Source organism: Callionymus lyra, chromosome 5 (genome assembly GCF_982586985.1).
Source record: "Callionymus lyra chromosome 5, fCalLyr1.hap1.1, whole genome shotgun sequence".
In the NCBI taxonomy this organism is placed as follows: Eukaryota; Metazoa; Chordata; class Actinopteri; order Syngnathiformes; family Callionymidae; genus Callionymus; species Callionymus lyra.
The window spans coordinates 8,523,083-8,587,989 of NC_141822.1; the positions used below are offsets into that span (position 1 = coordinate 8,523,083).

General features: G+C 39.4%; 1 protein-coding gene across 1 annotated transcript; it reads right to left on the reverse strand.

Annotated features, from left to right (window-relative positions):
* Window positions 1-30,546: 30,546 nt before the first annotated feature.
* Window positions 30,547-52,137, reverse strand: tmem38b (transmembrane protein 38B). The gene is made up of 6 exons (XM_087790714.1): window positions 51,573-52,137; window positions 38,069-38,225; window positions 36,951-37,135; window positions 34,240-34,327; window positions 32,853-32,967; window positions 30,547-31,153 (listed from the first exon to the last, which is right to left on the reverse strand). The coding sequence occupies exons 1-6, from the start codon at window positions 51,694-51,696 to the stop codon at window positions 30,995-30,997; spliced, it is 828 nt and encodes a 275-aa protein (XP_087646840.1). The 5' UTR covers window positions 51,697-52,137; the 3' UTR covers window positions 30,547-30,994.
* Window positions 52,138-64,907: the final 12,770 nt, after the last annotated feature.

Below are 64,907 nucleotides of genomic sequence, written 5' to 3' on the forward strand. Positions count from 1 at the left end.
CTGATCCACAGACCTCAGAGCCCAAGCTGGGGTGTAAGTCTGGATCAGATCACTGATGGAAGGTCTGACCATGAATAGATCTCAAAGTAAGAATTAAAAATTGATCCTGAAAGAAACTGGCAGCCAGTGAAGAGTTTTAAGGATCGGAGAAATGTGAGTTCTTCTACTAGAGCAGGTCAGAATTCTCGCTGCAGAGTTTTGTATTTACTGCAGGCGAGACAGATCCTTCTTGTTAAGACATGAAGACAAACTTTTTCAATAGTCTAAACGAGAAGAACATTGAAATATGTCGATAAATGAAGCAGGTATTCAGGAAACCGGGGAGAATGCAAGACAAGCCAAGAAGCAAGGGGGAGTTAGTAAGTCAGGCCTTTGGATTGTTGTGGTCAAAATTCATCCATGTTTCTATTACTGTGTCGTCAACACGACTCGAGGTAGGAGAAGCTCCTCATCCCTCCATGCTCCCATTTTTTTGGGCGAGCTCAGGATTTTCTTTCTCCATTCGGGCCACCGGTGATTGAACGAGTCCATGTCTATGAGGCTTAATCCGGGGTTGGAAAGAGCACGACGTAGAGTCGAACACACGCACTTGGACGCGGGCGCTCAAATTTGAGATCCAGATGTTTTCGCAGAGGAGCTGCATCCGCAGGGCGGCACGCCGCTCCCGTGGCAGCCGCCCAAGCTGCTTATTGACGGGCAGATTTAACCTCCATCCACTTCATTGAGGCGCCGTTTTTGTCGGACCACAAACACACTCATCATGTGTCAGATGATGCCGGCGGGAGGCGGAGTATCTGCAAAACAGACCGGGCAGGAGAAATAATGCCTTTGGTTGCATAATCTGAGCTCATCCATGGATGTCCCCCCACAGCCCCCCACAACCAAGGTTGATTGACAGTAGGTTGAGTAAGCACAAGTGTTGCTCGTCCATGACAAATGATTCCGAGTACAAACATTAATATTTATGTTTTTAATACTCAGACTTATTGAACCTGCCACATCCTTCGATTGGCTTTAAGCTCATTGCTCCGACAGCCCGTTTATCTTGTCTTCTCCAATCACTACTTCGTGATTTCATACCTCAGATATTTAAAAAAACATTTCCAATAAGATTACATTTAGTCAGAATAGGTTCACCCGCTGACCGACCTAACCTGAAGTCACTTTGTTAAAAAATAATTGTGTCCATCATTAGAAAATATTTATTTAAAACCAAGTATTATAGAGCAGGGATCACCATCTGGTGGTCTGAACTAGTCTGAGCAAAGTAGTCCACTTAGATAAAGATTAGATCCGATTTATTTTTTTTACATTTATGGAAAAAACTATTTTCTAATGGGGCGCACGGTGGCGCAGTGGTTGGCACGATCAACTCATATCAAGAATGTTCAATTACAGGTCGGGAGGTAGTCAATTAGTGACCTTTCTGTGTGGAGTTGTATGTTCTCCACGTGTTTCGTGGGTTTACGGGCACTTCGGTTTCCTCCCACAGTCCAAAAACATACAGAGGTGTATTGGGAACTTGGGAAATTTGTCAGTAGGTATGAGTGTGTGTGGTAGGTAGGTAGGCAGGCAGGTAGGTGGGTAGGTAGGTCGATAGGTCGAAAGGTCGATAGGTAGGTCAGTAGGTCGGTAGGTAGGTTGATAGGTCATTAGGTCGATAGGTCGTTAGGTTGATAGGTAGGTCAGTAGGTCGGTAGGTAGGTCGATAGGTCTGTAGGTTGATAGGGAGTGCGGTAGGTAGGTCAGTAAGTCGGTAGGTAGGTTGGTAGGTCGGTTGTTAGGTAGGTCGGCAGGTCGGTAGGTGGATAGATAGGTTGATAGGTCGGTAGAACATCTTGAGAGGAGATCACTGGACAAACAACTGTCCATCATGGATGATGACAGTCATCCTCTCAACACTGTCATCAGTGAGCAGAGAAGCAGAATGAAGCACGAATGCTCCTCCCAGGTGCAAAACAAATAGACTCAAGGACTCATTCATTCCTCGGGCTATTAAATTGTACAATTCTGACTTTGGGGGCAGGAGTGGAGTAAAAGTATCATGATTTTCTGTTCTATGTTAATATTTGTATCCTTTGTCTTTGTTATTTTTCTTTGATCTATCTTCTTTATCTTTATCTTTAGACTTAAATTGTGTCATCTTGTTCTCTTTATTTCTCTTTGTTCTTGTTCTTATTTTTATTTTTATGAATAATTGCTGTATTGCTGTGTCTAATTAGAAAAAAATAATTTCCCGAAGGAGACCTCCTGAGGGATCAATAAAGTTATACCTAACCTAACAAAACCTAGGTAGGTAGGTAGGTAGGTAGGTAGGTAGGTAGGTAGGTAGGTGGGTAGGTAGGTCGGTAGGTCGGTAGGTAGGTCAGTAGGTCGGTAGGTAGGTAGGTAGGTAGGTAGGTAGGTAGGTAGGTCGGTAGGTCGGTAGGTAGGTTGATAGGTAGGTAGGTCGATAGGTAGGTCGATAGGTAGGTATGTGGGTAGGTCGTTAGGTTGGTAGGTAGGTAGGTAGGTAGGTACATATCAGAATTATAATCATAATAAATGAAAAATTAAAAACTACTAAGGTATACATTTTTTTTTTGGGCAGCATGTTTGTCTCTTCTGTCCTCCAACTCACTTTATGAGTCCTCGAGCTCTGACACACATATTCATGTTACTCATCACACTCCCGGCAACACAACATCTTTACGCCAAAAAGGATAGTCAGGCCTGGTCGTGTACTGCGAGCATGTAAGGCAGGGATTGTTTGATGTAGAATTGAAGATTTTATTTCACTCCAACTGTGCTTTTAGTCATAAAGAAAACCTGTGGTATCAGAGTAACCCTCTCGGAGAGTTTCATGTCCTTTGATTAGGATTTTAGTTTTCGGCAGAAGAAAGACATCATGAAGATTTCTGTTCCCCAAACAATCATGAATCGTCTCTGTTTTGATCCAGCGGTGAATCTCTTCCACTCCAACTTGTCTTGGATGACATTCTTTATTGCAGGCAGACGGTGAAAAATAGTCGCAGACGTCTCGCTCGTTCTCAAAGGTGACCATCGCGCAATTAGTATGCAACAAAGACACCTCGGCGTGGCTGCAATCTGAGCGCGGAAAATGAGGGTTGTGGAAAATATGATGTGTTTTGGGAGCCTTGGGGGAAAAAGAGGAGCTAATATGCATGTCAGTCAAGTCTAGCGACGGCAGATAAAGGCGAGCGGACGCTTCATGCCGGAGACTGACTAAGATATTGCTGTGAACTACCTGACCGGGCGCTGTTTTCAGAGTCAGTGACCTCCAAACAGAGATTTATGCAGAGCAGGGGTGAAGTCGGCGAAGAGAGAGAGACGCTGATTCTCATTTGTCCAGGACGTCATTCAAATGGGGAATGGAGTGACACTTCAATTAACTCCCTGTCCTCCACGAAGTTTACCTTGCTCTTCAGGAAGATGCTGTGTTTCGCCTCATCCTGCAGGATTAGCCAATCATATTTCCAATCTCAGACCTGTCACCCGGGTGTCACCCACGCGGCGTCTTGTCAATGACGATTTTGAAATGTCATGACTTTTTCTCTTTCTCTCATTTTCGCCGACCAAAGTGGAGCGTTTGTTTTTCACTCCTCTGCTCTCGTCTGACTTTGCCGGCGTCTGTCCTTCCATTAGCAAGAAGCTCCACCACAACCACAGGACCAGGAAACTGGGAGGTTTTTTTTCACCAGTGATTGTTGATCTGAAGTATGTTTTGTGATTCTGATCTGAAACGACGAGGGTTTCCAGGTTTTATGATTCATTAGAAGAGGGACTTCCATCCATTTATCTATCCATCATCTTTCCATCTTCTCTTCCACCCATCCCTCCATCTTTCCATTCATCCATCCATCTATCCTTCCTCCCTTCCATCAATCCATCCATCCATCCATCCATCCATCCATCCATCCATCCATCCATCCATCCATCCATCCATCCATCCATCCATCCATCCATCCATCCATCCATCCATCCATCCATCCATCCATCCATCCATCCATCCATCCATCCATCCATCCATCCATCCATCCATCCATCCATCCATCCATCTATCCATTCGTTTATACATTCATCCATCCATTCACCCATCTACCCATCCTCCCATTTGTCCATCCATTCTTTTAGGCATCCCTCCATCCATCCTTCCATTTGTCTATCCATTCATCTATGCATCCATCCACCCGTCCATCCTTCCATTCATCCATTCATCCATTCATCCATTCATCCATTCATCCATCCATCCAATTGTCTATCCATTCATCAATGCATTCATCCACCCATCCTTCCTTCTATCCATCCAATGTCTCTCCATTCATCGATCCATTCATCTATCCATTCATCTATCCATCTATCCAACCAACCATCCATCCATCTTTGCATTAATCCATCCATCCATTTGTCTATGGATCCATCCACCCATATTTACATCTATTCATCCTTCCATGTGTCTATCCATTCATCCATCCAACCACCCATCTATCCATTCATCTATCCATCCCTCCTTTCATCCAACCATCTATCCAGCCATCCACCTTTCCACCATCCGTCTGTCTGTCTCATATGCAAAAGTTACCTCATATATCAGACGTTACACTTTGAAATCTTGTTCATTGAAGTGTTATCTTTTCCATTTTTGACATGACATAAAAACTGGTTCCAAAAATAGATTTGTGTGAAGACAGTAGACTGTGGGGACCGCATCATTACACTTTTTAGAAAGAGGAAAAAGGTGATTTACTATTATGACAAATTTAATATTTGTTGACAAACGAAAACATTGAAAGGTTTTTGGCATTTCAGTGTTCAAACTTTAAGAGTTTGTTTGGGACTTCATTGAGTTTTTTGGTGGGACTTTATTCACGACATCCTTAAAACAGTCAATTGCACTGCAATTCAACAGCTAATTTAAATCTAAAAACACGTTCTCTGAATTTGATATTTTTAATCTACATTTTAATGTTGGCTCTTTTAATCTTTCTTTCCTGTTTACAAAATAAAAGCCCAAAAGCTGCAGTGTACACTTTATTGATTCAGAAAAATCTAAGATATTATGGTTAAAACTCTGAATCCTAATAACAAATTGTAGAGTTTTTTAAGCAGCTGAAGGTTTTCTGGCGTCTTCCGTCACTAAATCAGTTCTAGTCGTCGCAGATGTTGGATTTCTCTGGGAACTTGGTCCAATCCATGGACTGGAAAGAGAAACTGTCACTGCAGTTTGGACCGGAGCGCCGCAGAGAGTCTCCAGGGAACTCTGGTTGGATCCCGTCGAGGCAGCAGATGGCGACTGGAAAACTTCGAGATGTTTGAGCAGAATGTTCTGGCCAACGTCACTCCCGGAACTTCTGGAGTCAAGGCCGAGGAGTGAGGAATGCGAGCAGATGTTTTGAATTATGACGGTCCTGGTTCCTGTGACGGTTCCTGTGATAGATGTCATGATAGACGCATGCTCGAGGACAACGACGGCTTCGGCCCGAGCCAAGGACTTCCAGAGACGTGACGTCATGCTGCTCAGTGCAGTGGCTGAATACTGATGGATTAGATGAGGAGTTTTGAACGTGAAAATTGAAGGTGAAGAACAACATGTGATTACATCAGATGCACTTAGAACCCCAGGCCCAGACACTATTCACTGACAGGTGGTTTTAAACCTGGCTTTGTTTATCATTATCTCACTGTGGCGCCTTTTTCTAGACTTAGTCACGGGCCAGACATTTATCAAAGTTTCTTGACAGGAATTATCACATTAATGGTGATTTTATCAATCTTGGTCTATCATAGTTGTCTTTTTTATTCTTTAATTCCTTTCCTTTCCAGTTTTAGTCTTGTATAATTGATGACGTAGATAATTTCTGTTCCTTATCTTAAAACAATAGTATCTTTATCAACGTGGTACATTAAACCACGAGATCCCGGCGATGACTGAGGACGAGAGGATACAGTGACTCCATCAGTTTTTAAAGCTGACGTTTGGACATATTTTGGTTTCAAAACAAATTAAAGCAGTTACGACTTCATCAAGAGTCATGTGGTCTGTAAATACTACAACACCAGAGTCAAGTACTGGACAATACTTCACATATATACTTGTTACTACAGTATCACTATATATCGTATTGTTGACCCTGTATCGTGATATTTATCGTATTAACAGATTTTTACCAATACACATCGCTAGTCATTACGTCCTCTGTGGCTTAAGAAACATTGAAATCCTGCAACATCCGATAACTGAGGACGAGAGGATACAGTGACTCCAGCAGCTTTTAAAGCTGATGTTTGTACATATTTTGGTTTGAAAACAAATGAAAGCAGTTACGACTTCAAGAGTCATGTGGTCTGTAAATTCTGCAACACCAGAGTCAAGTACTCGACAATGCTACACATATAAACCCTTATACCTGCAGTATTGCAATAAATCTCACCCTTAATGTACAGTGAAGGTAGAGCAGTAATATGCATGACGTACATCATGATATTATTGTCAGGATAGAGGCAAAAAACAGGATTAAATTAACTACTTTATTATCAAAAGGCTAACAAAAAGAGCACAAGGCACTGATAAAATGCATCATCCACTTAAATTCCAGTCTCTACTAGTAGAGATTGTCAATGTTCCCGATGACTTCACGTCAGGAGCCAATTACTCTTCACTCACCAGCTGAGTCGATCTTTGACAAATGCAAAATGTGTTTGTCCGGGTCAAAGGTCACTCAAGTGTTTTTCTTGCTCCTCCACTAATAGCTCTGCCAAGTAGGATCCCTCCTTTAGAAGTGTATGTTGACCTTTTGACCTGACTTTTTTTCTGCCTGGATCTTTTGATGAGAGGCAAAAAACTGTTTAATGTGATAACAATCGCAGATGATAGAAGCTACAAAGCGATTCATTCTCAGTGAAATGATGCATAAGAAAAAAATCTCTTATCATTGCAGTAGATTTCTTATTATGTCTGTGTCGCCACGTTAAGGATACATTTAAACCAGACTATGCAAATTATGTTTGTAATGAGTTGAAGCGAATAGTAAATCTAACTAAAGCAAAAGTACAAACATGTGTCACCAGAGGTTCTTCTTCAGATCAGTTACAAACTTTATTTATACCCAGGATCAAGAACATAAATTTCCATAGAGGCCACATTAACTGTATACTGTGACCGTTGTAAGGGACTGTCATGTCAAAGACAATTGTCTTTTTTTGATGTAAAAAAATTACTATTACATTTGAATAAAAAGGTAATGACAGTGAGTAATAAAGAAATAAATCGTAAATCGAAAATTGTGTTTTATTGCATATTTATTATTCATGTGTCAACATTTTTATATTGAATTGAAAAGGCTACGAATTAAAAAGAATATTGAATTTAGAATATATTTGAACATTTTTACAATCAGAATATTAAACTCTATGTTTATTGTAAATATTCAAATTAAAAAAAACAAAAAACAATTGAACTTTTCAATATACAAACTGTTGAATTAAATTATATATATAAAAAAACGAATTCAACCTTTTAATAGACAGATTTTTTAATTCAATTATTTAATTGAAAATAAATAAATTCAACCTCTCAATGTAGAAATGATTGGATTCAACATTTTTTAACGTTTAAAAAACATTTCAATTAAAATATATATATACTGTATATCATTCAACATTATGTCACTGATATACTCCCACAGAAGAAGAAGGAATTTCTAACAACCGTACAGTTTGTCCCAAAAACAAAATAATATAAATAAAAAACAACTCTTCAGTTTCACCTTCTTCATCTGTTTGACTGTGTAGTTCCCAAAATAACACATTATTTGTCAAGAGTAGGTCTAACAAGTGCGTAGAAGGTCCTCAGATACATCTTCATCAGGTGATGACCTTCCTTCAAGCTCGCTAACCAACCTTGTCCGGTCACCTCGGGCCCTCAGGGGACGAGGGATAAACAAAAGCTTTGCCTCGATCGCTCCTCATCACCGTTACTGCAGCATCAGTCATAGATTAGTGCTCCACAAGTTAAAGTTTTAACAAGCTCCCTCTGGTGTGCGAGGAAATAACACTTCTCCCTCAAACACATAAGTTCTAATGTATGTTTTGTTTGAGGGAAAAAGGGAAATACAGAAGAAAGGACTCCAAGCAAAGCATGTTAAAGTTCTGACTCTGATGGTCATGTTTATATGGAGGTATATCAGTGTCATTATATTGAATTGTGAAATTAAGCATATATATATATATATATATATTAAAAAAACGCATTTAATTATTTGTGTTATAATTGAATTCAATTTTTTGTGAATAGATTTTTGTTTTTTCTTAATAGAATTCCATAATTTCTGTATTGAAATGCCAGATACAAGCTTCTTGGCAGAGGTCTTCGCTCTCTGAGTTCATCTTTTAACTGTCATTTCTCCTTTATTTCCAGACGGAGATCCAGAAACTGCTGGTGGAGTCTGTTGTCGTCCAGTGGAATCATGGAGCGAGTGAGCGGAGATGAGTCAGCTCCAGAGGATGAATCATTCATGGCGGCCTCCAGCGAGAGGTCCGAGTCCACGCGAGCATGTCGCAGAGGTCGAGGGGAGGTCAGCGAAGACCTGGTGCTAGTTTCTCTGCAGTGGAGATGAAGTTCTTTTAACTCAGAGAAGATCGTCTCACTACCTAAACATAGATGGATGGATGGATGGATGGATGGATGGATGGATGGATGGATGGATGGATGGATGGATGGATGGATGGATGGATGGATGATGGATGGATGGATGGATGGATGGATGGATGGATGGATGGATGGATGGATGGATGGATGGATGGATGGATGGATGGATGGATGGATGGATGGATGGATGGATGGATGGATGGATGGATGGATGGATGGATGGATGATGGATGGATGGATGGATGATGGATGGATGAATGGATGGATGGATGGATGATGGATGGATGGATGGATGGATGGATGGATGGATGGATGGATGGATGGATGGATGGATGGATGGATGGATGGATGGATGGATGGATGGATGGATGGATGGATGAATGGATGGATGGATGGATGATGGATGGATGGATGGATGGATGGATGGATGGATGGATGGATGGATGGATGGATGGATGGATGGATGGATGGATGGATGGATGGATGGATGGATGGATGGATGGATGGATGGATGGATGGATGGATGGATGGATGGATGGATGGATGGATGGATAAACATGCTGACTCATGTGTTTTTGTCATCATCATCACCACATCATCTATTTATTCATGTATTATTTATTTATTTATTATTTATAATATCATATAATATGACGTTCTTCAACTGCGAGAAAATATTCAAACTTTTATTGAGTTCTGCTGATAAAGAAGTTAAACCCGGGCAAACCTCGGAGCGACTCACGTGCGATTTCTACCCAAGCTGCTTTCAATCTGTACTGAACTCACACACTTCCTGTTTCCGTGCCAGATGCATTATGGGAGCTGCTCAGTCCACCGTTACTGAGAGGGTTGTTGAGAAGGAATGGCACTTTTTTTTTTAATTGATGTATTTTTTATGTATCAAAGTATTGTTATTTTCTATTTTATTTTAATTAAATAATGTCTATACTGAAAGGTTGTCATTTGTTTTATTCAATATTAATCATTTTTATATTTAAATTATTGAATTTGGGTATTCTTTGTAATTATTATTTTTTTTACACATAGAGTTTTATATTCGTCTTTTAATTATTAAAAAATACAATTTCTAAATATAATATTTAAAAATGTGTAGCCTTTTAAAATCAATATAAAAATAGTGACACCATGATTGGCTGAAAAGTAGTTCAGTAATCTTTTGGTAATTTCTGGTGATGCCATTATACCAACATTTTAATATTGAATTAAAAAAAACTATGAATAAAAAATATTGAATTTTCATAATTTATTTTTAAGTTTATTATAATTATAATATTAAACTCTATTTATAAAAACAATCATTTTGAAAATATTCCATTTTTAAAATGCAATCCTATTTAAAAAATATGAACCATTCAATATACAAATTATTGAATTAAATAGTTAAAATCAATATTTAAAAAAATGCTGATCGAGCGAAATGTTTCTCTGGAGTTTGGCGACAAGTCGTTAACCAATCACGTAACAGGTACAGTAAGCAAAGAGGGACAATTAAGAATCTAGAAAAACAAAAAGATACGTATGTTTTTAACACTTCCACGTTCAACGAAGAGACACTATTCTGTCGCTCTGACCCTCGACCTTCTCCTAACTTTAGCTCCCCCTCCAGAAGATTGACCTACTTTTCTTTCACCTTTCACCTTTGAGAAGCAACAACTCGTGGTCACCAGCAGGACGTACAAATAAAGTGGAGCTCTCGACTCTCAGGTCTCTTCAGAGTCCTGGGATCCGTGACGATGCGTCTCGGGTCAGGAATGTGGTTCTTCCTGTTCCTACCAGTGAACACATGACACTTTCTCTCTGACTTCCTGGTCAGAACTTCTGCTGCGACTGGACCGTTCTTCTCAGTCTGAGTCGTGCTTCACGTCGTGCTTCACGTCAGAACATTCCGACTCCTCGTCTGGAATTCTCCTCTGTCGGTGAAAAATGTTCATTCCGGGTCTGAACCAGCAGATTGTTGGTCAGAGTTCACTGCAGCTTCTGTGTCACCTCCTCCTCCTCCTCCTCCTCCTCCTCCTGCGCCGGCCTCAGGCTGGTCCTGCTCTTATGTTCTTGAACAATGGAGAGGGAGGAGGTCACTCGATGCCTCTCCAAAGCTTCTCCTCATGTTCCAAGATGTGACAGACCCCCCCCCCCCCTCTCTCGGCAACAACACTGGAGATGATTCATGACCAGCGTGTCATTGGTCAGTCCAGTGACTCTGGTCACCTGACCTGAACCAGATGAATCCAGTGGCATCATCCCTTCATGAGAGGAACAGAGAGGAGGAGTGTTAGAGATGAACGGGTTCATGGATGTCCATCAACACACTCTCTTCCTTCATAATGGATGGATGAATAAAAGGTTGTCATCACACATGATGGAAGGATGATGGAAGAATAAAAATATGCTCAGTTGAATGGATGAATGTATAGAAATGTTATCTGATTAATTAATCAATGAATTTATGGATGAATGGATGGATAAATATATTGATAGATGAGCGTATGGATGGATGGCTGGATGGATGGATGGATGGATATGTTGATGGACATATGACTTTGCAAATAAATGATGGATGCATAGACCAATGAGTGGGTGAATGGATAGATGGGTTAATAAATGGATGGATGGATGGATGGATGGATGGATGGATGGATGGATGGATGGATGGATGGATGGATGGATGGATGGATGGATGGATGGATGGATGGATGGATGGATGGATGGATGGATGGATGGATGGCTGGATGGATGGATGGATGGATATGTTGATGGACATATGACTTTGCAAATAAATGATGGATGCATAGACCAATGAGTGGGTGAATGGATAGATGGGTTAATAAATGGATGGATGGATGGATGGATGGATGGATGAATGGATGGATGGATGGATGGATGGATGGATGGATGGATGGATGGATGGATGGATGGATGGATGGATGGATGGATGGATGGATGGATGGATGGATGGATGGATGGATGGATGGATGGATGGATGGATGGATGGATGGATGGATGGATGGATGGATGGATGGATGGATGGATGGATGGATGGATGGATGGATGGATGGATGGAGAGAAGTATGGGTGGTTTGATTAATGGATGGATGGTTAGATGGATGGATTGATGAATAGATGATTGATAGATGGGCATATTGAGGGATGGATAGATGGATGGAGGGATGGATGGATGGATGGATGGATAGACAGATGGATGGGTAAATAGATGGTGGATAGATGGGCATAGGGATGGATGGTTAGATGGATGGATGAATGGGTGAATAGAACGATAGATTGTTGAATAGATGATTGATAGATGGGCGTATTAATGGATGGATGGACAGAAGGATGGACAGATGGATGGATCGACAATGTTAGATGTATGACTTTGCAAATAAATGATGGATGGATGGATGTAATAATGGATGCATTGATGAAGAGAAGAATGGTTGGTTTGTTGATGATTTGATAAATATATTCTAAATGAATGAATGGATGGATTAATGGATAGTTGATTAGATTGACGAGTGAAGGGATGGATGGATTGGTTAATGGGTGGATGGATGAATAGATGATGGATAGATGGGCCTAGGGATGGATGGTTGGATGGATAGATGAATAGATGGATGGATTGATAGATGGACGTATTAATGGATGGATGGATGGATGGATGGATGGATGGATGGATGGATGGATGGATGGATGGATGGATGGATGGATGGATGGATGGATGGATGGATGGATGGATGGATGGATGGATGGATGGATGGATGGATGGATGGATGGATGGATGGGTAAAGAGATGATTGATAGGTGAGCGTATTAATGGATAGATGGATGGATGGATGGATGGATGGATGGATGGATGGGTAAATAGATGATTGATAGATGAGCATATTAATGGATAGATGGATGGATGAACTGATACAATGATGGACGTATGGCTTTGCAAATAAATGATGGATGGCTAGACGAATGGATGGAAAGCATGCATAGATGGATGGGTGAATGGATGGACGGAACGATGGATGTATAAATGGGTGGATGCATGAATAGATGGATGAAGGGATGAATTGATGGATGTATTGGCTTGACAAATAAATGATGGATGGATTGCTGATTGATTAAAAGAAGTATGAATGAGTAAATGATTGGACATATTGTTTGATTGACGGATGAATGGATGGATTGATGAACTGATTAATAAATGAGTGAACGCATGAAAATATGAATGTATAGATGACTTGAATGAATGATGGATGGATGGATGAATTTTACACATCAATTATTCTTTGATGAAAGGATGAATACGTCCCTCATGTCTTCACCTCCTGAGCAGGAAATGAAAAGTGAGGACGAGGACGTAAATGAAGGAGTGAGTCGTCAGTGCTGCTGGTGGATGTTTGAAATCTCACGGTCCTGAGATAAGACGCTGGCCTCGTGTATCAGCTTTCATTCTCCGCAGCAACAAACGCAGCATCTCTCTTTCTTCTCATCATTTCTTCTCTTCCTTTCTTCTCACCTTCGCTGCGTTTCTGGATGAATAAAGTCGCGACAACAAAGAGTCTCTCACTCATTAAATCACCGTAAATCCAGGAACCTTCAGAGCTTCAATCTGAGAAGAATAATCCTGCGTCAATCTAGAAGCAGCTCTGGATGTCTGAGGGTCTTAATGACGGCGCTCAGGGACACACACACACACACACACATGTGCACACACACAAACACACATTAAACACATGTGTGCAGACACACAAACACACATTAAACACACGTGTGCACACACACAAACACACATTAAACACACGTGTGCACACACACAAACACACATGTGCAGACTCACAAACACACATGTGCAGACACAAAGACACACACTTTAAACCTACATCTGCAGACACACAAACACACACTTTAAACCTACATCTGCAGACACACAAACACACACTTTAAACCTACATCTGCAGACACACAAACATAGACTTTAAACCTACATCTGCAGACACACAAACACACACTTTAAACCTACATATGCAGACACACAAACACACACTTTAAACCTACATCTGCAGACACACAAACACACACTTTAAACCTACATCTGCAGACACACAAACACACACTTTAAACCTACATCTGCAGACACACAAACACACACTTTAAACCTACATTTGCAGACACACAAACACACACTTTAAACCTACATCTGCAGACACACAAACACACACTTTAAACTTACATATGCAGACACTAAAACATACATAAATGGAAACACACATATGCGTAAACACACATTAAATACACAAATGCAGAAACACACATTAAATACACAAATGCAGAAACACACATTAAATACACAAATGCAGAAACACGCTGCGCCAATAGTGAGAGACTCAGAGAAGATCAGAATTGATGCTGGTGGTTTATTAAGGAAGATGTTTCACTGAATCTTCTGGAGAAGATGAAGGTCCTTTTCTCTCTCTCATCCTCCTCTCTCTCATCCTTCCTGTCTCTCATCCTCCTCTCTCTCATCCTTCCTCTCTCTCATCCTCCTCTCTCTCATCCTTCTCTCCCTCAGAAGATCTTGTCAGAAGAACTTGTCAGAAGAGCATCAGCGAGTCAGATGCTTCTTCTCTTTGAAGGTGATCCGATCCGAGCTCTTTCGACTAGTCTGGTCTGGACGGTTCCCGGAGCTGCAGTAACAGATGGTCGTCGGAGCAGAAGTCCGGCCTCGCTCACCCGCCGCTGTTCTCATGGTAACAAGATCCTTCCAAGAGGGATCCACACAGGACACATGAGCTCAGCTCTCCTGTCACCGCCTCTCCTCCTCCAGCCTCTCCATCCCTCCTTTTTCCACATCCCCCTCTTTCATCCACGGTAACTCTGGCTTCAACTCTGGGAGGGATGTGTTGAGAACATCATCACCTGAACAATACTACCAGTGAACATGGTGGAGCTTCATGAAGGTGTTGTTCAGCTGCAGGGACGGCTGGAGACAATGACCATCGTCGGTTGACCTTTGACACAAGCTTCCAAAATGGCCGCGCCCATGTTGTTTACCTTTCAACCGTTAGACATTGAACAGTTGAAAATGTTAAATAACAGTGAAGTCGGGCGATTTTATGATGTTTATTCGATGATACCAGTACTATACTATACTCAGTACTATAATATAATAATAATAATAATAATGTTCTTTATCTTTATTTTTAGACTTAGATTGTATCATCTTGTTCTTTATCTTTATTTCTCTTTGTTCTTGTTCTTATTTTATTTTGATTATTTTTTAATGAAAAATTGCTGTATTTGCTGTGGATAATTTGGAAAAGAACAATTTTGCGAAGGAGACCTCCTGAGGGATCAATAAAGTTCTAGCTTAACCTAATCAGTACTATATATATATATATATATATATATATATATATATATCAGTATTTATTAACTAATTTAAAGCCAAGGGCGGTCACGGCAAGTTGTTGCTGTAAACACGGGTACATTTTTCAGGGCATTACGGCAAGTGTGGAGGATGGTATATATATATATATATATACCATCCTATATATATATATATATATGCATTTTATATACAGTATATATTGTTGAACATCTTCTTAATATATTATGGTGTTGAAATAAATCAATATATATCGGTGTATACATTTTTTATTACACCCCTAATGACACCCGGGTCAAAATGTATACTTTGCAGACCAATAGCTAGACTCATGGCTACAGTAATAAAATGTTTCTTCTCAACGAGAATATTTGTCAAAACTTGTCAAAAACATCCGTCGACCTCGACATCGGGTCACACGAAGGGAATCAGACGTTTGACTTGAAAGTCACTAAACCGGAAATCATGAACATCTTCCGAGTCAAGAGGCTGCGTGTGTGTGTGTGTGTGTGTGTGTGTGTGTGTGTGTGTGTGTGTGTGTGTGTGTGTGTGTGTGTGTGTGTGTGTTTGTGTGTGTCAGAGTCAATCAGGGACACTCACAAAAAAAACACACACAAAGCCATACATGCAGATCTTGAGGATGTTTAGACTTAAACACTCGCAGCAGGGGAGCAGGAGAGACCGACCAGCTGTTCTGTGGATCCAACTTAGATTTTCTGAAACAGTGGCCATCTGTGGCACCGTGACTGAGGAGGAGGAGGGGGGGGCGACCCTTTCTGAATTCAAAAAACGTTACACAAATCAGATGCAGGACCACACACACCCTCACACACCCACACACACACACACACACACAGGAGCGTGGCCTGCCTGCCTCAGCTCCATCAAAGGAGACATTCAGATGATGAGACGCAACATATCTGTTGCCCCCCCATCATCCTCCTCACCCTCACCCCTCTATCCGTCTCATCCTCACAAGGTGAGCCCTCTCTCTCTCTCTCTCTCTCTCTCCCGGTGACGTGTTGTAAATGCGCGGCTGCACGGCTGTATTACGGCGGGATAAAGTATCAGAGCTGTAATCTCGCGTGGATTAATGGCTTCTTCTTTATCTGCTGCGGCTGCTGCGCTCAGATGTCTGGCCGCGGCCGCCAGCCTCCTGCTGGAATACTAATGACGGACAGACAGACAGCTCCGGCTCTCCTTGTCCCCCTGCCCCGGTGTGTGTGTGTGTGTGTGTGGAGAGGCTGCACGTGTTCAGTTCTTCACCCCCAGAGACCCCGTCGCCTCCTTTGTGAGGTCTCCTCCTCGTCCTTTCTGACACCTGCTTTGCATACAGGAGGGGCCACGAGGAGGGAGGCGACACACACACACACACACACACACCCCCACACACACACACACACACACACACTACCTCCCGCACACACACACACACAGGGAGGTGGATCAAAAAAAAAGATGTCATCAAAAGGTGACATGTCAGAAGACTTGATGATTAGTGAAGCTGATGATCAAATATTGAGACAACATTCGGGTAATCCAACACAACACAACACTAACACACAATCTCACACTAACACACACTCTTACAGTCTCTGCTCAGCCCCTCTTTTGTTTGGAGAAAGACCTCCAGAGATGAGAGATTGCCTCAAGTTTTTTTGGTGCTTAAAAGGGAAGGTGGTCATAATGTTTTGCTAGATTGATGTATTTTAACAGACATATATTATAACACAACTTCTTTGAATGTCGCCTTAAGTTTGGGTGTTTTTTTGTATGCATTTCCTTTAATCTTTAATCAGATTTTCAGTTTTGTTCTGAGTGTAATTGTGTTTGTTTCCTTTGAAGATAATGTGTTACTCGAAGTCAATATATGTTCTTTAGTTTGGATATTTCTTTCACTTTGAATGTTTCTAGTGTTTCTTTTCTGTTGTGTCTTCTTTTTCAACCTCTTTGGGGCAGATGTTGTGTTTGTATCCTTTGAAGACAGTGTTGTGTTGCTCAAGTCAATATAGTGTTATTTTGCTTTGATGTTGTGTTTATTTGGGATGGTATTGTGTTTTGTTTGTCCTTGGAAGATTTGCTTTTTAATTGGGATACTTTTGAGTCAATGTTGTTGTCTATGTTGTTTATCTTTATACTTAGATTGTAAGTAAGTAAGTAAGTAATATTTATTTATATAGCGCTTTTCGAGACCAGGGTCACAAAGCGCTTAAACAATCAAAACAATATTCAAAAAAGTACATACTTTAAAGATCAAGATAATACTGAGAACAACACAGGAGTTCGAGAAATTCAAGGAAAAGCCTGAACAAATAGAAACGTCTTAAGATGTTTAAGATGTTTCTTAAAGGATTATTATAAATAATAATAATAATAATAATAATAATAATAATAATAATAATAATAATAATGATAATAAAAGATTGTATCATCTTGTTCTTTCTCTTTATCTCTCTTTGTTCTTGTTCTTATTTTATTTTTATGAATAATTGCTGTATTGCTGTGTTCAAATTGGAAAATAACAATAGAGTCAATAAAGTTCTACCTACCGACCTTTCTTCAGTTTGGTTTGTTGTGTTTATTTGAGTTTATTGTTCTTTTAAAAAATACTCGTTTTTTATTGTGCTTGTTTGTTTTGGCTATGTTGTTTTTGTCTTTTTGGGTTGTGTTTTTTCCTGATGAAATTAGTATTTTTGTTTGAATTTTTCTTTGGTTTATTGGTTCTTATGTTGAGTCTTGCTCTGGGCTCCTCTGCTCTACGAGGAATCGTACGAAAACCAGAAACATTAACAAACAAACACAAAGTTCTCCGAGAACGAAACCAACAGGTTTGTTCTGTTTGAACTGGACTCTGAAGTCCGGCTCGTGTTCCAGAGCTTCAGCGTTGCTGACTCAGCGTTCCCTCTCAGATGGTCCAACTTAAAAAAAAAAAACAAAAGAAGAAAGATGGAAGACGTCAAACTCCCTTCACAAGTGTTGCAGTCCAGACACATCCATGAAAAGAAAGAATGGAAAATCTAAACCGCTGGATCAGCTCTGGCAGCTCCGGGTCCTCCGCAAGGTCACGTCCCCCCCGCCCGTCCACTCACTGAGCCCGAGCTAAGAATATCCAGCGGCTCCTTTATGAAGAGGAAAAGAACCAACAGTAGACGCCATCTGCTTCCTTGCTGAGAGAAGAAAAGAAGAGGAGGAGGAGGCCAGGAAGAGGAGGGGGAGTGACAGAAGCACATCGTGTACAAACTACTGGACATGTGAAGAGAGAGACGAGAACAAAAGATGGCTGCTCTGAGATCACCTCCAGGAGGACGAGCGTCAGGATTCGTGGATGTCCAGGTGGACACGAAGACCTCCTGGACAATAGAACCGCACCTTCTTGTTCGGTGGAGATGATGAAGGTCAACGTTCACCGGTGGTGGAGAATCAAACCTATTGAGAATCGAAGACGATCCTGAGTGACGCACCACCATCGATCCTTGATTGACAGCTGAGCACAGATGCTTCTCGAGACGTTCCAAAGACAACAGGCTCGTCCTCCTGACGCAACATTCCAGGGAACGAGAGGCTCAGTATGAGCCGAGAGAACATTGTTTCCGAGGAATCATGACTTGATGTGGTACTTGAATGTAGTCACTCATGCAGTTGTATAGAAGTGTGTCAGTGTCATCAAAAACAAACAAACAATAAACAACTATTTAGACTTTAAATTTGAGGATTTCAATTATTTTTTCTTTATAAATTATTAAGTTTAATAATGAAAGGTTTATTTTTTGTTTTTATAATAATTGGATTAAATAAATATATATATATAAATATATTATCTATATTTTAAAAATATATAAGATAAGACTACAAAAGGAAATTAATGAATTTTTTTTACACTAGATTTTGATATATTTTTATTCTAAATAATTCTAAAATATATACTTAAAATGCAATATTGTTTAATACATCAACATTTTAAATTCAATATAAAAACGTTGATATAATAGTTCCACCAGACAATACCAAACGAGCACCGAGCTACTTGATCTTCCTTAGATTGAATTTAAAAGGCAAAAAATTAAATTAAATAAAAATGAAATTAGAAAATGTTTTTTTAAATTATTGCAATAAGACCTCAAACAAATACACACACACATGAATTGTAATACAAACTTGTAAATTGAAAAAAAAAAAAAAATTAAATATCTAAATACATCGTAATAAGTTTACTGATTTAACATTCTTGAGAGCAGAACAGTCACAGTGGTAAAATCTAGTTGGTTAACACTTTTATCAGTTTTTACTACAAGAACTCCAATACCGGCCCTTTCGTAGTAAATACTAGTGATGTGTTGATGAAGCTTCATGAAACAGTGTCATGTTGTTCAGAGGTCAGTAGGTGGCGTCATCAGTTTAAAAATTATGTTTCATTGGAACAGTTGTTCAAAACAAAGGAAAATAGGCCGCCATCTAGTGGACTCTGAAGATAATGACACTGTTTCATGAAGCTTCATCAACACATCACTGGTACGTAAATAGCATATCAATCAACTGAGGTATAAACAAATATAAAAAAAAAATCCACAGCTAATGTTGTTGCGTAACTGAAAGACTGTTTGTGCTAAATCGCCAAAGCCAATAGTTCAAATCCCAACCGATACAAAACAACATTTAAAAGCCAACTTAGTTGATTGACAAAATTCTCTGATGTTAGAAAAAAAGAGAACAAAGTATCCTTTTGCAAATATAATCAAAAAAAAAATAGCATTATAGTTGTAGAAATGTCAGTTTTTAATTTAGCTTATATTAAGGCTAATGTTGCTAACTCAAACATAGGTTAGCAATGAAGTAGCTATGGTTGCTCACAAGCACTTATGAAGTATTTTCGCATTCATTTTTGTGGTTTTAAGATGTCGAACCCATCCTGTCATTCTTCAGCCAAACGTACCTCATCGCTAACACAGAAAAGTAGCTTTAACAACATAGGATAGTTCGGACTTAGTATGAAAAGATTCCAAATGTTTACATAGCAACAGCTGAAAGTGGAGCCGTTAGCCGCTAATCCGTCAGATGACGTAAGCGCTAACGACGTTAGCATCTTAAAAATATCTACGCCGTGACAGTAGCAGAGCAAACATGTTCGCGGAGAAATAAAAAAAGTAACAAAACCGTGAAGCTCGTGAGACTCAGAACCTCCTGGAGGAGTCACTGGAGGTCGGACAGGAAGTGGAACTTTGTGGTGCCCTCGCACGACTCTCTGTTCCTGCAAGGCCTCCTTTCCTCACTTCTTCCTTTTGTTTTCCCAAAACTTGAGCGCCAGTCATTTCCTGTGCGCTCGCTCCCGACTTTCATCTCCCTGGAAGAGATAATGACTGCGATTGCATCAGCATCGCAGCATCTTGCTAAACTTCACACACTTTGATGATCAAACCTGCGGGAAGAAGAACCCACGGATAAACTGATATTTTGACACCGTGGATCTGCTTTTATTGCTCTTATTGCTCACAAGAACAATAGTTAAGTCTTTTTTTGTTTAAAATATTAAAGATCTTGAGATTAAGTTGAGTTACAAAATGCATTAAAATACTCCCACAGATTAAGGCCAATAATAATAATAATAAATGGAAAATTAAACCTGTTCTCTAACTAAATTTTCCATTTACTCTGAATTTACATCAAATATGTTTATCATTATCTTATCTTAACTCAAGTACACTGCAGATCAATGTTGTCAGGTGGTAAATATACTTGTACCTATATCTGAAATATTAATCCTACTTATGTGTTAAAACAAACAGAAATTAAAAGTGTGGCTAGAGTTGTTTGTTCACTTTAAAGTAAACAAAGCATGTTTCTCTAAGAAAAGTCACATCAAAGTAATGTATGGAAGTATATTAGTGCCATCAGAGTATTTGATGTTGAATTCTGTTATTTCAAATGTTCAAGATTTTTATTATTTGATCGAATTGTTTTTCTTTTGTGAATAATTGAATGAAATCATTTCTTGTTTAATAGGGAAATGTAGTGCTACATTAGTGAGTATTGTGGTATTTGATAGATGTTATGTTTGTTTTACTGTTTATATTTTGCCTTTGTTTAATTTATTTTCAATTTTGATACTTGCTTTTTGGTATATGTTTCTTTGAATGTTGCTCTTTATTCAAGTTTGAGTTTGGTTTGTGTTTTAGTTCATTGGAACTTCAAACATAGTTGTTGTTTTTATTGTTGTTTTTCCAAGAGTTGTGAATCTGTTTTTTGAATAATAAAATACATTTTTATTTTAATACTTTCAAAATAAAATTAATTTTTCTTTTTTTCAAATTAGTTTTCCGATGATTTATAAATCAAACATTTTAATTCAATATATATATATATATTAACAGAAGAATTAAAAAAAAGTTAAATCTAAGTTACAGCCCAAACTAAAAACATCAGACCAACACCCAAAACATTTAAATCAGTATTAAGTAGAACCTGTCTTAATCTTCTTGGTAATGATGCAACAAGTTTTTCACAGCAGTATTTGATCCTCTGACATTCGTCCCTGCAGAACATCTCCAGTTCTGTTGGGTTGGATGGTGAACGTTGATGGACGGACGTCTTCAGGTCTCTCCAGAGATGCTGGATTGGGTTCAGATCAGGGCTCTTGTCACAGAGTTGTTTCAAAGCCACTCCTTTGTTATCTTAGCTGTGTGTGCTCAGGGTCATGGTCCTGTTGGAAGGTGAACCTTCGGCCCAGTCTGAGGTCCTGATCTCTCTGGAGAAGGTTTTCTTCCAAGATATCTCTTTACTTTCATTCATCTTTCCTTTAATTCATCAGACCAGAGAATCTTATTTCTCATAGTCTGGAAGTGTTTTTTGACAAACTCTATGCAGGCTTTCATACGTCTTACTCTGAGGAGAAGCTTCCGTCGGGTCACTCTAACATGAAGCCCTGATTGGTTTAGGACTGAAGTGATTTTTCAGGAACTTTCTACCATCTCCTCACTGCATCTCTGGATCTCAGACACAGTGTTCTTTGGGTTCTTCCTCACCTCTCTCACCAGGGCTCTTCTCCCACCATTGCTCAGTTTGGCTGGACGTCCAGAGCTGTGTCTCAAATCGCAAACTTGCGTACTCAAAGTTAGTACTCAATTCTTAGTATGCGAAATTTAGTACGCCTTGCACACTAAAGCGACGTACTCAGTTTTGTGGGTGTTTTAGTACGTCAATTTAGTACACCCACAAAACTGAGTAAGGATCGATGGACACTTTCTACCCTAAACGGCTATATAAATATATATATTTATCTTTTATATACTTACAGGTGCATTTTCCGCAGCAGTAGGAGGATGACACGTCTTCGATGCTAATATCAGCGTAAATATCTCGCGAATATCTTGTTTCTCATATTTGTTCTTTATTTCTTCTTCCAAACTTGCAAAATATGCTGCCAGCAGGTGTTGCTAGTGTTCCTACAGCTGGTTCAAATCATCGATAAATAGAAGTAGAAGAAGAAACTGTCGCGTCATTTCCTGTTAGTGCGTAGCAGCAGTGTTTGATTCGAGACATACTATCTGTGGAGAATTAGTGCCACCTTGAACCTTTCAACATTTCGCCACATTTCAGGCTTCAAACATAAAGATATAAAATTTAAATTTTTTGTCATGAATCAACAAGTGGGACACAATCGTGAAGTGGAACGAAATTTATTGGATAATTTAAACTTTTTTAACAAATAAAAAACTGAAAAGTGGGGCGTGCAATATTATTCGGCCCCTTTACTTTCAGTGCAGCAAACTCACTCCAGAAGTTCAGTGAGGTTCTTTGAATGATCCAATGTTGTCCTAAATGACTGATGATGATAAATAGAATGCACCTGTGTGTTATCAAGTCTCCGTATGAATGCACCTGCTCTTTGATAGTCTCAGGGTTCTGTTTAAAGCGCAGAGAGAACCATGAAGACAAAGGAACACACCAGGCAGGTCCGAGATACTGTTGTGGAGAAGTTTAAAGCCGGATTTGGATACAAAAAGATTTCCCAAGCTTTAAACATCTCAAGGAGCACTGTGCAAGCAATTATATTGAAATGGAAGGAGTATCAGACCACTGCAAATCTACCAAAACCCGGCCGTCCCTCCAAACTTTCATCTCAAACAAGGAGAAGACTGATCAGAGATGCAGCCAAGAGGCCCATGATCACTCTGGATGAACTGCAGATAACTACAGCTGAGGTGGGAGAGTCTGTCCATAGGACAACAATCAGTCGTGCACTGCACAAATCTGGCCTTTATGGAAGAGTGGCAAGAAGAAAGCCATTTCTCAAAGATATCCATAAAAAGTCTCGTTTAAAGTTTGCCACAAGCCACCTGGGAGACGCACCAAACATGTGGAAGAAGGTGCTCTGGTCAGATGAAACCAAACTTTTTGGCCACAATGCAAAACGATATGTTTGGCGTAAAAGCAACACAGCTCATCACCCTGAACACACCATCCCCACTGTCAAACATGGTGGTGGCAGCATCATGGTTTGGGCCTGCTTTTCTTCAGCAGGGACAGGGAAGATGGCTAAAATTGATGGGAAGATGGATGGAGCCAAATACAGGACCATTCTGGAAGAAAACCTGTTGGAGTCTGCAAAAGACCTGAGACTGGGACGGAGATTTATCTTCCAACAAGACAATGATCCAAAACATAAAGCCAAATCTACAATGGAATGGTTCACAAATAGACGTATCCAGGTGTTAGAATGGCCAAGTCAAAGTCCAGACCTGAATCCAATCGAGAATCTGTGGAAAGAGCTGAAGACTGCTGTTCACAAACGCTCTCCATCCAACCTCACTGAGCTCGAGCTGTTTTGCAAGGAAGAATGGGCAAGAATTCCAGTCTCTCGATGTGCAAAACTGATAGAGACATACCCCGAGCGACTTGCAGCTGTAATTGCAGCAAAAGGTGGCGCTACAAAGTATTAGCGCAAGGGGGCCGAATAATATTGCACGCCCCACTTTTCAGTTTTTTATTTTTTTTTAAAGTTTAAATTATCCAATAAATTTCGTTCCACTTCACGATTGTGTCCCACTTGTTGTTGATTCATGACAAAAAATTAAAATTTTATATCTTCATGTTTGAAGCCTGAAATGTGGCGAAATGTTGAAAGGTTCAAGGGGGCCGAATACTTTCGCAAGGCACTGTAAGTATGTGATTTGAGACACAGCTCAGGTCTAGGACTAAAAGTTCTGGTCCCAAACTTCTTCTATTTAAGGATTATGGAGGCCACTGTGCTCTTAGGAACCTCGAGTGCTGCAGAAATTCTTCTGTCATCTTGACCAGATCTGAGCCACAACTCTGTCTTTGAGCTCTTCATGCAGTTCCTTCGACATCATGATTCTTATTTGCTCTGACATGCATTGTGAGCTTTAGGTCTTTATATAGACAGGTGTGTTTCCTGATCCAGTCCAATCAGTTTCATCAAACACATCTGGACTCAAAGAAGGAGTCGAACCATCTCCAGGAGGATCAGAAGAAATTTAGTTTTATCTTCCTCAGATACGATGTTCCATTTTCTTCCTCTGCCTCTGAGCACAAATGTCACATGACTCATGATGACAGAATTTCAGAAAAAATTTTTTTTCCAGTTTTTCAATCCCAGAATCCTCTGCTGACTCTTTAGTTTATTCCACTGCAACATAGTTCGTTTTTCTAGAGATTAAATCTTGTTTACCATAACAACTTTGATGGAGGTTTGTCACTGCGCGTCATCAACTCTCCACCTCCAAGGGACTCATTGTATAAACAAAGCGGGCGTGATTACAGCTGGCTGGAGGAGGAGTGAAGCCGTTATTGCATCATAATGGACTCTGCTCTCGTAACCTCTCCTTTGCCCAGATTCCACGAGGTTCAATGTATCCAATTTATCTTCGTGTTTTGTTATCCTTCACTAAATCATTTCCTTCAACTTCATTTTACCGTCATTGGACGTCTCTTTATGGTTCAATAATCCATCATCTCTGTTCATTACTTTACCTTAAATATCTGTAGTTCACGAATTTAACATGAATCTAAAACTTCCAAAAGCTTTCAGACCACAAAAAAATCACTTGTCAGGCTGGATTTGGCCCCCGTGCCTCGAGTTTAAATGTGTTTTTGAGCTGTTTGTAACACAAAGAGAAGACTTGAATTAGTATTTAAATAAAAGTAAGTAAGTTATTACTTGTGCTCAACTCTGATCACACCGAGGATCAAATTCTAATTATAGTAAATGTTTTTTTTTACTTTAAACTTTTTATCAGCAATCTCACAAAATCCAATTCAGTTGAAAATTTAAGTTAAACTTGAGCAAAGCAACACACATTAAAATAATAATAATAATAATATGTAGCAGAAAATCATTGTCAAACAACAGTGATGTGTGTTGTTTTGTTTATGTTTCAAAATATCCCTTTAATGGGAAAAAACTTCTCACAAACAAAAGCTCCCATTATTGTTAAAAATAGGCTAAAAAAAAAACCTTTTAGACAGAATAATAAGTTTAAAATAATAACTTAAATATAACATAAGTTGAAAAAAAAAACTCTTTTAGTCAGTGAATATTTATGTTTTACAGGACTTTCCTCTCAGCAGGTCGATCAACTCTCCAGCAGCTTCTGCTGCTTCGTCTTCTGACCACTGTCCACTGCTGCAGTCACTGAGAGTCCAGACGCCACCAAGTGGAAGTCATGTGTCACTGGAGCTGCGACAATGACAGCAAAAGTTGTTCAAAAAATGCAATTCATTCTTGAAGAAAAAGACAATTTAATACATATTGTTATCCACTCTGTGTTGGATCCATTTTTAATGTCCTCAAGGGCCACATTTTCAACAGTGGCTTCTTTGAGGGGCCATTAGTAATAATGAAAGAGTGAAAAAAGTGTCAAATCAAGTTATAAAAATCGAGCTAAAACTGATGTAAAAGGTCCTAAAACAAACTCCCATAGTTATATTTAGATAATAGTAATGAATAATAAAACATATTTAATTTAAGTTTTATATGATCTTTAACGGCCACATAAATAGTATCAAAGGGGCCCATGGGGGCCCCCGGCCGAAGGTTTAACCTAGAGTAAAATAATAATTTGTTATTCTTTCTGATCTAGAACTCATCGTCCTCATATGTCATAATCCCTTTTCTTATCAAAAAGTAGAATTGTGTAGATGTTTCGATCATATTAGTTTGTTTAGTTTCGCTGGTATATTCAGATCTGAATCATCTCTGAGTCTCTTCTACTTCCTGGGACAACTATCCTGGTCTTCTCCTCAGATCCTCTGGAGATCCGGTGAGTTTTCCATGGATATTCAAAGTGTTCCAAAACAAAGCCTCTCTCCGTGAAGACGAGCAGAAAGAAGGACCAAAAGTTTTCCCTCTTCACTCTCCTGAGACGCCTCTGTCCAGTCTTGTGTTCGGGTCACATGGAAGGAAACTCTCCGTCTGGCCCGTCGTGGCTCGAGCTCCCTCCACATTCTTCACTCGTCTTTCCTTTCAAACCCAGGTAACGTGTCCAGGCACGACACCAGGTGAACATCAGCACCAGGATTCTTCTTCTGGCAGCTCCAGATGACAGATCCCTGGACTGGACCGTCTTCAGTCTTGATTGTGTTGTTGAATAGTTGCTGTGTCTCAAATCACATCCTTCTCTTAGTGCACTGGAGGTTAGTATGCATCAGGATAGTGTACATACTAACTAGTAACTAATTCTCGACAGATAGTATGTCTCAAATCAAACTCTGCTGCTACGCACTAACAGGAAATGATGCGACAGCTTCTTCTTCTACTACTATTTAACAATGATTTCAACCAGCTGTAGGAACACTATCGCCACCTGCTGGTTTGGTTTGGATCAAGAAATATGAGAAATGAAATATTGGCAAACTATTTACGCCGGTATCAGCACCGAAGACTCGTCATCCTCGTACTGCTGCTGAAAATGCACCTGTAAGTATGTATATATATATATAAATATATATATTTATGGCGTCAACGTCACTAAGATGGAGCCTTTTAGGGTAGATAGTGTCCATCGATCCATACTCAGTTTTGTTGGCGTTTTAGTGACAATGTAGTGTGTATGGTGCACTATATTTCGCATACTAAGAATTGAGATGCACTTATGCACTAAAAATACTAAGTTTAAGTACGCAAGTATGTGATTTGAAACACAGCTGTGGTCCACGGAAGTGTACTTTAGTACCTTCAATATGGAGTCTCATTTTAGAGTACAATGGTCCATAAACAGAAGTAGTGACCATTGAATTTTTCATTATTCAAAGAGTACATGTTAAGGCCTCATAATTCCTCCATGGACTCTTTATAAATCTTTCCCAAACGTTCATGAATGTCACGATCCATACAAGGCGGAACCAGAAAGCAGGTGAAACCAGCTGAGAAATGTACAATAGGAATAAATAACAATTCAATAAATAAGTATAAATATAAATAAGTAAGACGATACAATCTTTTACTTGTGAAGTAAATAAAGAGTCCAATATCTCTAAATGTCCAAAAATCAAAGCGTCCAGCGAATCGGGGACTTAAACAGGAAACAAAAGGGAACCTTGAAAACAGGGGGAAAAAAACATGGACTTAACACTTAACAAAAACAAAAAAACGAGAAGTCCAACAAGAATAATTCAAGAGAAACGACAACAAACTAGTGAAGAAAGATCTTTGGTCTGGTACACAAGTCTGGACTTAGGTGGTTGAAGCATAGACGTATATAAATAGACACCACATCGACTGCAGACTGATGTGTATGAAGCGCCGCCATCTTGGTTCAGTGTCATCAGAGGCAGCTGCGCATTAAGAACTACAGGGAACGAGGTACTTCTCAATCTCAAAACACAACTATTCGCTGAATTCTGGATCGATTTTCAAACGGTTTGGTCCGTATTTGTTCAATCTTTCAAATTCATCATATTCAAAATGTTTTTTATTTATAATAATGTAAATTTAAATAATAATGTCTGTCTATCTGGTCTGAGGTTTGAAAAACAAACCACGTGAAAAAAGCTTGACAAATGAGCGATTTATGATGACTTTTATAGTGTAAACACATCATTCCTCTATAGACGTAATGCACTGTAGGAGTGAGTGGCACTGTACCAAGATGGCCGCCCTGTATACACACCGCTCTGGTGGGCGGCAGCAGTCGATGCGGTTTCTATGTATGTATGTCTATGGGTTGAAGTAGGTGTTTTCATGGCTGGTGAGGTCTAGTTGTGAACCATTGGTAGACTTGGGAGGAAATAGGAAGCGAGAGAACAGGAAGAGAGAGTTCAAAATAAAACCAAAATAAAAGTTAACTAGGATAACAATTAACGTTTTTCCACACGATAAATGTAGATACAGGTTGTCGTATTTTACCGTTTTTTTTAATTCTGTTCAAAATTGACTCATTTCTACTCACCTTCGTGTTGACTAAGGTTTGGGATTATTTAAAGAATATTTTGTTCCTTTTTTAGAGTTATGGACAATTTTTTTTGTCATATGTGACACTAGAGAAAAAAAAGATGAGAGAAGTCGCTCATTCTAGTCATTGTTACTGTTTATTTCGTGTAAACTGCCATTTTCGCCGCAACAACAGGAAGCAAAATTTAAAGTACTAATCAAGACTTCCTCCTTTTTCAATTAATTTTCTTCTAAATAAAGTAGTAAGAATTACAGACTTTTTCTTTGGTGGGAAACGGACGGCAGACAACAGTGGTCCACTACTGCCGCAGTGCATTGTGGGTGATATAAAGCCCTGGACTGAACATTGATTTTCCCTTCGATCGTTCCGTCCTCGAGGATAAAAGTTCACTTCAGCTGTTCTGAGAAATGGAACGACCCTTGAGATGGAGGTCGTGGATTCCCTCGAGGGATAGCGCTCGAGTGTACGTATACCGAGCGTTGAAACCCGTTTATCGAACAGCGCGTCTGTGTTGTGGTCACATGATCGAATCACTTTATCAGTTACAAAATCAAGTTATAAAAACGACAGTCAGTCGGAAACCGTGGATATTTTTACGGCTCCTCTGATCGCGCTGCCTCCCCACCCTCGTCCGTAAAGTCGTTATCCACCCAAACATTATTTTCATTCTTTTTCATACGCTCGAGCTCGGCCAATCGAGACTCAGAACATGGCGCTACGATGTTCGCCGACCCAATCAGAGCGCAGAACCGTGATACGCCGAGGTACGGCCGTACTGTAGGTAAGTTTGGCGGAACCACATAAAATGCCGAGTCAGACCCGACCTGGACACGTGGGAAATAAACACGAAGAACACCGGGGGGAACCCTCCACCGGAGGACCTTCCTAGGTGAGTCGGTAATTGAGGTCAGAGGTCGACCTCGTCCAGAGCTCATTAGGAGAACAGCTCCGAGGGTTTTCATCCTGTCGGGCGAACAGAAGCTCGGATGTTCCTGGGACTCTGCGAAAGAGCGGGAACATCATCTTCACTCTTTTTTTCTTTTGATCACTTCTTTCAGTTTCAATCTGCAAGAGAATCTTCTTTTTTTCCGCTATCTGAAGCTGCCTCGGGGGAATTGGGGGGGATTTTGTGGGAATGTTTTAAAAGGCGGCGAGGAATCAATCAGGCGCTGATGTCACTCTGATGCAACTGAGAACCGCGGAGCTTCTGGAGGAGGAACTTCTGAGAGAAAAAACCTGCCAGAGATGGTGAACCCACGACTTCAAGAGGACGCTCGCAGACGACAGAAAACGTCAGGGGTGGTTGTAAATGGCGCCCCCTACTGCTCAAGACAGAGACTGCACTTACAGAATGACGCTCGTTTATAATTTCCATCAGTGTTTAAAGAGAAATGTAGTGAATTAACCAACAGTTTTAACATCTTTTTACTAAAAAAAATTGGGTTTTTTAATGCATTTTTTAATTAAAGAATTGAATTCATAATGTGTATTTTAAAAGTTAATGTTAAAAATTCATAATTGAATTAAATAAAATCGTATTTTTTTAATGAATAATTGATTTTTTATTACACGCACATTACGCAATCATTTTGTACCTCTTAAATTCTATATAAAAATGTTAGAACAAATCAGGTATAATAGTTTTTTTTACCTGGTATACCAGTTATTTTTGTTTTGAGGGGCTCGTGTAGAGCAGGACGTATGATTTAGACATAATATTTAAATGAAACATGTCAACAGATTACTTTGCAGCTCAGGAGGTGTAAAACATCCCACTTGTCTTTTGTGTACTGTTTATTTAGAAGTTAATCTGAAACTTCTTCCAGCTTTTGCTTTTTTTGGGACGTCTGTGTGTCTAATAGCGAAGAAACTCACCACTTTAATGCAACGTCTGATCGATAATTGACTAACGTTGAAGATGCAAGTAAGAAGAACATGAAGACGACCAAAGGAAGTTCATGGATCTGGTGAATATTAGACGTGAAGGGCATCAAGAAAAGGCGGAGGAAACCGACTTGCTGAAAAGAAAAGTGGCCCAAGCACAGAGCCTTGAGGTACGCCCGAATTAGGAGTAACATTTAAAACAGAAAAAGACACAAAAGTCTTGAGTGAAGCAGTTTAATTAACTTCATGCTTTTCCTCGCAACTCTCAAAGTGCAAATATCATTATAAATAAAATAAAATATCGGAATATAGTTTTCTTTTCTCAAGTAGGAAATATATCACTTTCATAGAACTCTTCATTATGTACAGAGCGGAAGTGAAAAGACATTCACAGATCGACATGTGCACTGATCCCGAAACCCAGAGATAAAAGTTTGATTATAAATAATTAAAAAAGAAGAAGCTACTTTTTTTTTTTTTTTGGCTCACATCACAGATTAAGGAAGAGGTGAACGCCATGACTTTTTTTCCCAAACACAGTCTCATGGATGGAGAATAAATAAAGAGACAAAAGAAACCCTGACGTCGACGTCGTCAAGTCTGGACTCTCGGCCCAGAAGAGTCTTTTTTTGGGGGTCTCCCGTCTCTTGTCTTTGGTCGCTGTGGTCATTTGTCTTTTTTGGCAGCAGCGTCGTCGCTGGATTCTCCCGCTGCGTCTTCGGTGAGGGCGGCGTACGGCGACTCGCCGGAGAAGAGGGTCTTCAGGACGAACGACTCGATGGAGGCGAAGGGCGTAGACTTGGAGCTGCTCAGCATCATCCACGACTGGAAAACAGAACCCAGTGTTAGTTAAATACATCAGCCTTAACATTATGACCACCTTTTTTTTTTTTTAAACTATTAAGTCAAGGTTGATTGAGCTCGGCAGGTGGCGCCGTTTCAAATTAATGTGGGGTTTGGTTGAAATAAAGGGCATAAAATTAGTGATGAAGCTTCATGAAGCAGTGTCATTATCTTCAGAGTCCACTAGATGGCGTCTCTGCACCATTTGTTTTGTACAACTGTTCTAATGAAACATCACATCATTTTTAAACTGATGGCGCCACCTACTGACCTCTAAACAATATGACACTGTTTCATGAAGCTTCAACACTAAATAAAACATGAAAGTATATCAGTAACATCAGAATATTGAATGGTTTAATTCTTTGACATTATTATTATTTTTTTAATTGAAATTGTATTTCTTTATTTAAGCATTGAATTGTTATTTTCTTTAAATTATTAAATTCAATAATTTGTATGATTAAGGGTTGAATCTGTTTTTCATTTAATATTGAAATGAATTTAAATAAATTATGTTATATTTTTATTTATTTATTAATTGATATTCTAACTAGAATAATGAAATAAACGTCTTAGTTCTATCTTTGTTTATTTATTATCTATTTATTTATCTATTTATTTAGCCTTTTAAATTCAATACTAAATTCAATTCCAGACTTTTATATTAAATTAAAAGTCTACAAATATTTTTTAAATTAATACATTTTCTTCATGAATATAGTTCGATATTCCAATTCAAGAAAACAATGTTCTAAATAAAGTGTATTTTTCTTATATGTAGTCTTTTTAATTCAACATAAAGATGTAGATATAATAGTCCTAGCAGACAATATTGAATTTAAAAGACTGCGGTTTGAAAAATATTGAATTTAAAAATTGTATTTTCTATTTATTGTAATTAGAATATTAAACGCTTTGTGTTAAAGAAATATTTTATTAAAAATAAAATGATTGGAATTATTTTTATTTAAAAAAAAAACTAAAAAACATTCACGATACAAAATATTGATTTCAATTTTGTTTTTAAATAATTAAATGCTTAAAAAAATATATCCTGATGAAACTGATATACTTCCATACAGTGGATCTTTGAAAACGAGGCTTCATGAAGCTTTGTCACAAGTTCACAGTGACAACTACTGTGTGTCCCAGCACACAAGGGTTTGACGGAGATCCTTTAAACACCCTCATAGTGTCAGTTAAGACGGCAAACATTCAAAAAAAGATATTCATGAAACAAATAGTTTTGAGGATCAGAACCAGATTTGAATGAATAACCTCACGAAGGTTCATCAGATTCTACTTCTGTCTCGCGAGGCTCACGTCTGGCGCCGACACGAGCGGCGAGGCGACGACAAACAACAGCAGGTCGAACGCGGCGCTCGGATCTGATGAAACGGCTCACGGTTAATTTGACAGATCAGAGTCAGAGGAGACTTGAAAGCGCCGGCGCTCCAGAGACGGATCCGCGTCTCCGTCAAAAACACCAGTTTCCCAGAGAACCGAGTCCATGACGCAAGCCCGTGAAAGTGATGCAAACGCTGGGAGCCCGCGGGGCAGGACCAGACCCACGCCCGTCGCCGCCCAAGGTCGTTTGAAAGACGTGCGGCTGAGGGATGATGCTCGGCGAGGAGGAGACGGCTCGTCACCGTGGCGACGAGGAGGAGGAGCGACTGACCTTGTTGACCACCAGGAAGACGGTGTAGAGCAGCATCAGGTGGTGCTTGTGGGTCGGCAGGTACAGGTGCTGCAGGGCGAACAGCACCGACCCGATCAGGGTCACCTTGGTGGGACTGGATGAGCAGAAGAACTCATATCTCATACAAACACAAATAATAGTTTATTTAATTAAGAGTATCTATCCATCTATTTAAGAGTATCTATCCATCTATTTAAGAGTATCTATCCATTTATTTAAGAATATCTATCCATTTATTTAAGAATATCTATCCATTTATTTAAGAGTATCTATCCATCTATTTAAGAGTATCTATCCATCTATTTAAGAGTATCTATCCATCTATTTAGGAGTATCTATCCAGCTATTTAAGAGTATCTATCCATCTATTTAGGAGTATCTATCCATCTATTTAGGAGTATCTATCCAGCTATTTAAGAGTATCTATCCATCTATTTAGGAGTATCTATCCATCTATTTAAGAGTATCTATCCATCTATTTAGGAGTATCTATCCAGCTATTTAAGAGTATCTATCCATCTATTTAGGAGTATCTATCCAGCTATTTAAGAGTATCTATCCAGCTATTTAAGAGTATCTATCCATCTATTTAGGAGTATCTATCCATCTATTTAAGAGTATCTATCCATCTATTTAGGAGTATCTATCCAGCTATTTAAGAGTATCCATCCATCTATTTAAGAGTATCTATCCATCTATTTAAGAGTATCTATCCATCTATTTAGGAGTATCCATCCATCTATTTAAGAGTATCTATCCATTTATTTAAGAGTATCTATCCATCTATTTAAGAGTATCTATCCATCTATTTAAGAGTATCAATCCATCTATTTAAGAGTATCTATCCATCTATTTAAGAGTATCTATCCATCTATTTAAGAGTATCTATCCATCTATTTAAGAGTATCTATCCATCTATTTAAGAGTATCTATCCATTTATTTAAGAGTATCTATCCATCTATTTAAGAGTATCTATCCATCTATTTAAGAGTATCAATCCATCTATTTAAGAGTATCTATCCATCTATTTAAGAGTATCTATCCATCTATTTAAGAGTATCTATCCATCTATTTAAGAGTATCTATCCATCTATTTAAGAGTATCTATCCATCTATTTCAGATCCATCTAGAAATCTAAGGGTATTCATCTCAGAGGATCTATTTATCTATCATTCTTAAGTACATAAAAACACTTCACAGTGGATTCCTGCAGGTTGACGACTGACTAAAAAACACATTTGTCTAATCCTGCCTCTGCTCCAATAAAACTTTTCTTCTGTTGAGCTTCTACAACATGTTGTCATGGATCTAAACAGCGTCTCAGGTCTTGATCCATCAGTCATTTATGAAGTCAAGAGACTTACTAGCTCATCTTCAGGAGCTCGTTGGTTTCCGGTTTCCACTGTCCTCGAACCAGCTGCTCAAAGTTGCTGATGAGTCCACTGCCGGCACCTGAAGACCCCAACACCCCCCGAATATATCAGACCTTGTCATCCAGAATGACGTGGCAGGCTGATGTTTTTATAGATGATGAGCGAGGCTGTGAGGAAGTGTGGAATGAAGCTCCATCAAGTTTCATGTCAGGAAGGATTCAGCTGGTTATACGAGCACAAACACCGAACTAATGTGGACGGATGTGACGCACAGATGTGATGTGATGGTGGTTTACTTAATGTGACACTGAAGCCTCCTCCTCCTTACACTGGCAGCTTGTTGGATGGAGAAGATGTAAAAAAACTAAGATGACAGATCAAAGAGCAGTGGTTTCACCATCTTAAGTACAGCAACACATTGCAATGTTTTATTTTACGATAATGTATCAATATTTAACAGCAAGGTTATTTTTTTTAATGTTTTTTTGTTTTGCTTCAAACCTTATTGTATCCTTTATCATTGTTATTTAATTGTTTACACAATAAAGTGTGCATATATTCACTACGTCTGTTCATTTTTTGTGCTGCAATTTAACTTTCGGCCACTGGTTGGCAGCAATCATTATGTCCTTGTCCCTGTGATGACTGAGGACGAGAGGATGCATCCAGCATATTTTGGTTTCAAAACAAATGAAAGTAGTAACAACTTCTTCAAGAGTCATGTGGTCTGTAAATTCTGCCACACCAGTCAAGTACTCGACAATACTACACATATATACTTGTTACTACAGTATCACAATATATCGTATCGTTGACCCTGTATCGTGATTCATATCAGATCGACAGATTCTTGCCAATAAGCACCTCTACTTAAAAGTATTGAGTTTTTTTGTCCAGTTCCACAGGAACTGTTTAGGGTCAAAGGAGAATTTCTGAAAATTTCAGCTCCAATGTCGCAAATTATGACTTTTTGTCATTTTATTAGTATTATTTGGTACAATTTAAGCAACATTCGGAACGTTTTTTGTTGAAAAAAGCCTTTACAGCTTGCTTCCTGATTGACCACATTCAGACTTTAATGAAGGGGCGCTCATATCTCCCCACAAACATGTCGTTTGAACATGCCAGGCTTTGACAGATATTCGGAAAAGGATGTCCAGCCTGTCAGCCGGTCAAAACCTTCGACTACCATTTCCTGTTGACTGTTTGGAAAACAAGTCAAGAATAGATACAAAAGATTATAAATAACTTTCCACTTGACTTGAGTCAGAAACTGTTTCCTTCAACTGAGAAAAATCTCTAAACTTAGGCAAAGGATGTCACAACATGATCTGGAGCTTGTAATCCATATGTTTGTGTCTTCATTGTTTGGACTATTGCAAAATTTTGTTTTCATGTCTAAACAAGAAGGATCTGTCTCACCTGCAGTTAATACAAAACTCTGAAGCGAGAATTCTGACTCGCTCTAGTAGAAGAACTCACATTTCTCCATAAAACTCTTCACTGGCTGCCAGTTTCTTTCAGGATCAACTTTAAAATTCTGGTTCTTACTTTCAGATCTATTCATGGTCAGACCTTCCATCAGTGATCTGATCCAGAATTACACCCCAGCTCGGGCTCTGAGGTCTGTGGATCAGAATCTACTGATGGTTCCTGAACACGCTTCAGGACCAGAGGAGAAAAATCCTTCCAGACTGTTGCTTTGGAACCATCTCTGTGTTTGATGATCTACTGACTCCTTCAAGAAACATCTTTGTTTGATGATCTACTGACTCCTTCAAGAAACATCTGTGTTTGATGATCTACTGACTCCTTCAAGAAACATCTGTGTTTGATGATCTACTGACTCCTTCAAGAAACATCTGTGTTTGATGATCTACTGACTCCTTCAAGAAACATCTGTGTTTGATGATCTACTGACTCCTTCAAGAAACATCTGTGTTTGATGATCTACTGACTCCTTCAAGAAACATCTGTGTTTGATGATCTACTGACTCCTTCAAGAAACATCTGTGTTTGATGATCTACTGACTCCTTCAAGAAACATCTGTGTTTGATGATCTACTGACTCCTTCAAGAAACATCTGTGTTTGATGATCTACTGACTCCTTCAAGAAACATCTCAAGACATTTTTTTTTTGTGCATTCGCCAGATTTTCCTGGGGCTGTCTATGTATTGTTTTGATTGATTAAGCGCTTTGTGACCCTTCTCTAAAAAAAAGGTGCTTTACAAATATCAATGAATTACTTACTTGTATTAATGTATTGAAATAGCAACAGCTAAGTGTCTCATCTTTGTTGACGGTGCAGACATTGTGACTCAAAATGAAACGCGTCTCATTTTTCCGATCATTTGTGGGTAAAAATCTTGTTTCCTGTGTCAACTTTACGATGTTTTTAAGAGACGCCATGTTACAATAAAACACATATTTTTCCAAAAAGCGCCTTAAAGTGTTGAAGTTATATCAGTTTTTGGATTCATTATAAACTTAAATTATAAAGTTAAATTATAGTAAGTCAGTAAGTAACGGTTAAATTCCATTAAAATGGTTAAAGAGTCTTTCTAGATCATAGTGTGAGTGCAGAGATAACTACTTCAACACCTCAAAAAAATGGTTATTTAGGAAGATAAATGCAGAAATATGATGATAATAAAGACACTTGGCTGTAGACGCTGCAGTCCACACATGAAGATCGCTCACCTCTGGTCCAGCCAATGGTTATCATCACCAGCAGACCGTCTTTGTACTTCCTTTGCGCCTGTGTGACCCCGTTGACGATCTTAAAGGTCCTGGTCACCTCCTTCATCCCCGATAGAACCACTTTGAAGGGCAGGAGGGAGGCGATGTCGAAGACCAGGTCCTTGGGAAAGTAGAACACCAGGTACCTGAGGAGAGGAAACATCTTTTAACCAGTTTCAAGTACCTTGAAAAACTACACAGATTTTTATTAGCTTCATTTATACAAATCATTTATAACTTTCATTCCGCTTGTGCCAAAGTGTATCCAAGAAGTGACAAAATGTGAAAAAGTCTTTATATGTCACACGTTTTAGGGTTTCTTAAGATAAAAAACTGCATTCATAAATATACAAAGCATACTCGATCAACATGGAAAAATGAAACAAGTACAATTTTAAAACACTTGCTAATCTTTAGTTTTTTTCCTTAAATTATCACCAACAATATCTTCAAAATCACAGGTACCTGTGTTCCTGCTGTTACCATGACGACTGTGTCCTTCTAGTGAATGCAAAGCCAGGAAAAATCTGGTTAAATGCAAATGTTGTGTAAACAAAGTGAAACAAATGTTTTTGTTGGCTCGAGGGCGACTTGTACTTGCTGCATCAATGGTTCCAAAAAATACAATTGTAAACCTTTAGTTACGTGTTTTAAACATTTCGTCTTTATATAGCTTTATTTGACTCCTCAAAAAAATAGAATTATTAAAATGATTGGTTGTAATGCTTCCATTGGGCAGCAGGAGGCAATGTAGACGCATTTGTTCCAGGTAATAAGTTGATTTATATAATAAGTTTCGTCAAAAACATTTTTAACTTAAATTTTTACTTTATATTTTTATCTTATAAAACATACAGCGAGTGTTTATCCATAACAAATAAGAAAAAAATGAACCGAATTTGAATTGTAGTACCATGTGTTAACAGCAGATGGAGACCGAGAAACAACTATAACATCATCATGTCCAGTCAGAAAATCCAGTTAATACTGACAATTTATAATAAATAATTTTAAGAATATATTCTTTTTTTCAACTTTTTTTTCTTCTTCGGTCACAGTTGCTGCTGCAGGACACTCACCAGAGGACGGTGGCCAGCAGGACACTGGTGCCGTTGGACAGGGGTGCTATAGGGGGCTCGGCCAGCATGACCCCCGACAGCATGGCACCCCCGAAACAGTAGAGCATGGAGCTGAACCAGCAGGCGAAGGGGCTGGTGCGGGAAACCTTCAAAGCTCCTGCAATAGAAAAGAAAGGCAGGTTGTCACATGTTCAAAACTGACTTCCTGTTACATGTGGTTCGTGTCACGTAATCACTAGTATCAGCAGCGGTTCAAAAACGTAGAACTAAAGGTGAATAAAAGCAGCAGACTGTGACCTTTTTCAAATTAAGAGCTATTTACAGATGGAAAACTAATAAATGGTTAAATTAAAAAAAAACAGTTGTTTAGGCTTTTTAAATACATGATGTAGAAAAAAAAAGTCGGTGTCTAAAAAAATATAAATTCACTTGAATACCACGTTTTGTTTTTTTTTGTTTATCTACAATTACAATGCAAATATTTGTTATTATTGTGCTGCAATTAAACTTCCGGACGCTACATGGAATCCGTCATTACGTCTTATGCAGCTTAAGGAACATGGAAAGATTCTGCAAGAACTAAACATCAGTTTTAAAGATTTGTTGGACATATTTTGGTTTCAAAACCGGGTTCTGCCAACTGCCCGTTCATTTTGGCCCGAACACAACTGAGAAAAACAGAGATTCTCGTCTTTTAAAAGAAAATAATCTACACAGAACACTCATCAACAAGTCTCTCTAAACCATTTTTTAAGGAAGGTATTTTTGATTTACCTAAAATTCAAAAGACTTTTCTTTTAATATGCGCAACATATTTAGTTTATGTAAAACATTTACACATAACATTTTTTTTAGTAACTAGTAATAATTGTACTTTTAATTTACTTTTTTTTTTTATCTTTAATTTGTCTTTGACTGTCATTTACTTCTTGAAATGTTTTAATTGTGGCAATGCTTTGAGAAATGTTTCCCATTTTAATGCTCTTAATAAACTAGCCTGTTCAGAGCCTTAATATTTTTACTTAATACTTATTTTGTTACATATTGCAGTTAATTTCACGTGTTATTTGGTCGTATTTTGGACTCAAAGGTTGTCGATTTGTGTTTGCATTGTGTTGTTTATCTTTAGCAAGTAAATAAATGTGTGTTAGCTTCTGTGTCTTTTTTCTTGTATTTTATAAAAATAAATCCCCGGGCAACGCCGGGTACTTCAGCTAGTATATGTTCATATTGAATTATTAAATCAAATAAAAAAAAATGTAAATTGTGTGTTTTTATGTCATTACAAGCTAATGATGTGTTGAAAACAATAAAAATGTTTAAATCACTCGTAAAACATGTAGTTTTCAACAAATCCTGACCCTATTTAAAAAAAATATAACTCCTGTTGATAATATTCACATTTTGTTGTTTTTACTGTACTCTAAACTTCTTTATCGATGTTGAGACCAGAGCGTTCTTGGACTGTCAGTTTATCTGATCATCCTTCACTCAAACATCAGTCCTTTCTTTTTTACAACCCCTGACTTTGGACTCTCGGGTCAACAATATCCTCATGAATGCCTCTTAGTTCCGGGCGGAGACACGTCTGTGTTGAAGAGATATACGTCCATCATGCTCTTGTGGTCATATATTGACACATCTACAGAATATTTAGACTCATTATTTTTAACTTCTAAACCCACATTTGACTCGATTCAAACATGTGACCACGACTTCAATAACTGTGAACCGATCCATTTGTTATCTGCTCGACTGTGATCAACTGACGAGTGTCGCTCCCTGATTGGCTCTTATCTTCAGCCACCATGTTTTAATCCTTCAATCCCACGATGGGGAGAAACGGCCGAAGCGTGGACGACCTCAGTCACGCTCCATTCAAACCACACACTGTACTACTTCCTGTTGACCTGCGTCACATGACTTCTCTGGTGAATATGAGAAGAACGTTGTTGTCACGAGCGTAAAACGTATGAATGTCGCGTCTCTTCCCTGCAGACAGGAGCAGGATCTATAAATGCTAATCTGGGGATTACAAACAGATTATCTGCAGACGTCTCAGTGAACCAGAGCGAATGACTCGGCAGAAAACTTTGAAGCTTCAGATGGAATTTATGTTTAGATCTTGAGGCGTTTACAACGGAATATAAAAGTGTGAAGATAGAAGATGTTTGTGATTCTCGATCGAGTGTCAACAGAACGACTCTAAACCGGTTCTATCAAGATTAAAGTCACGCAGGCAGCAAGTGTCTCTCGTGAAAACTCAACAAACAACACAAGACCGCAGGAGCAGAAAAGCGACGCAATGGCGTCACAGGTAGTTTACACAAGGCAACACAAAAATGTTGACATGATTGTTCAAACTTTAAAGTGGGTTTGCTTTGAAACCCAGTGAGCCGGAGTCACTTTAAGAGCCATCGGACAAGGTTCCGAGTCAATTTACCACAACTCAAGACTTATCATTTATTTTTAACACAAATTAACAACAAATATTTTGAGATATAAAACCAATACACATCTTATTTATTATTTGTTTAAAAAAAGGCCTTATTTTTTAGATTTATTAAGTTAAAAGTAATTAATTGAATGCCTTTTAATATTTATTATATTCATGATTATAACATTTAGTATAATTGTTGTTTAATAGGAATGTAGTTGTTGCTGGTTCATGCTAACACGCTTATAACTATAGGTTCTGCTTCATTGGTGCTCCGCCCTCCAACGGCTTCGCTATGGGTTTACCCCGAGGCACCGCCTCGTCTCTGAGAAAGCTTAATGAACTCGCCACCCAGCAGGGGGCAGTACCCTCCTATAAAGGCGGGCAGCACCCGCCGCACTTTCTCCTTTTTCAACTCAGCGAGAAAGCTCCTGACAGTGGAATGTAATGATGGCGAATGAATATTGAAGTGAACCATGTGTGCACGAAGACTCCCTGAAGAGGAGACACACATGTCTGCTTCGTTTTGCCTAGAGGCCCAAATCACACGTGATGATTATGTGGCCTTCCGAGCGCTTCCCACGGCTTTTGACAGTGTTGGGAAGCGTTCGAGGCTTGTCGACCCACGCCGCCTCAGATCATGATTATGATCAACACAGGACTGCCGTGTTGTTTAAAATAGACAACACGGCAGTCCTGTGAGCTGCACTCGACAAGCTCACGTTCCAACGTGTTGGGCCCTGATGAGTCGTCCATCGGTCATGAACAGATGTCGACGAGGAGGACGACTGGCTCGCTGCATGGAGTCGACCATGGGGTATGCGAGAGCGATCAGGTGAGTATCTCTTGCAGGTCTCATGGCCCTCCTGCAGCGCACTCGACGGGTTCACTTGAGAGGTATTAGTGTGCATGTGGCTCCGCCTGTGAGTGTGACGTATTCACAGGCGTCATTAGAGACTTTCGCCGCTAATGCTAAGCTAACATGCTCCGCCGTTCATAGACGGCGAGAGTTTCCTCTCAGAACACAGTTCGGAGGAGGTTTTAAACCCCTTCGTCCGGGTCATACCGAGACTGTAATAACGGAGTCTGTCCACACGAATGAAGGGCAGACTCCACCATGTGCTTTGTTTCCAGATAAGCAAATGTCCACGAGACCAGCTTGATCAGCTGTGTTTACTTCACTTCCGTGTTGACATGCGCTGACGGGGTTTGACCGCCGATGAGCGTTGTCAAAAAAATCCCGGCGCCATGGATGACGTCACGTTTGGCGGAGAAACGTCATGGATGACGTCACGTTGGCGGAGAAACGTCATGGATGACGTCACGTTTGGCGGAGAAACGCCATGGAACGGACGCACCATTGAGAGGAATGGCCCGGCAGGAGGCGGCGCAGCTCCGCCATCACCTGCATGGGCGTGATGACGAGGCGCGACGGGGATACGCGGAGAAGATCCCGTTCGTCGGCCTGATAAGCAAATGTCCACGAGACCGGCTTGATCAGCTGTGTTTACTTCCGTGTTGACATGCGCTGACGGGGTTTGACCGCCGATGAGCGTTGTCAAGAAAATCCCGGCGCCATGGATGACGTCACGTTTGGCGGAGAAACGTCATGGATGACGTCACGTTTGGCGTGATGACGATGCGCGACGGGGATACGCGGAGACGGAGATCCCGTTCGTCTGCCTCATCATCTGGTGCTGGGGGAAGCGTCACCAGAGACCAGCCACCCCAGCAGCACCAACAACATCGGCAACAGCGGCGGCGTGCGACGAGTGAGCGTCGCCAAGATCCGCAGCGCGAGCCGGGGAGCCAGCAGCCGCAGCAGAGTCGACGGCCGAGGGCTCCTCCACCCTATTCATTCAAGGGAATGTGTCGGGAATAAAACAAGAGAACGTATGACGTTTCTGTGGTTCGTTCTGAGAGAGATGTTGGTAGCGTGCATGTGTTTCCGCCTGTGAGTGTGACGTATTCACAGGCGTCATTAGAAACTTTCGCCGCTAATGCTAAGCTAACATGCTCCGCCGGTCATAGACGGCGTGATTTTCCTCTCATAACACAGTCCGAAGGAGGTTTTAAACCCCTTCGTCCGGGTCATACCGAGACTGCAATAACGGAGTCTGTCCACACGAATGAGGGGCAGACTCCAACCACATGTGTTTTGTTTACAGACGAGCAGAGGTCCGCGAGACCGGCTGAATCAGCTGTGTTTACTTCCGCGTCGACCAGCGCTCGTGCCCGACAGAGCGTGACAGCTGATGAGGTGAGTGGAACTTGTCCGGACATGTCTATGTTAACCGGAGGTTGTTCCTTTCCCCACAGCGCTGTCTACAAACACTGGCACCGTGGAGGACGTCACGTTTGGCGGCGGAGAAGCGCCATGGAACTGACGCAACCTGGTGTTTTTACGCGCGAGTTTTTTCGCCGTTCTGAGACCAGGCGAGGGCGAGGAACTTCCGTCCCGTCTGGTCGATCAACTGGAGAGGTGCGTGGCGGTCGGATCTCACGAGTGACGAACAGATCGGGACCGCCAGCGGGGCTGGAGAATGTACGGGACCGGGTGAGTGATGCGGTGCCGACGCGCGCGCGACCTAACTCACTTCAGCTCCGGGTTAATTCTCCAGCGCTTTCCTCCACATCGCGGGTTTTGTCAGCTCCGGTGACACTAAGAAGTGCTCAGGGAGTTGGGAAGACTTCCGGGGGGGGAAGGAAACACGCACGACGCGCATCTGAGGTGTCTCACGCGCACTTGCGCGCTTCTCCCACAGAGCCGGCTTTTATGTATGAGAGTGGGGGTTCTAGTGAATCCAACTCGAGTACATGCTCTGTGGATTCAAGAGATAGAGACGCGGCTTGTGTGATGCCCTTTCGTCTACGGCCCGTCCATGGGGGGCGGGCCGGAGGACTACCCAAGGTTCGCCAGGGCTGCGGTTCTGACAGAACATTATTCGGCTTGGAGTCGCCTGGTTTTACTTCTAGGACCCACTTGGCTGGGGGGAGTAATCAGGCGGGGCTATGCGCTACAGTTTGCCCGTCAACCCCCGCGTTTTTCAGGGATTCTCTGGACGCGTATGGTGGAGCAGGAGAAACTATCCTGTCTGAGAAACGAGGTGTCTACTCTGCTGCAGAAGGAGGTCGTAGAACTGGTCCCTGCAGCCGAGATGATGTCAGGGTTTTACTCCCGGTACTTCCTCGTGGCGAAGAAGACCGGGGGTTGGAGGCCCATTCTGGACCTCAGCTATTTGAACAAGTTCATAGCTACCCGCCCGTTTCGCATGTTGACGGTCAAGAAACTGCTTTCAGGTGTATGTCCAGGAGATTGGATGACATCTATCAACCTGACCGACGCGTACTTTCACATACCGATAGTCAAGAGACATCGAAAGTACTTGCGTTTCGCCCTCGAGGGTCGGGTGTTTCAGTACACTCGACTTCCGTTCGGCTACTCTCTGGCACCCAGGACCTTCACCAAGTGTGTGGAAGCGGCAGTGGAGCCTTTGAGAGTGAGTGGGGTAAGGATCTTGACCTATCTGGACGACTGGTTGATCCTTGCCAGGTCAGAGGCAGAAAGTTACGCTCACACACAGAAGGTGTTGAGCCATATTGCCACCCTGGGGTTCACAGTGAACCTCAGCAAGAGCGCTCTGACTCCAGCTCAACAGTTAGTTTACCTGGGGGTACTGTTGAACTCGGAGGAAGGATACGCGCGCCTCCCGGACGTGCGTATCCAGCCCATTCTCCGACTGACAACACAGTTGCTGGAAGCTCGGTGTCACGTGACAACAGCAGGCACTGTTATGTCCCTCCTGGGGCTCATGGCGGCAGCCCACACGGTTGTTCGGCTGGGCTTGCTGCACATGAGGGAGCTTCAGAGATGGTTTGGTCGTCTCAAGCTAGACCTCAAGCGGGAAAGAGGTCGGAAAGTGCGCCTTCCCGCTCGGGTTTTGCAGGACATCCAGTTCTGGAACTCTCACGCCAACCTCAGGCGGAGAGTTCCATTGGGTTGCGTCCTTCGTTACACTCAAGTGTTCACAGACGCTTCCCTGACAGGTTGGGGAGGCACCTCGGGTCAGGCCTATGCCAGTGGGGTCTGGAGCAGTCCGGTGCTCAGACACATAAACTGGCTAGAGCTGAAGGCAATTCACAATGTCCTGCTTCACCTCTCTCCCCAACTGTCACAGTCCAACGTCCTAGTATTTTCAGACAGCTCCACCGCCGTGGCGTACGTAAATCGCCAAGGTGGAGTCAGATCCCCAGCCCTTCTGTGTGTGGCAAGGAAGATTTGGCTGTGGGCGGACTGTCACCTGCTTTCGCTCAGAGCCCAGCACGTCCCGGGCGAGCTGAATGCAGTAGCGGACAGACTGTCGAGGGGGGCCGTCCAGGACGAATGGGGTCTGTCCGAGGCAGTGGCAAGCGAGATCTGGTCTCGATTCGGTCACCCGGTTGCAGACCTCTTCGCCAGCAAGGAGAACTTCAAATGCCCTCTTTGGTTCTCCCTCAGGGCTTCGGACCGCCCCCCACTAGGCGTGGACGCTTTAGCCCATTCGAGGTGGCCGGTCGGTCTGCTGTTCGCCTTCCCTCCTCCGCGGCTCCTTCTCCCCCTGATTCGGAGGACGGGGCGGGGGGGGCTGAGGTTAATTCTAGTGGCACCAGACTCCCCGGGGGCGCTCTGGTTCCCAGAGCTGGTGCGCATGGCGGTCGGGGCCCCGTGGGCCATCCCTTGGGGCCCCGCTGCCCTGTGTCAGGCGGGGGGGGACACTGACAGCGCCCCCGGTGCTGGGCCGGCCTCTCAAGGTGTGGCTCCTGCACGGGACGAGCTGATCGGGACCCTGGACCCGGACGTTCTCCACACGCTGGAGAACGCCCGGGCCCCATCAACACGTAGGCTTTATGCCTCAAAGTGGGGGATATTCTCCCGCTGGTGTTCAGACAGGTCCTTGGACCCCAGCTCTTGTTTGGTCTCCGCTATCCTGTCTTTCCTGCAACATTTGCTGGATAACGGGCGGACTGTGGCGACACTGAGAGTGTTCGCATCAGCCATAGCGACGAGGCATGTCGGTTTTGAGGGTGCTTCGGTTCGCGCCCACCCTTTGGTGGTGCGTTTTCCTGCGGGGTGCCTGCAGGCTTCGACCTCCTGCAAGGCCTTCCAGCCCTCAGTGGGATCTCCAGTTGGTACTGGACTCTCTCACAGGGCCGACCTTCGAGCCTCTTGACCAAGTCCCATTGGATATCTTGTCTTTCAAGGTATCGCTCCTTCTGGCACTAACAACCACGAAGAGAGCAAGTGAGCTTTGTGCCCTCTCCATTAGCCCTGAGTGTCTTTCCTTTGGCGTCGAGGAGTCTTCGGTGTCTTTGCGTCCTAACCCAGCGTTCCGCCCGAAGATTCTGAGTTCCTTGTTCCGGGCGACGACCTTCACGCTGCGGGCCTTTCACCCGCCGCCTCACTCGGACCCGGGTCAGGAGCGTCTCCACCTGTTGTGTCCAGTGAGGGCGTTGGCCTGTTACTTGCGGCGGGTGGCCGAGTTTAGGCGCTCTGATGCCCTTTTTGTCTGCCACGGTAGATGCCGGCGGGGAGAGGCTCTCTCCCCCCAGAGGTTCTCTCATTGGGTGAGATCGGCCATTATCCGTGCCTACCGAGCAGCGGGTGGATCCGCTCCTAGCGGTCTGAGGGCACATTCCACCCGTGGCGTGGCAGCCTCAGTGGCTCTTTTGCGGGGTGTGGCAGCAGAGGATATCTGCTCTGCTGCCTCTTGGGCGTCCACGTCTACCTTCGCTAAGGCCTATCTCCTCGACGTAACGGCGGGATCAGTAGCTCATACTGTCTTGAGCGCTGTTGTGCCCCCCTCAGGGCCCACGGCTCAAGTGGGATTGGACCCTGGGCCGGCGGGGCCCTAGTGATGCTGCTCCAGGAGCGGCGTCCAGCTGGGGGTACATTTATCCCGTCAGGCTTCGCCTTTTGGGTAAACCCATAGCGAAGCCGTTGGAGGGCGGAGCACCAATGAAGCAGAACCCCTGAGTTATCTATTATAACCTCAGGTTCTGCGAGTTGGTGCGAAGCCCTCCAACCTCGTCGCCCAGCGGCCGCCCTTCTCGCTGAGTTTTCAGTTGGAGAAAGTGCGGCGGGTGCTGCCCGCCTTTATAGGAGGGTACTGCCCCCTGCTGGGTGGCGAGTTCATTAAGCTTTCTCAGAGACGAGGCGGTGCCTCGGGGTAAACCCATAGCGAAGCCGTTGGAGGGCTTCGCACCAACTCGCAGAACCTGAGGTTATAATAGATAACTCAGGGGATCTCAATTATTATTTAATCACTAAAGCTCTGAGTAAAAAACAAAGGAGTTTTTCTCGCTTTCGACGCAAGTGTCTTGTTTACACAACATAATTTATTTAAAAGTCAGCGATTGCCAAGATAAACAAACTCAGCATGTATTTGATTGAGTCAACTTACTTTATTTTAAACATATCTGTGGAGGAATAATACAACAATTGCTCCCACATTACAACTTCAACGAAAAAGTAGATAAATAAAAAACGTAGAGCAAAGGTTATGGGCTTTAAAAAAAAATTAAAAAAAGGAGACACACTTGCGGTCAGTCTACAGTAGGTGGCAGCAGAAACAAAAGTCGACAGAGACAAAGCGCATTTTACATTGTCTTCATTCTATTTTTTGCTAGCATTGAAATGTGTGAAAAATGTTTAAATATTCAATTATTTTTGCATGTTTAGACTTTTAAACTCTTCGTGTCATATTTATAATTATTTGTTATATTGTTTATTCCAGATGTTTCTTGAAGTGCTGTATTATAAAGGTTAATATTTTTACTGTTCAAAATGTAAATAAATGTATGTATTTATCTATTTGTGTAATCAGTCCATTCATTTAATTTCATCATAATATGGAGTAAGAAGTCATATGTGTTGGTTCTACTTTAGTTCATCACAATATCAGTAAAGAAAAACGTTTTTTATTCAATTCTCTTACCAGGTTGTTAATACCTAAAATACACCATTAAGTATAATTTATGAGCAGTTTAAGTAGATTGTATCAATCCCGTCACCATGACAACGCCTACACAAAGGTGGAGAGTTCAAAGTTCAACCTGGATGTAGTAAGATTTCAAAGTACAATGCGACACATATTGTGAGCGAAAGATTGGAACTGAAATAATAATAACAATAATAATAATTTTATTTATACAGCACTTTTTTAACAGTAGTTACATTGCTTTACATGAAAGCAAACACAATACATTAAACCAGCACAGTAGTAAAACCAAGTGAATACATCCATCAAATACAATATACAACATAAATGAAAAGACCTCTTGATACGAGTGGAAATAAGATGAAGTATTTTGGGCGCAGTTATTAAAGTAGACGAACATTAGTTTAATCTTAACCTTGAATCGTACTGTCTTCCCCAGAGAAAGTCTCTCCAGGCGTCGCGATGAGAAAAGCAAAGTTCTATTTTCGACCAGAGATAATTAGTCGTTGACGTTCGGTAAACACGAGCTCGTCCCGACAATCAGTTCAGTGTTTACACACCAGCTCAGCATATCTGGAAGAGTCGTTCCACGGCCTGTGGAAAAGTACTCAAAGTACTCTTAAGTTGGCTGAAAGTCATGTACATTTTTCAGGTGTGGCCTTTTAAGGAGATAAAAGAGGGTTGGTTGGTATTTGGTACGAGGAAGTAAATAAGTAAATAATATTTGTAGAGCGCTTTTCTAGACCAGGGCCACAAAGTGCTTTAACAATCTAAACAATACACAATAAAATATATACCGTATTTTCCGGATTATAAGTCGCTCCGGCCATAAAATGCATAATAAAGAAGGAAAAAACGTATATAAGTCGAACTGGAGTATAAGTCGCATTTTTGCAGTGAAATTTCTTTGATAAAATCCAACACCAAGAACAGACATGTCATCTTGAAAGACAATTTAAAATAAAAATAGAATAGAGGCAACAACAGGCTGAATAATTGTACGGTATGTTTGCAACTGAGAACGTGCTTGGTATGTTAACTTAAAATATTAAGTTATTCAGAGAACTATAGCATAAATAACATGCTAAGAAGTTTACCAAACCATCCGTGTAACTCCTAATAACTAAAATCCAATGAAATCTTCATCCTCGGTGTCACTTTTAAACAACTAACTAACTCCGGAGGTAGAAGATGCGGCGCTTCCTCTTCTACGTCGAAATTATCAACACAGGCCTAGAGCGCCCTCTTGCGGTTTAGTGTGAAAATAACATGCGAAATGATATATACCGGTAATAATGTGTTAATAATTTCACACATAAGTCACTCCAGAGTATAAGTCGCACCCCCGACCAAACTATGAAAAAAAAACTGCGAATTATAGTCCGGAAAATACGGTACTTAAAAGATCAAGATAACACCGAGAGAAACACAGGAGTCTCAGAACATCAAGGAAAAGCACGAATAAAAGTGTCTTCGGATGTTTCTTGAAGGAGTCAGTAGATCATCAAACACACAGGGAGATCGTTCCAAATTTTAGGAGAAAGAATGGCTCAAAGTAAGAACCAGAATTTGAAAGTTTTATCCTGAAAGAAACTGACAGCCAGTGAAGAGATTTAAGGATCGGAGAAATGTAAGTTCTTCTACTAGAGCAGGTCAGAATTCTGGCTGCAGAGTTTTGTATTAACTGCAGGCGAGACACATCCTTCTTGTTAAGACATGAAAACAAACTGTTACAATAGTATAAACAAGAAGACAGGAACGCATGGAAAGTGAATGAACTCAGGAAGGAGAAGAAGAAATCATTAATTTCCTGGAAGGTTCGAACGTGAAATGGCTGCGGACGTATTCATAGGGTTAATGAAAATGTTTTGGGATTGAACAAAGAATGTTTTAGGAATGCAAATAAAAAAGATCCAGCCGAGACTTGAAGTTGCCTTCAACGACCTCAGGAGGAGTCGGTCCATGTTTGGATGGGAGTCGAGGACGGAGGGTCAGAGGCTGCAGAACCGTCAAGATACTTGGAGAGGCAAGTTCGGAAATAGATTGTAGATTTTACAGCCGTGTGACTACAATGGCCTGTGTGTGTGCGTGTGTGCGTGTGTGTGTGTGTGTGTGGGTTCGTGTTACAATTAAAGTCCACCTGTCCCTGTTGTCACGATCCCAGTGATGTAACGTTGGCAGACCTTCAGAGCTACGAGGGGAAGGAACGCGTGACGAGAGCTTCTGCAAACGAGTGAACAAAGCAGTATTTGTTTTCAGGACACGATCTTCAAAGTAAATAGTTACACAGGAAAGTACTGCACTGAGACTGTTGGGCAGGACGATAAAGATGCATCTATTTATCTTTGTAAAGTGCTTGAAATACTTGCTTGGAAAAGGTATTTATAAACGTACATAAATAAACCAGTCGATCAAAGACTTTCTATTTCCCCAAGTTTTCCAACATTCCCACAGAAGTAAAATTAATTTTTTTGTTGCAATTAAACTTCCATTAGCCATGTGGCAGCAGTCGCTATGTCACCCAAAGCTAAATGAAGTTCCGGCAATGACTGAGGACGAGAGGATACAGTGACTCCAGCAGCTTTTAAAGCTGATGTTTGCACATATTTTGGTTTCAAAACAAATGAAAGCAGTTACGACTTCTTCAAGAGTCATGTGGTCTGTAAATACTACAACATCAGAGTCAAGTACTGGACAATACTACACATATATCCTTGTTACTACAGTATCACGATACCAGAGTCAAGTACTCGACAATACTACACATATATCCTTGTTACTGCAGTATCACAACACCAGAGTCAAGTACTCGACAATACTACACATATATCCTTGTTACTACAGTATCACAACACCAGAGTCAAGTACTCGACAATACTACACATATATCCTTGTTACTGCAGTATCACAACACCAGAGTCAAGTACTCGACAATACTACACATATATCCTTGTTACTACAGTATCACAATACCAGAGTCAAGTACTCGACAAGTACTCGACAATACTACAAATATATCCTTGTTACTACAGTATCACAACACCAGAGTCAAGTACTCGAGAAGTACTCGACAATACTACACATATATCCTTGTTACTAAAGTTGCACTTTATATCGTATCATTGACATCTCATGATACATATTGTTTCGCCTACTTTCTTGACAATACACGCCTACATGCAAACACACTAGGACGTCCAGGATCAAAGGATCTGGTCCTAGCATAAGTAGCACGACTGGAGAGTGAGTATCTCAAACATGTCGACCAGTTCATAAGTCCCTGTTAACTGATCCAAAGTCCAGGCTGGGGATCAAGCTTTCTCCATAGAGGTTCCCTGACTTTGAAACCGCCAGCCCCGAGTATATAATACTAGCTGAGTCTGTGCCTTCTTTCAAAAGTCTTTGAAAAACACACTTTTATAGACAGGGTTTTATGTGATATTGTTTTCTATCTTTTAACTTTTAACTGGATTTATTATGGGTTTTACCTTCTTTTAATAATGTATTGCTTCATCTTTAATATGATATTTTAATATGTAACTTGGTTGTGTTTTATGCGTTTTATTTGTATATACAATATTAATTGAATGTTTTATGTTAAACACTTTGTGACACTTATATCTGAAAGGCGCTATATATATAAAAGTATGACTAAAAAGTGATGCATTTATCTTTCTGTTCAGTCCTCATTTTGAATGATAAAAAATAACATAAAATAAACAACATAAATAGATTATAATAATCGCATTTAATAGTAGTTTTGTTGGTGTGAAAGAGTTTCTAGATTATGGGCAAAAACAAGATATGTTGCAAGACTGGTTTAAGGCAAAACATATCATTTGATAAAAACAAACAAACTTAATAAGTTTTGGCAAAAATGTCAACTGTATATTATTTTCATGAGCCTCAGCACTATTTACACTGCGGTGTTTGTGTAACTTTAATAGAGATAAAAAAATAAATAAAGATCAGTTGGATATCAACTCAGTGACACATATATCGTTAGAGAGGATATTAAAAATATTTTAAACAAGAGTGAGTGTGTTGTGACAGGTCAAGAGAGCAGTGACGCGGTCAAGTTTGAACTCACCTGGCTGAGTCCGCAGCGACATGATGGACACGATATAGTGCGCCATGTCAAAATAAGGGAACATGGACAAGCTGGCCACTTGATCGGACAGCTCGTCCAGATGCAACACCTCGAAGACATCCATCTTTTTTTTAAGAACACTTCAAGTTTGAGTTTATAATTCCAATGACAAGTTGATCTGGATTACAGGCGAGAGTCCAAACTCCATCTACATCCGCCGCCCGACACAACCTGCTGGCCCGGGGGGTGCGGGGGGGTGACTCGGTGTCAGCGGGTCAGCTGGTTCTGGAGGAGGGTTGCGGGTCGCAGGACAGCACAGCTGGACTTCCAGCTCATCTTCTAAGCGTCGCGTTGAGGCGCAGATTTCCTGCCAGACTTTCTTCCGCCATTCTAGTGATGTGGCAGGCGGAGTCGGAGCCGCCCTGTGATTGGCGGATCGAGAGACGCGGCAGCCAATCAGCGGCCAGGAAGTGGCTTCCGTGAGGCGATGCTTGGAATTTACCAAACAATCACAAACTACTACGTGTGACGTCACTGACCGTCTTCGATTCTTTATCTAGAGATTCTATATTTTTTATTTAACAAACCCCGAGAAACATTTTAATTCCAGCTTCTCACCTGTTCTTACATAGACGTCGAGTTAAGAGAAACTTCTTTCATGTCTTTGAATTAAAGACAAATACTATTAAATATTGAAGTGACATGTATTGATGATTATTCTACATTAAAGCACAACAATGTCACGTGACAGATTTAACCAAATAAACTAAGCAAGAAATAGTCAAATAAAAAAAGCTAATATTACATACTATGTATGATTCTTTTAAATATGTTTAATAAATACTCTTACTTAATATTTAGAAACAATTAAAAACATGTCTGATGGTGTGTGTTGTATCTGTATTATCTGTGCACACGAACGTATTTATTATTTTTTATTCTTATTAAATATTGATGTATTTAATTATGACCCCTTTGGTTTTTCTTCAGTTTTTTTAGAGTGTATTTTTTATTTTGGAAATATTTGTACGTATATGATAAGAAAGAAAGCCCCCCCCCCCCTTTTTACTCTGGTCTGGAAAAGCGCTATATAACTACAAATTACTTACTTACTTACTTTATATTATTGGATAAATGGAAGTATGGTTATAATGAATGTATGCTATCGTCATATTTCTTTTTTATTGTATTTATTTCGGATTGAGCGGCACAGAAAATGAATAAATGAATATTTACTTTCTTTTTGGTTAAGTTTTATTTTATTTTATTGTATTATATTTTAAATGTCATTTTGTGTGTTGCATTGTTTGCCTACCATTGTGAAATTAATTCCATGGTTTCATCTCCCAACAATATTAAACGTTGTCAATAAAAATGTTACGCTATAATCTATGCTATTGTTATTAGTATTGCTAACACTAAATTTGTGTTTCATAGTCAGAGATACTTAACTCTGTGATGACTTTATCCGCGATGTCTTCAGCGCTACAGTGACATCTAGTGGTTACAGAAGTTTGCTCTAAATAAACTTCAACAAACGTTGTCAAATAGTGAAATTTACGCTTGAACTTAATATTGTTTAAACCCGGTAAAGAAACTTCAACATGAAAATAAATTGTGTTTGACCAACAACAAGTTTACACACCAAGTCACAACATAACAAATACATTTTATTTTATTATATATTTAATTTAGAGTGGCTGTGCAAAGTTGTACTTCCGGTTGTTTTTCAGAATTAAATGGAATAAATATTTAATAGTAGGGAAGACAAACAGGTCGACGTGTTCTTTAAGTCACATGACCAGGTTTTTAAAAACTGTAATGTGAACAAATGGCCGCTTGATGTCAGCAGTATGACGTCACAAGGGAGCACGATTCTTATTCCAAAAATATTAAACCCAGAATGATCTAAATAGCGTTTAGAAAATATGTTTGTTCTTCTTGTTGATCTCATCGAATACACACTTTGTTTATTATTTTCATGTCATGAAGTTAGTGAAAACAAGTTAACTTGTAATTTTTAGTTGAATACAAACTGTTTACTTTAATGATCAGTTTTGATGGTGTTGCTTCAGTTTATTATGATAAATATTGTGAGTCTCTCTGAGTTTAATAGAGCTGAGGTCACTGATAATGACTCAGTAACTTTGCCAACGGATGATGTCATCTGAATCAACAGGGCGGGGGGGCACTCCCGTGTTGGCCCCTCTGGGCAGGGGGGCGGAAGGGGGGCGGAAGGGGGGGGTGTGCCCCGGCATGTTTGGGACCTCCTCATTGTTCTGGATGTCGTCACGAGAAGAACCTGCAGTTTATTCCACCGCCGCTCAGATTAGACCCGGAGTCCACGAGTGACTCAAACCAGCGCTGAGGTCATCAAGTTCAGCAGCTGTCAATCACTTCTTCTCCAGACGTGGACCCATCATGCATTGCTCTTTCGTCAGAGTTTTCATCATCACTGTTCTCCACTTGAGTCTGATGTTTTGACTTTTAAGTCTCACCTGAACCAAAGACCCTTTTGTTGACTGAATGTACATTTACCAGCAAGTACTATTGTGATTGTTATGTTATTTTTAATTCTTCGAGGCTCAATTGATCTTAATTATCTCCGGGTTTATCCTCCATAATCAAACCATCAACAAGCAAATTCATTTCACTTCAACATCAGTTTTTATTTTTACTGGAAGTCAATGTAATATTTTTTACGTCATTGTATGGAGTATATTAGTGCCATCAGAATATTGAATGGTCGAATTTAACATTTCATATGTATACATTTTTTTTTATAGAAATGTTGTTATTTTATTATTAATTATTATTTATTTTTAAAAATTATTTCTATATCAAAAGGTAGAATTATTTTCGATGTAATATTACATTCTAGAATGTATTTAATTGAATATTGAAAATCAAACATTCTGAAAATGAATCATTTTTAATTTACACATAGAGTTTGATATTAAAATGCAAATAATTGAAAATTTAAATTTCTAAATTCAACATTTTCATATTTGTAGCCTTTTAAATTCAATATAGAAATGGTGGTATAATAGCTTCACCGTGATTGGCTGACAGATCCAACAAGTAGCTCGGTAAATATTGTCTGGTGTCATGTTTAAATAATACAATAGTTAAGGTATTTTAATAATATTTAAATAATAAACAAAAGAAATGCTTAAAAAAACCTTAAAAAAAAAAAAAAAAAATTCAGTCAAAAATGTTCAATGAAACTGATTAACTTTTTATCAATAATCTTGGTGACTTATATCTTCAGCAAAAGCATCTGTAAAGGTACAAATGTCAACATTAATCTCCTTGATACTGGGCCACTGAAGACCACATGGTGGGTCAGAATCTGGCAGGAAGTGAGAACGACTCTGAGCTCATGTTGTTCCTTCACGGGACACAAACGTGATAATAAAGTTTGGAACCATGTGACATTGAAGCAGAAGTGATGACATTTTCTTCTGTCCTCAGAGCGACGAAGACTCCTGTGTTCACATCATCATCATCATCATCATCATCCATCATCATCATCATCATCAACGACTCGCCCCCACATGTGTTCCCCGGCAACAGCGTTAAAAGCGTAACCTTCAAACCGCCAGCAGGAATTAAGCAGCATCTTTGAAGCAGCTAAATACGTCCAGTGATAACGACGTGATACCGGATCCAGCTGTTCCAGGCCCCGGCTCCGTTTAATGTTTGTTTACCTGACCTGGATACTGTTGGAGCCGAACCTATTTAGGTTTCTTACGCCTTCTGTCGTCGTACAAATAAGTATTCTGATGTGTACTCTCTAGAATATTTGTTTATGCTATTAATATTTATTTATTATATTATTTAAGTTTTTTATCTTATACTGTGTGTATATCTGTATACACTGTAGATATATAGATATAGATATAGATATAGATATAGATATAGATATAGATATAGATATAGATATAGATATAGATATTTATATATATACCAGTATACAGGTGATATTTGAGGATAAATAAATAATCTTACATCTCAATTTTAGATATATTATTTTACCATTTTGATTTAATTTCCAAATCCTTACATTGTATTTATTGTCTTTTGTATTATTTGTGTTATTCTTCTCAAAACACAAATCAAAGCAACTGTCTAGATAATTGTAAAATAAAATGAACTGAAAAAAAAGAATCGTTGTATACACAATGTTAAAATTGATACACAACTATAACTATAACTATAACTATAACTATAACTATATATGTATGAATTAAAAATCAGTATATTCATTGTTATTATCTTAAATGTTTGTCTTTCATTTCCAAATCTTCACTTTCTATATCTCTGTATGTTTTTTCAATATCATTTAATTCAATATACATTTTTGTCCTATATTTAATACCTCAAATCCCAACTTTTGTTTTTTTATTTATTGTTTGCGAAACATGTCGCGTATATAATACTTCTGTTTCTGCAGGTGAAACGTGAGAATCAACTATTTAACGTTGAATCAAACCTTGCTTTGATTACGAAAAACTTTTTAATTTTTTTATAATTAATCTTATTAAAGTTATAAGGCCGTCAGAAAAATCAAAATAAATAAAATGAAGAAACAAAAGAAAAATAATGTAGTAATAATAGTCAAATAAAATGTGTATGAAATCAGTTTTGTACTAAGTTAAGTAAGTAAGTAAGTAATTTTTATTTATATAGCGCTTTTCCAGACCAGGGTCACAAAGCGCTTAAACAATCAAAACAATATTCAATAAAGTATATATTTTAAAGGTAAAGTTAATCCTGAGAACAACACAGGAGTTCCAGAAAATCAAGGAAAAGCCTGAAAGGGCCACTCTGACCTAATAAGTAAGGTTATTAAAAGGTTTCTGCCTAAAATAAACTCCAAAAGATTATATTGAAACAGAACAAAAACCTACTTTTTTAGTTTAATAACATTTTTTTTTTTTTAAATACAAATAAAAGCAAGTATCTAGTTAATTGCAAAATAAAATGAACTATATAAAAAAAACCATAATAAATACAAAATTAATTGTAAAATAATGTTATATATACAATGTTTAAATTAATACACACAATTCTATTTGATAGAAAGATTAAATTAATTAAAATATACAATAAAATGTAGTATATATACAATGTATTGGAGTTTAATATCAGTCACTAATAAAAATGGTTCAACACTAACATTTGTTTTAAGTGGAGTTTCCTCCTCAACAACTGCAGCATTTATATCATTTATTTCTTCTTTAACTTGGTTTGGAATTGATTGTGTTTTTGTGATTTACTTCCCTGAAGGCCAGTGAGAAGAGAAATGTTTTATCTGAACAAACTTCATGAAATCCAATAAAAAAAAGTTTCAGTCGCAATATTTGTGCGTCTCCGGTGAACCATGATTGTGTTCACCGTTGTTGTGTATCGATTTCCCGCTCTTTTGCTCCAAAGTGCTGGAAAAAAAACCCGGAGCTTCACATCAGAAGGTCAGCCTGTGAGTCAGCACTGGATTTTCTGCCTCAGGAAACTGAGTGTGTTTGGGACGCACTGCCGCAGACGCCGACCTTTGAGCAAAGCCCTCTCACACACACACACACACACACACACACACACAGTGTCCCCGTATGCCACGCGTGCGACCGCAGGACGTCGCAGGGAGTCGAGTGTCGGGCGTTCACCGGGAGGGAGATTAGAAGTTTGTGTTTTAAAACAGATTATTTCGCTCTGTGATTATATCGCGAGCAAATGACGGCTCAGCGAGAGACTGTCGCCTCCCAGATTACATCCTGCTGGCTCAGCTCTTATTCAGCCGCACAGATGCTAATGTGGGAGGAAGATTTAACCGCCGTTGTTGTGGCGACACGACTTTAATTGGGTCAAATTTGGACTCTCGCTTCCAAATGATAGAGATTTGGGGAAAAAAGCATATTATTCAGGAAAGTGTAAATATAGTTACAAGAAATAGATCACGTATTTTTGGCGGCGCTACTGAATACCATCTACTCCATTGAGGGATTCTTCACTACAGAGAGTGATCTACTAGTTACTACATTCTTGTGTTTTGAATATTTGTGATACCTAAGATATTTTAAACGCTACACAAGTATCAAATTATAATGAAATGTTTTACAAAAGAGACGAGGAACTGATGATAACAATTTGGTGGCGTTCCGCCTTTCCATACGGATCCACCAAACTTTTGAAGGATACTTACCTGTGGAGTAGTACTCTGAAGCCTCGTGGAGTAATATTACAAAGCTTTAGCGGAGTAATACTACGAGGCTTTATGGAGTATTAATGGTATGTATCCTCACTGAGTAATAATACAAAGTCTTGCAGGTACTATGGAGCCTTAGCAGAATAATACTCAGGAGCTCTGTGGATTAATACTACAAAGCCTTAGCAAGGTCATAGTAGGGAGAATCTAAGAGAAATACTACGAAGCCTCACAGAGAATAAGGTAAATCCTCGCAGTGTAATACTCCGGAGCCTCGTGGAGTAACAATAGGAAACCTCACTGAGTAATACTACGAATCCTCGCAGAGTAATACTACAAAGCCTCGCGGAGTTACACCACAGAGCCTCGTGGAGTAATAATATAGTGCCTTGCAGAGTAATACTACGGAGTCTCTGGAGTAATACTACAGAGCCTTGACGAGCCATATAACAAAACCTCACAGAGTAATACTACAGAGCCAAGTGGAGTAAAAAATCGGAGCCTTTTGGATAAATACTACAGAGCCTCTCAGATTAATACTACACCCTTGCAGAGAAATACTGCGGAGCATCGCGGGGTAATACTATGAAGCCTCGCAGAGCAATACTGCAGAGCCTCAAGGAGTAAGACTACGAAGCCTCACAGAGTAATACTGCAAAGCCTCGCGGGTAATACTATGAAGCCTCACAGAGTAATACTTCAGAGCCTCGCGGGGTAATACTATGAAGCCTTGCAGAGTAATACTGCAGAGCCTCGTGGTTATACTACGAAGCCTCACAGAGTAATACTGCAGAGCCTCGCGGGGTAATACTACGAAGCCTCACAGAGTAATACTTCAGAGCCTTGCGGGGTAATACTATAAAGCCTCACAGAGAAACACTGCGGAGCCTTACAAAGTAATACTATTAAGCCAAGCAGAGTAATATTAAGGAGTCAGAGTGAATACATAAGGCGCACTAGATTAAAAGGGACAGTGTTGCAATTGAAGTATTTTTAGTATGCCTTATAATCTGAAAATACCAGGTACAATAAACAACAGCTACTAACTAATAAAGTATAATGCATCGTACTCTTCAAAGAGGGGGGGTGCAGGGGGAACAGGAAGTGGTTAATATGAATCTAATAAGTCAACAATCATCTTCCAACACACCACGTGGACTTGAGAGGTCAACGACCTTTCATACCAGAGTGTGCGCTCATCATGTGTGCACACGCACACACACACACACACACACAGACACACACACACACCACATGTTTAATTGGTTATAATCTGGTGATCTGGTTGCTGACTCAGCTCTAGTCTCCCATAAAGGACTGTGACAGGCTGCGGTCTCACCAGACCCAGACAACACCCAGACTCCGGCATTCCCGAAAAAGACCCGGCCCGCCTGGCGGTGCTGAGAACATCCTCGCGTGTGTGCGTTTATAGCGGCGAGGAGATTTATGGAAGGGGGCGTGGCCTCGTGTCCTCGCTCTCCGCCGGCGGAGGAGGACGCGAGGAGGAGCGTCGCCGGTCTGGTAAGTGGATCAGGTCTTGATTCACTTGGACTGACCCCGTCTGACCCCTGCAAGGTCGAAGAAGAATGTGTTACGGATGTCGTCATGGCAACCACGATCTGTGGTCACCATGAGCGGATGATGGACCGTGAAGCGGAGACATGTAGGCTGAGATGTTCCCAGGATCAAATCAACCAAATGAGAGTTTATCTTTTTATACTCGCTGATGTAAACCCATGGTTCTGAGAAATTCTTCCCACGGTTACAGCTGGACCCGGGTCTGGTGGTTCTTGTGACCAAATTTGGATTTGTTTTCGGTGTTCAAACAGTGATGTTAGCATCAGCCAATCACAGAAGACCATGCACGGATCACATGGTACTGATGACGACGTTCTTACCCACGAGATTGTTTAAAGTTCAACTGATGTGAAAACTCTTCTCACTCACATGTTTCAAACGTTGAAGTCTTTCTCTCCAAGACGCAGTAAGTTCCTCATCATGACCATGTTTTCAACTTATTACTTTATAAAGTTGCTCTGAAATCTGGGCTAACGAGAGGTTACAAGAGTCCATTATGATGTAATAATGGCTTCACTCCTCCTCCAGCCAGCTGTAATCACGCCCCGCTTGTTTATACAACGAGTCCCTTGGAGGTGGAGACATCTGGGATTGATGACGCTCCGTGACAAACCTCCATGTTTGACCAATTAAAGCAGAGTGGGTGTGGTTTGGTAAACAAGATTTAATCTCCAGAAAGTGTTTTCAGTGGGCGGGGCTTAATATATTTGTCAATATATCAATGACAATAAAGTTTTTTTTACAAACACACACTGATGATACAAAACAGTCAAACATCTATTTAACACACACTTACATCAACACATTAGATGAACTTGTAAGTAGTTTTTTGTTGCGTTTTTTCGCAAAATTAAAGCTATTTTTCAAAAAATGTTAAAACCTTAAACATGTTTCCATGAGAGGTTGTTTTGGTAGATTTTTAAGATTATTAAATTAGATTATCACTCATAATGTTTTGTCTTGGTACGTGAACAACTGTTTATTGATACTTCTTATACATTTTAAATTGTATTGTTTATTATTGGTATTTTGGTTGCAATTCCTTATTTAATATAAATCGATATAAATTTAATAATTTTTGTATTTTTTTCAAGTGTTGATAAATGACTAAAAATATGAATTTCTTTGCACAGCACTTTCCATACTTCGTTGTTTGACACTAAATATATTGATGATGATGTCGTTGGTGAGAATCCCAGGGAAAAAATTAACATTATATTAAAATAAAAGATGTTTATCGTTGATCACTTGAATATTCTAAAACAAAACTAGCAGTAAAAAGATCGAACTTAGAACCAGAATTAGTAAAGGTTTAGGAAAAGTAAAATAGTAACCGCCTCATGTCGACTAATGGTTAGGATTATTTTCAGAGTCATCTGTTCCTTTTTTATAGAGTTATAGGCAAAGATGTTTGTTCATTTTAATGTAGGGACAGGAGCTCAGTTGTCTTCGTCTTCGTCCAAAAAGACACTTAAAAACATACAAATACCTCCATATACTGCTCGTCTGTAACGTTCATCTTGTGTTGAAACATTGGTTGTTTGTAGCAGAAGCTAAAAAGCTAACATGCTACGCTAACAAAAAACACTAAATATCGCATTAAAATGTTGTCAAAAAAGAACAGATTAAATAATCCCAACATTAGTCGACATGAGGGTGAGTAGAAAATGAGTGAAGTTTGAATTTAGGGTGAACTGTAACTTTTACCATTTCAAAAAAGGAATGAAACAAATATTAGGAAATTAAAAAAAAACACTTGGTATTCGAGTTATTATATCAAAACCCATTTTTAAAAGGAAAAAACGTTTAATGTAAAAACAACGCACGTATATGAATAATTCAACAATAAATTAAAATAAAATAAGTTTCCAATTAAACAGATCAAGTACTTTAGAAACAATTTGTAAACTCGAATCGTAACATTTGTATTAAACCTTTTTATTAAATTCAAAGACTGTCAGAATAAATTTTAAAAATGACTTTCAATCAGGCAGAATTTTTGGCGACTCGCTGTCGTGTCGACGAGGAATTCTGCTCTTGACTCTGCTTTGAGGATAATTGGTGATGATTAGTAACTCTCTGTGTGTGGAGCCACTGGTGAGGAAACACACATAGACACACACACACACACACACACACACACACACACACACACACACACACACACACACTCACATCATCTGCCTCAGTACCTGCAGAAAAGACAGCTTGTTTTCTGGACTCTTGAAGACATTCCAGCCAGGATTCTTTCCCACGCTGACGGCGGCGCTGCAGAGGTCCAGGGTTCGACTCCAGGGTTCGGCTCCAGGCTTCACGGACCTCGACTCGGGATGAACACGGTCGGACACACAACATTCTTCAGAGACAAGACCAGGCATGTTCTCGAGGTCACAGCGGGAGCTTCGCCTTTTTCATGTTCCGAACATTTATGAAGCACTTTTCACTTTTGCTCCATTTATTTTTTATTTTTACTATTATGATGATCAGGAACCAAAGTAAATATCATTGTTTAACCTGAAAAAAATCATAATAAATTTTAGGGATGTTGAGAAAATATTGATATAACAAAATATGGGGAAAAACAACAACTTAATATTTATGATATCATTTATAAAACCAAATGTGGAAATTTGATATTTTTTGATATATTTTGACTTTTTACTTCTCAATTTTGTAGATTTTTTCCTGACATTTTTGAAAGTTGAAAGGAAACGGATTTTCGTTTTTTTTATTTTAATATAATTGATGTTTACATTAATTTCATGTATATGATAATGTGACACATATTTTTCGACTAATTGTTTTATTTTTTTAAATAAAATTATCAATATTACTTTTTATTTGGCCTTCAAATCACATTTTTTTTACTGTAGTTATTTTATGCTTTATACTTTAAAGTGTGTGTAAGATTTAAAAATATATAAACATTTATGATTTACAATTCACATACAAATATTCACAGTGTTTGTTCATGTTTGTGTTCAATTGAACTTCCAGCCTCTAGATGGCAGCAGTCTTTACCTCCTAAGCATCTAAAGAAATAATGAAATCCTGAAAGATCCCGAGGTGACTGAGGACGAGAGGATACAATAAACTCCAGCATCTTTTAAAGCTGATGTTTGGACATATTTTGGTTTAAAAAACACATGAAAGCAGTTACGACTTCATCAAGAGTCATGTGGTCTGTAAATACTACAACACCAGAGTCAAGTACTCGGAAATACTACAAGTAAAGACTTGTAAAGACTACAGTATCACCATATATCGTATTGTTTTCTATGTATCATGATAAGTATCGTATCAACAGATTCTTAAAAATACAAAACTAATACATAAGGGATAAATCAATACAAATTAATTTAAAAAATGAAAAAGTTAAAGTAAAGTAATAAAACAAGATGTATTTTTTTTATGAGATTCTACTGATATATTTACACCTATATTGATAAAGTTACAAACACGTTTCTTTAATTTTATTTTTTTAATTAAAAATTGTTCATGTTCTAGGAGAGATCGCTATTCTCAATGTATCAAAGGGAATTTTGCATTATTAAATGAAAAAACAAATACCAAAATTGAGTAAAATATTAGTGAATTTAATTTAATTTAAAAATGACCTTTATATTAAAAAAAAAAAATGTAATGTGAAAGGCGCTTTACAAATACAATTACTTAATAACTTAACAAACTTAAAATCATTGAAATAAAACGTAAATATATTTAGAATTTTGCAAATGTTTTTTGCAAAAAATACATAAAAATAACAACTGAACAGAACAAAATGTAAATACAACATTGTTGACAGTTGCGAGTTTGTGTAATCAGTGTCTGTTGTGTGTCTGTTGTGTGTCTGGCGTGTACGTGCAGAATGAAAGAATAACAGGAGGATTACTGTTCTTGTTGTCGTCTCTGAAAGACTTCATCGGTCGTGGGTCTCTGCGGGGTCGGTGAAGCACGTACTCGCATCTGAAGGAGGAACTAGATAATCCGACCTTCAACATCGACGTTGTTCGAACCGGAGACTCTCGAGTGGATCTTATCAAGCGTGTGTTCGTGACTGAAGCAGATCAACCAACACGAACTTCAGATCTATGAGAAAATATAAACAGCACATTATATATTAAAATGTATATATTTTATATCATAACAGAGGCACTATATCCCAGATACATAGAGGCGAGGGACACTCTGGAAAGAAGTCAATCAGAAAAAACACAGCTACACACAATATAGATTCACTTATTGGCATTTTTGTATTTGTTTTAATGATCAATAAAGCTTTGCATTTGACTCACATTGTCTGTTTATTCTTTTTTAAATAAGAAGCAGATTTAAAAAAAAACTTTTTTTGTCTCACCTGACTTGGTCTGTTGTGTTGCTAGCTTTGCTAACTAATGGTGCGTAAACAACTACAAACCTGCTTTGAAAAAACATATGTACACTTACACACGTATATATACAGTATATATATATATATATATATATATATATATATATATATATATATATATATATTATTAGTACATAATAATTACCCATATATACTGTATATGGGTAATTATTATGTTAGGTAATTATTAACTATTATATATATATGGGTAATTATTATGTTAGGTAATTATTAAATATTATATATATATGGGTAATTATTATGTAAGGTAATTATTAAATATTATATATATATGGGTAAATATTATGTTAGGTAATTATTAACTATTATATATATATGGGTAATTATTATGTTAGGTAATTATTAAATATTATATATATATGGGTAATTATTATGTTAGGTAATTATTAAATATTATATATATATGGGTAATTATTATGTTAGGTAATTATTAAATATTATATATATATATGGGTAATTATTATGTTAGGTAATTATTAAATATTATATATATATGGGTAATTATTATGTTAGGTAATTATTAACTATTATATATATATATATGGGTAATTATTATGTTAGGTAATTATTAAATATTATATATATATGGGTAATTATTATGTTAGGTAATTATTAAATATTATATATATATGGGTAATTATTATGTTAGGTAATTATTAACTATTATATATATATATGGGTAATTATTATGTTAGGTAATTATTAACTATTATATATATATATGGGTAATTATTATGTTAGGTAATTATTAAATATTATATATATATGGGTAATTATTATGTTAGGTAATTATTAAATATTATATATGTATGGGTAATTATTATGTTAGGTAATTATTAAATATTATATATATATCGGTAATTATTATGTCAGGTAATTATTAAATATTATATATATATGGGTAATTATTATTTTAGGTAATTATTAAAATAGAAAATACATTTGAAAAAAAAGACTGTGACCCAAAGGCCCGTGAACAAATGTGTTTGTGGTATCCCTTGTGTTATCTCAGGGTCAAGGTGAACGACCTCCACCACTGCATATTGTATTTATGGAAACCAGAGGCAATTGTTTTCGGGCCTTTAGGTCACCTTGACCCTGAGACACCACAAAGGATACCACGAACACATTTGTTTTCAGG

Bases quoted from the DNA above. Each gene is read 5' to 3' on its own strand.
- tmem38b (XM_087790714.1), bottom strand. From the start codon at position 51,696: ATGGATGTCTTCGAGGTGTTGCATCTGGACGAGCTGTCCGATCAAGTG. The intron at 38,226-51,572 runs GTGAGTTCAAAC...TTTCTATTGCAG, and splicing joins GTCGCTGCGGACTCAGCCAG to GAGCTTTGAAGGTTTCCCGC. The intron at 31,154-32,852 runs GTCAGTCGCTCC...TCTGTTTTCCAG, and splicing joins TCTTCCTGGTGGTCAACAAG to TCGTGGATGATGCTGAGCAG.